Genomic DNA, 72,089 nt, shown 5'->3' on the forward strand with positions numbered 1-72,089 from the left:
GTGTGATATGTGCTAAAAGCTAAACGCTAAACGGCTTATCTGTCATCCGATGATTCTGTTCACTACATACCACCATCATAATCATCCACCACCCACTATTTACTATCCCTGTTGCGGTAGAGTATCCTTAATTCATTATTCTTAGCTTCTTTAATAAATAAATAAATATTTGTTTATTAATTAGTCAATTTAGCTCGCTTTATTATTATACAAGGCTTAAATTGCTTAAAATCTTTTGGAATATCTTATCCTTATTTTTTTCCAAACGTACTTTCTTATTATACATATATTATGAATATATATGTAGGCGCCAATCTAACTTTAACTACAGCAACGTGTTTTTTCCAGCTGATGCTGACATTATTTTTATTTTAAAAGTAATCTATGGATTTATATATATATATAATCGTTTCTTTTAATATTTAATAGTAGTACGAACGAGTTGAGAGTTATAGCAATAACATAGCCAGAACATAGTAAAAAACGCACTCAAGTGGCGTTGTAGTTGTAGTAGTAGGCGGTAAAGAAAAAAGGCTAGAAATGATATTGAACGGGAGAACAATGCCGCGTGGCCTGAATTTTGAATTGAAAAAAATAAAATAATAATAATAATAATAATAATAATAATAATAATAATATAGGAGACGAAATGCAAAGTTTTGAAGTAAAAAATAATAAGAGAGAAAAATATGAAGAAAAAGAAGAAGAAGAAGTCAGTATCATTGAAAAAAATATTCCGCAACAATGGATACGGGTATTTGGAGTAAGAGGACAAGTAAGGGATTTTCTCGCGATTATAGTGAAAAAAAATATAAAGGAGCACAATAAATCAGTACATATACATAGCCGGAAAAAAATATATATATATATATAATAGTACCAGAATAAAAAGATTTATGCAAAATTCAATTTTTTTTTTTTTTTTCAACATTATAATTCTATTATTCATTTGGTAAAGTATTGATTTAAATAATTATTGAAACACTCATTAAATAAATATTTAATGAGAAAAAATAATATCTGTGTGCTGTATCTAGTTTTGAAGTGTATATATATATATATATATATATATATATATATATTTTTTTTTTTTTTTAAAACTGAGATGCTCGAGGCTTTTTTTAGAGGGATCTTCATTCAAGTTTTGAACGAAAACGCATCGTTAAAGCTGGTAGGGCCGGAAAAGCTTGCAAGGCCGGTCATTGTCTGGCCATTAGCGTGTTCCTCTGCGTCTCTCACCCTCATCATCAGCATCGCCATCATCACCACCACTATATATATATATATATATATATATATATATATATATATATATATATAGTGTTTCTGATGTTGCTGCTCTTTTTCATCCCCTCTTATTCCCCTATCGCAAAAGTTTTTTGCTCGTTTCCCAGTATCCTAGTGTGCAATACGCGAGGAAATAACGATTCCGAGAATATCCGTATCGTCGAGATAAGGGTCGCTCAATCGCTGCTGGAATATACCAGTAGCATATACCTATTATTATCATCATCTATCTTTCTCAGTAACTCTTTCTCTTTATTTTCTTTTATACTTTTTCATTACTCCTCTTCACTCATTCATTCACTTGTTTTTTTCTCTCTCCCTCTCTCTTTTATCAGATGAACAAAATCATTGTTCAAGTATATTGGTCTTTCATATCTATAATACATGTGCATGTGCAAACATTCCGTTCGATACATTCATTGTAACTAAATACAATTATATTAAATCACTTAAAAAAAAAAAAAAGTACGATTATAATTGCATTAAAAATAAATATAGAAAAATCAGAGGAAAAAAAAAATAATTTTGGTTTTACGAATAAAAAAATATAAAAATTGAACATAATGCCGTAAAATAAACATAAATACGAATATGAAAATAATAAAATATACAGTCCACCACCGGTTGCTGGGACACAATTGCATATCCTAGTGATGTGCGCATGCGTAGATAACAGAAAGGAGAGAAAATATCGTAATATCACAACGTCCCTGTTACACCCCCGCACAATTCACGTGCTGCCCTCTTGGCACCCTCTCTGAACGTACTTATTATTTGTCTCTCTGTTACTCTTATGGTTATTGCTATCGTACTTTCTAGCTTGCTCTGAAGCTCTCAACGCCTAGCCTAGTCGTGTTTAGTTGTATTCGGGCTTTGGGCTTCGGGCTTCCCCGCGAGTTATATCAACCAACTCGTTCTGTCTTCTGTCGTTCAGTGGTTCAGTTACTCTGCTCGAGCGCGACGTGAAACACACACGCGTCATTATACTATATACATGCATACATATAAATATATATACATATATATATATACATAAATACATATATACATATATATATATATATATATTACTTAATCATCGTGAGTAGTAATACTTATTACAAAAAATAACAATACTTGAAATGAATATTTTTCTTTTATTACAACTAATAAATTCTTAAAGTGTATATATATATATATATATATATAGACATCATTTAAATTAAACCTTAATTTGAATTTGTGTTGATAATAATAAAAATTTTAATTCAAGTGACATTCATCCACGTGGAAACAGTAAATAATAAATTTATCGTTGATTAAATATTTTTCTTGCAATAACAATTAAAATTCAATTTTATTAATTAAAAAGTGCGCGTGTGTGTGTATGTGTGTGCGTTTGCGTCTGCGTATGTCTGTGTCTTACACAATTGTTGATATTTTTTTTTTCAAGTATGAAAACTTTTTTTGTGATCACCTGTGAAGATATTTATTAATTAAAAGGTATTATTTTAATATTTAAATACATACATATCAATAATATCAGCAAATATCATCAATATTTATAATTATAATTTTGTATAAAAAATTACCAAATAAAAATAGCGAGTATTGTGAATTGGAATTTCCGCATTGTAATACTTGGCCCTCAGTGTTTTTTTTTTCTCTCCAACGTTCGTATTACATTATGATGCCAACCGTTAACGTCACGCAATCATACAAAAGTGATAACTCAGTGTTGTGAAAGTACAAAAACAACAGTATTTTAAATTATTATTGATTTTTAATTTCAGGTATGACTAAAACAACTTTATTTTTACAACCACTTAAATTAGTTGTTATTATTATTATTATTATTTTTAATATTTTTATGATAAGAGTGAGAGCATAAATAATGTTAATAAAATAAAACATAGGTATGTATACATATATAAGTATATAATATAAAAGGAGAAAAAGAGATTAAAAGTACATGTATAATTTTCCAATAGCGTCAAGATAAATTGACGTTTTCAGCGAGTTTGACGTTCAAGACAAGCAAACAGCACGTAAACCACCACTTAAATCATTCACAAGAGTATATACTCATCTTTCACATCAGCCACCTCATCGAAGCTCCTTTTACCTACTCAATACTTTTTACTCTGCTAATATACATCATACAATTTCCTTACATTACCTTTTAAAACTTAGGGTAGTCTCATCATATATTTATATATATAATCTTTTTTTTAAATGTATTCAATTCGATATATGTATCAAATTAAACAACGGTTGATTATCACGGAAATGTTTAGTAGCTTAATGTCATGTATGGTTAAAGATAAAAAAAGTAAAAAAAGTTAAATAAGAATAAATTTAATCGGTGGAGATAGACGTTGAGACAGAGAATGATTAGGGTGCTTTTTCGTAACGACGACACTCGTTCCCGGGAGATCAACTCGTATCTCTTAACTTGTGGAAAGACGAATCGGTGAATTGGACGCAATGAGTATATATATATATATATATATATATAAAATTTGTATTGGTCTGATGGTTGTGCGTATATAGACGTACAGTACAGATTTAGCCGACATCTGGTTCAGTCCATTCGTCCGTCGAGATGCACTACAATCATCTCATCAAGTATACATTTATAAATATTATATATATATAGATTCCCATTATTATGTGTCTAACTTAAAAAAATTGTCTGTTATTATATCCATAACAAAGATTTAAAATTACTTTAAAGTGATATGATGCAGAATGTAAAATACAAAATGATATATGTCAGTTTAGTTTTACCGAGGAGATAAAGAGTATTAGGGTAACAAAATCACCAAGAGGCAATTGCATTGACTAATTTTTTAAATAAAATTCTTTATTTACCTACACTACAAATGTTAAGCCACTTTGGCTTTACATTCAATGTTGATCTGTCACAGGAGAGGATTTTAATTTAAATTCTTCCACTTTTATTCTGTCTAAACTCTTGTTTATTTATTTATTTATTTATTATTTTTATATTTATGTCTTTTGGTTTATTACTATTATGTATTTTTAAAAGAAATTAAAAATGCTGCCGAGATTATTCATCCGATTATAAAAGAAAGACAAAAGTTTAATATACTGAAAAAAAAATAAAAATGAGAAAGACCAAAGAGCAAGAAATTAAATATATATATTGTATATGGCAGAAAACAAGAGCGCGTGCGTCGACTAATCGAACTAATCGAATATAAAGACGCATAGAGTATAGAATACATATATCGGGTAAAAGTTGGTCCTCAAGGGGAAAATTTAAGTCCTGATATAGTAAGGGTACGCATAGTTTCGATGAGCGAAAACTATAGACCTGTCGAGAGGTGAATTAATTACTGGGCAAAAACTTTTTTACGGCTGAGAAAATTTTTCCCAATTATTAACTGCTCTTGACGAGTCTGCAATTTTTGTTTTTTATATATTTTTTTAGCTCGATAATTAACGAGAAAAAAAAATAAAAAAAAAAATTAATTATTAGTTTTTTTTTTTTTTTTTTTTTTTTTTTTTTTTTTTTTTTATCAAGTTACCTATGTATTGCAAGAAATATAATAATATTGTTTCCTAGAGGTTTTCCATCTCGCATGAGAACATAAATATGGAATGCGAGAGAGGTAATAGAGTATTGAATTTTAAAATGAGAAAAAAATTTTCATAAAGACATGGTTTTATTAAAACTAATATGTACATACAGTATATCTGATAATATGTCATCTAATATAATGATATATAAGTATAAATATTATTTACTTTTTATTAAATAAATTTAAAATGAATAGCTGTGTAATATATTTATTAAAAAAAATTTTTAAACTTTATTCTATTTGCACCTTTCGATATGCGGTGAGTGGACATTTATCGAAATTCGATAGTCAGTAGAGTTGATAATAATCGAGTACTGAGTGTCCACAGGGTAAGGCTGACGATTTCATTCCACTGGCCCTGCGGGTCGTTAATCGCGACACGTCCCACATCATCAACTTGTCATTTTACATCTATAGATAATATATACACATAATAAATATCTATATATATTTTTCTTTCACCCCTAGATATCTTAAAATTTTTTTTTTGCTTATATAAAATAAAAATAAATTTATATCAGTGGATGTATAGATCAAATTAAATAAGAGAAATTGTTTAGCAATATAATAGTAATAATAATAATAATAATAATAATAATAATAATAATAATAATAATAACTACTTCTCTATCAGTATAAATTAGTATATGTTAACATCATTATTTTGACATAAGCATTCTCTTCAGTCGTTGTCACATTATTATTGTGGTTAGACGACTAATGTAAAGAAAAATACGGTACAATAGATATGATATATCTGCAGAAAAGTTAAATTTTGATTTATTATTATATATGTATACACTTGGGGTGGTTTACAAATAAACGATATCGTTGTCGGTACTAGAGGGATTCTTATGCTGACAGTACATTGCTGTGTGGTAGTTAGATCCAGTTAGATCAATTAGTACAAGTTAGTATGGTGTAGTATCGGCAGTATTACTATGTATGTACTACTATTGCTAGTATATTGCTATTAGTAACTGTAGGAGCTGTAGGAGCTGTAGGATAATAATAGTTAAATAGGAAATGTAGTAGGGACTAGGGACGAAAAAGGCTATCAGTGTGTTTGTGCTGTTATGTTATTACTATATATATATATATATAGTAATTCTGTAATATGCTAGTAAGGCTAGTAAACTTGTAGATTGAATCGAGCGTACAATCCCACGGAAAAATCTGCGTTACTCTATTTCATATATCGACTAATAAATTTTTCATATTTTAATTTTATACATATTTTTTTTTTTTTTTTTTTTTTTTTTTTCAATTTTATTTTATCAATCGTTTTTATTTGAAAAATAAACAAAATAAGGATTTTTTTTTATATAATATATATATTCAGGACAGTATAGTATAAAAAAAAATTCAGGTATCTACGTATATTTTGCGTATAGTTGGATGCTCATTATCATGATTGCTGTTTTCTCTCCAATGTTCTACGACAATGGACGACACACTTTTCGTTTACCAGGTTTCTTGTTTAAAACTTTTATATTTTGTCTGTCGTTATTGTTGTTGTAAAAACTTTTTGCTACATAAAAATATTTTTAAAAAATACGTTTTTTTGAGCAGGGAGAGGGGGGGATGTTTTTATTAATGAATAGAATAGTACTGATGGTGATTGAGTGTGACCATGATGGTTGAATGAAAATCTTAGAGTATAAAAGTGAGAATACATAAAATAAAGAGGTAAAGTAAATGGGTTAAACCTCGGGCATTGTGTACACCAGGAAGTTGTTGAGACCAAAGGCTGCCACTGGTATGAAGTGGTGGTGTTGGTAGTGCTAGTAGTCCTAGTAGTCCTAGTAGTGCTAGTAGTGATGTCGGTGCTGTCTCATCCCCTTGAGATTTTTATTCGTCGTATATACTCTTCTTCACAGTCCTCTTGTTTTATCTCCACAGTAGTACGACCCTTGTTCTTTTTTCAAGAGTACCGATATTTTCCTCTTTTATTTTGTTGACAATTCGTCTTTTATATATTCCTTTTATTTTTACTTAAGCTTTTTTTTTTATATACCATCACCCGCATCAATACACATACCTATATATGTGTGTGTGTGCAGATATAACTAAATACGATTAAAATTATTCCCTGATGATCAACTATTTTTTACGGAAATACTTATATATAAATATATATATAGACCTCCTTTATCTTTGTCATCTTTTGCTTTAGTGCCTTTAAATTTTTTCATTTTTCTTCGTGTCCATCTTTTAGCTCTTTTACCTGACCTCATCATTTTTATAACATCTCTTTTATTTGTCTCACACTTTTTGTATCCTATACTAATGCTTTTATTTATGAAACGACGTCGATTTTCATCGCTATTTTTGTTCTTTGAGTCAAAGTTTACTTGCGGCGTATACCGTACCCATCAGGTAAATTGTATATATGTATATATGTATATATATAGAAGAGAGGGTGCTATAATTTCAGAGAAAATTTAACGTCATTGGTGATGCCGACGGGTAGGAGAAAGTGCACGCGAATCACTCTACCATCTTGTCTTTTTTTTATTTTTTTTTTTTACTTGTCAAGTCAAATTATATTCTGGGGTTTATCTCAGAAATGAAAGAAAAAAATATCTATAACACAAGGAAGAAGGTTGTAGTAGTTTTATGGATAACGTCGACGTCTCAAGAGTCTTTTATATATGTTACCATTAAAATGCTCTCAATTATAATATATATACGATATACATCATCATAATTCAAAATTTTTATTTTAATTCGTATGAAAAAACACATCTTTAAAAACTATAAAAGAAAAAAAATTGATTTTTTTGTAATTTTTTTTGTTTTATTCCAACTCTCAATTAATTTTTTTTTTCTTTTTCGGATTTTCCATCGAGCTGTTAATCCAATTAGCATCAACAACCGTAAGATACTTGATGGGAAAACCCATTAAGCTTTCCGACTTAATCGTTCCCGCGGGCCGTTTGTCTATTCAAGTCTATATCCTGAGTGGGAGTATATCCTATATATATATATAAATTAGGTATAGAGTAAAAAGGATCAGGAAGCCGTGTGGTTGTGGTCGACAATCTCATAGTTACTAGTTACTATAGTCAGTAATAGTGGTGGTAATTGTATATAGCTGAGTTGCTCACCCATTGGATGATGATAAAATCTATTAATTTTATATATGTATATAGTGCTATTACAAGCAGACTCAATTGTCAACAGTAGACACACACATACGTATGCTGATTTGAAGACTGTATATGTAATAAAGATATATATTAATCTACATCATCACAGTACGCATATAGATAATTTAATTCAATTCGGATGATCAAATAAGCCGTCGAAACAGTTTGGCTCTCCATATATATAGTAAAGCTACGTAACAACAATAGCATCGACTAAACTCTTCATATGGTACTGCTGTTAATTAATTATTGCCGCTGGTTACAGAAAAAAAAAAAAAAATAATAATAATAACAATAATTCTTATCCAGAAAATAATAAGTTCTTAGTTTTACTTGAATTAAGATTTATGTGACTACATATATTTGTTTCTGTATAATTTATTAATTTCATCATTTAAATAAAATTTTTCTCACTTATTGGTTTATATTTACGTTTAAAAATAAATATTATTTAAATCAAATCAAGTTTAAATGTCTCTAATATCATTAAAGATATTAAGCGCAAATTCAAATAAATAAAAAGTATAATGTGATAGAGTAAAAAAAAAAAAAAAAAAAAAAAAAAAAAAAAAATAGAGAAAAGAAAAGACGATTTTTATATTCTCTCATCTCTGCGAATTTATCTTCTCGCTTTTGCTTTAGTTTATTCGTTCTCGTCTACTACCACTTCTTAAAGTTACGACTTGACAACTAGACGTCACAGGGTTAATTCTCGTGTGCCTCTTGAGGGATAGACTTTATCCTTTCGAATATTTATTTCAAAATAGTCGTCTCAAGAATTTTAATCGTTATTATTAATTTTAGTATTAAAATTTTAATTGTTTAAAAATATAAAAAAAATTTCAATTACAAATATATATGTATATATTTTGTTATTAAAAAAAAAAAAAAGAGGTTAAAAGTTTTGTAAAAAAAAATATATAAGTTAATTTTATTTTTCTGCATAAAAATAAAACAAAATTGTTTAGGTGAGGAAAATTCTTTATAGAGTAAGAAAATCAAGGTAATAAAAATTTTTTTTTTACCGTCGGCAACTGTACTAATTTTTATAGTTTTCTAATTTAATTAGTTAAAATTTTACTTTCGATTTCAATGAAATTATATATAATAGTGAATAATTTATAAGAAATTAATCGTCAAGAATAAAAATGTGCGATTGAATAAGTATATAAATTCTTGAAACAAGCAACAACCAACGATACGTATTTCTCTTTTTCTTTAAACGTAAACTTTATTCAGAGCTTCTCTACTTGTCGTCTGCGTCTATGTACGGTTTATTCTCAGTTAGTCGGGAGAAGTGTTGAACCAAAGTTCAAAGTTGGAATAATGCTTTGAATAACAGTATGTGACGCAACACTAATACGTTTTCATATCCATATATATAATATATATATATCGAGTATTTGAACTATCACCCATTGTTCTGAATACAATGTCGACAAACTTAACAGTGAAATATTTCCATTCATTAAATTTCAATTGTTTCTCCTGGTTTTTATATATACAAAAATTATAACATTTTTATTATGATCATCATTATTAACAATATTATTATGTAAATCTGTTTTATTTTATTCTATACCTTCTAGATTTTCCTCACCCAAATTAATAATTAATATTTATAAAATTATTGATATTTCGCAGTAAAAAAAAAACGAACTGAAACCAATAAACTTGACTTTTTTTTAAATTTTAAATTTTCATAGCGGGAAATTAAAAAAAAAAATATTGGTAAAAAATTGAATTGGCAAATTGGCCAACTGCAAAAGTCTCTTGGGCTTTCATTTATTCTCTCATATATATTTCAATTTTTTAGTTTGACCGCCATGAAATGCATACAATAGTGATCGCCAATGTATATATGTATATATGAATTTCAGCGTTACTGCAGCCTCTTATCCTTTTAAAGTTATATTGTATGGAGATAGATATACAAGAAGAAATGTTACCAGAGTATTAGTAATAGGAACGACATATATATTGCCTAACATATCAGTATCTTTGTCTAGCATGTAGGTATTGCATGAATTACGTCGCTGCATCGAGTTTGTTGCCAAATGGACCGCGAATAAATTCATCGATCCTTGTCGTTTCATTTGGCCTCGTCGAGAGATACCGCCAGGAAAAATCTCCACACTAGTCGTATCAGAGTGTACCAGTATTGCAACGACGAGGGGATGAATATCTAATAAAGAAAAAAAAACATAATAATAATAATAATAATAATAATAAAAAATGATAAAAAATCAGTGTGAAAGATATAACAACCGAGATTGTATCGTACGTAAATTACAGTTTTGCTGAAGCTTTAAAAAATATGACTATTTTCATAATGGGTTTTCTTGTTGAAAAGGGGTACCGATGATGCAAATTTCCCTCCAGACTTGTTCGTGTATAGTCACAGTCATTACCGAATAGAATATAGAAATGGTAAGGCGCTTTGCTGATGGCAGATCTTTTTCTTTTTCTTCTTCTTCTTCTTCTTCTTCTTCTTCTTCTTCTTCGTAGTTGAAGTCATCGTTGTCATCTCCATAGACTTATTCTTGTTCGTTTTATTATTCTAGTTTTTACTTGACATATCACCCCACCAACATCTTTCGGTTGGTAACCTTCCAAACGAACTTTTGGTTCTTCTTGGAAACGTTTCAAACTGCTGTCAGGGCCATCGATTCTCTTTCTGGTATACTTATTACCTTCAACTTAATTGTCACTTAACATTTTAAACTTTTTCTACCTGCTTCTTACTATTAAGTATTAATATAAATTATAATTATTAACTTGCCACTAAGGAAATTATTTATAAAACAAAAAAATGATTATTTTTAATTCCATATATGTATATATAGTAAAACAAAGATAACAATAGCATATATGAGTAAAGTTTAAATCTAATTTTAAGTTTTGAATTTGAATGAATCGATAATAATCAAGTTGTCGGTTTGTTCTAGCGGTGAAAACTGGCGAAAACCGGAAGTGAGGGCGCTAACAAAATTGCGCCGCGACCACCGATGGCGGCGGCGAGCTTTCCACCCAACTTTTCCAACGTCGGCGTAATCGAGAACTGGTGAGTCCTCTCTTTTTGTTGTATATATATGTTTATTTTTTATTTTTTAAATACAATTTGTATATTTAACTATAAATTATTTTTACATACCTATTATGTATTATATATTATTAAGCCTTTGATATTTATTAATGTTCCATTTTTGTTTTTACTATGTCTGAGTTTATTTTAATGCTTCGAAAGTAATATATTTAAATAATAATTAACTAAGTAGCGTAGCGTGTCTCGAATCAATAAATAACAGGTGGCACTTAAACTTTTTTTTTATTATTTAAAATTGTGTTTATATATTCAATAAGTATTATATAAAATAAAAGGCATGCGATTTCGAATAAAAATTTAAACAATAACGATGACAGTGAGAACGATACATGAGAAAGAATAATATTAATTGTCTCATTTAAAATATTTATTCATACAAGTCATATCGATATTTTAAAATAGTAAATATTTATGTCTTTTATTTTTAAATTTTTACATTAATAAGAGCAAACAAACGTGAGTGCAATCGAGTTTAATCGACATTTATATCATACACACATATAGTTTATACAGTTATGTACAGATACATATATATATGTATATATATATATATGAATATAAGCGCCGGCGCACTTTATTTTATCAATTTTCATCAAGTATATATATATATATATATATATCTTTGGATAAAGTATATAGATTAATAAAATGAATGGTTGTATTTATAACAGAATTATAGACATCGTTATAGCTAAAAGATTTTATTTAAATAAAATAACAATATAAAAAAGATCATTGTAATTGAAATTAAAAAAAAAAAAAAAAATTATTTAAATAGTTTAAAGCAAATCTGGAGTGCACACAAAAAATATTTTTAGGGTTATTATCGCAACGATAATATTCTAAATTCCATACACGCTTATATTAAAGCTTTTCCACAGAACGAGCAGTGTGCACCAAGAGATAAGCTTCTCTTATTTTCATCTGAATTCTCGGTGAATTCCCAAGCTCATGAGCAATTTCAAATTTTCATTCACAACTTACACCATAAATCCTAATCTTTTTTGTTTTTATTCATAAAAAAATTAAAAAAAAAAAAAAAAAAAAAAAAAAAAAAAAAAAAAAAATGTGAGAAAGTAGGACATAATCAAAGAGATATGGAGCTTTAAAAATTTTCAAATTAATATTTTTTTTTTTCCTTTTACATAAATTTTATGATTAAATTGACCTGATAAAAAAAATTACGTGTTATACATATACAATTTTTTTGTATAATAAAAAAAAAAGGCTGCGATGTAGTTCCTTTTTTGATAGAGCTTACTCCTCACAAATGAAAAATAGTTCCTTTTTAGTTTTTCTGATTAAAGCTTTCGCTTTTATGCCATTTTTTTGCACTGCTTGCGATGTGATTCTCCTATATACTTCATCCTTTTACTAAGAGGGTATGAACGATTTCTTTTCTTCTTTTAGACTAATTCTAGAAACTCTCACCCTCTGTGTCCCTTTTTTTTTTTTTTTTTTTTTTTTCTTTTAATATTTTCTTTTAAATACTATACGTTATTATTATAAACTCATCTTTTCTACTATCGTGACCATAAAAGATATTACAGCAGTAGCGAGAGTTATTAAAAATAAAAATTATTATAGTATATATAATAAAAATAGTGAGCTTGGCAGTAATAATGACAACGACAGTGACAGTGACAGTAATGTTGAGATAATTTAGGCGCATCATCACTGAGAGTAGAGAAGCGATAAACTGCCCGTTAATGTATATATGATAGAAGTATATTAGTATTAACAAGAAATGATGATGGCTCAGTTAGTATTATTTAGAGATAGAGTGTAAATATAGTGACAATGTTAATGCAATTTGTCAGTTTTTTTTTTATACTTTATAAATGTAGAACATATACCTGTGTATATAATAGCTAATGCCGTTAAACAATTATATAGTATTCAAAATTTGTTTTTGTTTATTTATATCATTATAATTTATTTATTGTTATTGTATAATTTACTAGTTTACAGTATACATACATATAATATAGGAATTATATGATATGTATGGTGGTGATGGTAATAGTATTAGTATAGTAGTAGTAGTAGTAGTAGTAGTAGTAGTAGTAGTAGTAATAATAATAGTTATCTGATAGTGGTAGCTGGCATTCACCAATATAATGCCGAAGATTACCCAAGTTAAATTCTCTGCAATCCAAAATTCCAGATTCTCAACAATATTCCTACCCCTCCTATAAATCTAATTATAATCTTATTGTATTTATCGAATTATTATTTGTTTTTATGTATAATAACTTTTTACTTTGATTATCTATTACTATACTATTATTTCTTTACACCTTCCTTATTTCCATCGAAAAGTACCCTTTATCTTTGGTCTACATTATCCGGTGTAAATTAAATTCTATCATCCGGTCGCACGAATCTCAAAACCCTCGAAACTCTCGAAATCTTTGAAACCAGCTAAATATCTAGCAGTTTTCACGTGTTGTTGATTTTTCCAGCATGGTCGCATATACAGCATGGAATATTACTCTTACCATCACCAGAGCTCTTCATTGCCATCCGATATCTCTATTAATATATTAAGTTTTTATATATTGATGTTAATTTTCATAACAATATAATAATAATAATTAAAATAAACTTGGTGGTATTATTTTACCGTTAAAAAACATCAGTAAAGATCATTGCATGATAGATATTAGTCGTCAGAAAAATCGTTATAAATAGTTTATAGATACATAAAAAGATAGGGTTTAAATATATACAAGAAAGAAATGATCTAAAACCAGACGTCGTGGCGTATCATTGTTATCAGCACCTTAAATCTTCATCAACAGATTTCGACACGCGCCAGTCCCTGTGTATACATTTAAACTATTATATGAATTATAAACTATAAAACTAGTGTACCAGAACCATCAAAGTAGTGTAAAACACTCTTTCAAGTATTCCGATCTAAATATCTTACTTATCCTCTTTATATGTTTATATTTAATATTTACAGTAACAGTTTAAATATAAAACTATATGGTTAGGTAGCTTATATAGTTATAATGATTATTGTTGTTGTTGTTGTTGTAATATTAGCAATCGTACTTGCCGAGTATATAAGTTGTATTAGTGTGTTTGGTTGGAAATATTTCTAATGGTGACTCGATACATAGTCCATCGGTTGTTTATTACATGAATTCGAGGAAGTAGAGAATTAAGAGAAATAAGAAAAACAAATGTTACTAGTACACTACTAGTACTACATTGCTGGATGAATGTGATGAATACGACAGTGGACTTTACTGACGGCCAGAGACCGCAATCGAGTTGTTACTTGCTAATAGTAGAACACTAAAGGATAAAGATGTCATCTTTAATGTCATCGTCATCGCTGTTATCAACGTCGACGTTGTATGTATCTTCTGCTGGTTTTCGGTAGTAGCTAGTATAGGTGGTATAGGTGGTATAGGTATATATCCTCTACTTCTATGTCCAAAGCAATTGGACGCCATTGCTGAGCTGGAACAACATCCGTTCGTGGTTTTAGCGATACTATAATGGGCCCTATTCCCTTGTCCTTTCCTCTTTGTACATGCTAACCTCGAAAATCGATACTAATTAACAATAATGATTCATCATCACTATCCGCATCTGTTTACCTATTAATATGAAATAATAGTAAAATCACTTTTATATATATATATATATATATATTTTTTTTTTTTCTTAACGATATTAAAATAAAATATCCATTAATGTACATATTATTAAATAAAAACAAGGAAAAAAAAGCTGGTACGTTATTCTTGAGAGAGTTTATGGATAATCTGTGATTAAACTTGGCTGATAACGTCCTGTTTCCAAGACTCCAGTGACTTGTCAGTCGACCTCTCTAGCCGATTACATTCCTTGCTCTAACTCTATCTTCTGAAATGTAAAAAGCAAAAAAAAAAAAAAATAAATAAAGAAAAAAAATTTATAATAAAAAAATAAATTCAACATTTTTCTAATAATCCAATGAATTTTCAACGTCGGTGTTAGAGAAAAAAAAAAAATTCTCTCAGCTAGTCTTATATTTTAATAATTAAAAAATTATACGTATCAAAATTTATTATATTAAAACTTAATGCAAGTATGCATACATGTATTGTATTACTGTTTATATAAAAATCGATAAATTACTATAGTGAAATAAATTAAGGAGGTAAAGGAGGTGAAGGAGGAAAAAAGAATAAGATAAAGGAATATTTTAGATAAAAGAGAATAAGGGGAGTATGGAAAACATGAATTAAGTGGTAAACAACAAATCGTAAACGTCGTTCAATGCGATTTAAATCTCTTTTGGACACGCATTCCGTCATCACGCAGGGCGCACTGGTTGGTACCGATGTCTGACGTGAATCAGTATTTACTACTACACTACATTAAACTATACCAACTATACCAACTATACAATACTATACCCAATGTATTTTATTATCTTTTGCTAATATTTTTTTCATTACTTATATTACACATGTCATAATTTATTATGTACCTGATACATCTAGTAGTATTCCATCGCTATTAAATTGTCACTAACAAAGAACTTCAAATTGAGATAATCCTGAGCTTCAGAAAATAAAAGCTCAAAATAATTTTTTTTTTAATACAGTAAAAATAGAATTGAATAAAAAATAAAGAGGTTTTAACGACCGTCAGTTAGTTCCATATTCATCTGAAATTCTCTCTAGTCCACTTGATTCACCCCATCCTCATAGAATCTTTATTCTTTTTACTCTATTAAAAATAAAAAAAACCGAAAAATAAAAAAATAAAAAATGGTAGTAAAAAGACTTAGTTTACACTGGCAGCAACGATTTATGTTGGTTGAAATTTATAGATTCAATTTCCGTAATATTAAAAACATCGTCAATAGGTATCATATATACGTATTTGTAGCATACAGTAATAAGTGTATTAGGGTTATGGTGTGTGTTTCTATCGTTATCTATCGTTTCTATGAATGAAGGGTGTATTATGCAGTGTAACATCGAGTTACGAAACATGCTGTTAATTTAATGTAGTACAATGGAGAAAAAATGCTATACATTTATAATTATTGAGTAAATCAAAGTTTTAGTCTTTGATCAACAGTATGTTTAGATTTTTTTTAAAATTATTAATTGTGTATATGTTTGATTTTTATAATTTTTGTTGACTTTGTTTAAATTCAAATTGAAAATATTTAAGTTAAAACAGGTTTCATCGTAACTCGAAGCACCACAAGTGTCGAGCATTAAAAATAAAAAAAAAGTAATAATAAGAATCCTATTCGCACATTCGTCTCTTTTTTCTCGAGGGTGGTTTAAGTTACGTATAACTTTTTTTACTTTTATCAATCAACGTGGAAAAGTGTATGCTTAAAAAAAAAAAATCGGTATCTAATATATGTTGTAAAAATCGTTTGCCCCTTCTAGATTAAAAATATCAAATAAAAATAATATATTTTATGTTACACTCTATACCTAATAATATACATGTATGTTATAGTCTAGTGGTAAAAAAGTATATAATAAAAAAAATAAACTTGAATGCACCCGAGAAACCGGCTTTCTGCATTCAGGTGTAAAAAGAGACAACTTTTCTGTCTCTTTTTTTTTTTTTTTTTTTTTTTTTTTTTTTTTTCTTATTCTTGTTATTTCTCTGTTTCTTTGGTCATTCGCGAAACCGGACGATAAACGTGTGCGGACACAAAAGGACGTGGGCTAGACAAGACAGACACGATGATTGTAAATAAAACCAAATAAAACCAAAGCACCAAGTAAAGAGACTTTTTCAAGGATATATACAATTTATAAAATTTACAAATACAAGGCACACCTACAATTACAGATTAATAGTAGATAATAAATATATGAACCAATAAACTCTCGTATAATATATATATATATATATATATATACGTATAATAGACATGTGCTGTTATCTTTTGTTGACCCAATTGTTTTATTAAATGTTTATTATTTTTTATTTTCTAAACCCGGAAAGTTATTTACAATTTGTCAATTATTTTAATAAATTTACTATTATATACTTTTAAATAAATTTAAGTAAGTAATAACAATAATATTATTGATTTATTTTTTAAAAGTACAAAACAATAATAATTAATAAAATCAATGAAAGGTACATATTATTTTATTTTATTATATAAAAAGCATAAAAAGTAGTAAAATGAGAATCCCTGTAAGGACCAATGGTAGCACTAAAGGGTACAGATTAGTACAGCTAAATAGCGTTAGTGTCGCTGGAGTCACATGCTCTTCTTTCTTCTCAACTTCCTTATTATCATCTGTCCTCATCCTTGTTTTTCACATTCTCTGTTCTATTCGTCCTTTTAAATACTATATTCCGTATATTCTATATTGTAGTCAGTTTGTTGGCTGCTGCTACTACTACTACCACTACTACGATTACTACTACTATTATTACTGCTATAATCTCGCAGCATTTGATCGTTGGACGTTGTAGTATGTGGTCGTATGTGGTGGTCGTATCGTTCCATCTCCTTCTTAAACCTCGCGCTCTTAATTTCCCTTCTACCTCACACTCTTTCCATTTTACTCATTTGTTTTACATCCCACACATATACATGTACATATTCTCTACCTAGCTCTTTTTTAACCATTGTATTATATCTTTTTTCTTTTTTTTTTTCGTTTTTTTCTCTTTTTCTTTTTCTTGATCCCGACCCCGTTACACCAGGTTGAGTACTATACACATACTATATATATATATATATTGCATTAGGGTATGGTATGAGTTGGGAGTTTGAGGGCTGAACAGTCACAGCTGCCATACACACATACAATTGATCGACCACACCGACAGCTAGACATTGTCTACATAGAGATAGACAGCTAGTATAACCACGAATAAAGACCTAAGACCACTAAACGCACTATACTAACTAAATCGAGACAAGACCGACGAGATACACTCTCGACATCAACAATCACAGTAAATAAGTACAACATATATAGAGATATATTATAATAAATAGTAAATTATAATGGGAAATAAAATAAATATGCTATTAATAATAAAATTAGTCCTTTGTTTTAACCTTAACTATTCGGGCGAAAAAGAAGAAGGAAAAGGAAGGAAGCCAAAGGATCGCATGCGCGTTGTCACTCAGTTTAGTTTGTTGGTCGCTCACCCCTCCTTCTCCTCTTTCTCCTCCTCCTGCTATCGTTGCTGTTGCTGTTGCTGCTGCTGCTGCTGCTGCTGCTACTGCTGTTGGCTGTAGTGGTGGTAGTGGTGGTGGTGGTATAGTGGTGGTGCTGAAACTGAAAGAGAAAGAATATAATAATCAGTGTGCATCAGCAGCAGTGTGTTGGCCCACCGGCCACAGAAAGCATCAATTTATTACGCTAGTTTGATTGTTGTTGATGTTGTTGTTGTTCTTCCTCTTCTTTTTCTTATTCTTCTTGTTGCTGTTATTAAGATCGTATTGTAAATTGTTGTTGCTCTTAGAAGCGATTCCGTAAATATATATATATACATACATGACATGTATATGTTGATAGAAGTGGAGCTGAGTGAGTAACCTTGAACCTGCGTGCATGACCCGGAATACAAGGATACTTAAATATTTATTATACATGGGATTATTACTATCATTGTTGTAAATATCTAATTGTTTAATGTGCGTGTCATATGTGTTTTAGTTATATTCATTAATATCAATTTAAAATAAGTGTTTTTTTTTTTTTTTTATTTTTTTTTTATTTATTAATATTATTATTATTTTTTTGTGTGCGTTGTACGTGCGATCATTTGATTTTCATCTGACTTTTTAGGGAACCATGTTTCCCTATACTACATTTCCGGCTGTTGGGTAAGCTCTTAAATTTTCATTTTATTTATTTTTTTCGCACGATTATTAACTATTTTTTCTTGTACAATCACGCATGCCTAATTTTATTGGTAACAACAACAACAACAACAACAACAACAAAAACTATACATTACTATTATTTTTATAGAGAATAGAAAAGGATTAAAAAAGGACGAGTTGTATAGTCCCCAGTACAGTCCGTGTCCATGGCAACGAAACAATCGTATATATATATATATATATATATATATATACATATACGCTCTCTTCTCGTATTATATTATATCGGCTAAGTCGTGTTATTTGGTTTTTACTTTCATAATTATAAAGAAATTAATATTTTTCATATGTTGTTCTGGTATATATAGGGATCGGTACTAAATATCATATAGATGAGTATATACAACAACCAAAAATTGACATTATGAGGTTCTGAGAATAAAAAAAATGATGATTTAAATTGTTTTTAACATGATTTTATTACTTATACGTGGTTTCTTAGTTTCTTGGTTGCTTGGTAACAGCTTTAGCGTCTCTGTCTCTCTTTTTCTTTCTTTATAATACTTTTAACTTGTTTAATTTATATCCGTTCTTGATCGTTCTGACATTCTAACATGTATGTGTGTGTGTGTGTGTGTGTGTGTGTATGAAAAAGAGAAAGAACGCAAGAGTCTTTTTGATATAAGAGAGTAAAAAACATTGCAAGGAGAAGGAGAGTGGTTTTGCTTTACGAAAAAGAATGAGAATGTAAAGGTGGACTCTCAGCAAGACTCGTTAGGTTAAGTTAGGTTAGGATAGGTTTATTTTTGTCGTATTTGTTTTACTGGTTTTACTCCGTATATGAGCTAGTCAATAAAAAAAAACTAACATAATATATACTAGTAATAATAACAATGGATATTACAACTAAAGAAACATTTTAATTTTCAATGTATACGCACTATACTATACTATATTATTGGATATTAGTGTAATATTTGGTTATATCAACTTAGTGAATTAGTACTAGTTGCTACTTTGCTCAACATAAGCTGTTTTATTTACCAATACAAAATATGTACTACCGGTACTTTTATTACAATTTACACATGCATCAATCAATATTGTTAATACATATATTGTAATTACGTATGTAAATAACAAATACATTATTATTTTTTCTTAGCTCTACTTATTGTCTTTAAAATAAAATGCTGACTTTTAATGACACGTACTGTTCATTGTTCGAATAAGCAAATTTTATTATTATTGTTTTTTTGTTTAGTCAGAATAAATTGTTTATAATATTATACAGAAATAAAAAAAACAGTGAATTTTTGGATTTATTATATACAAATACTTATCGATCCATGTATCTAACAAATTTGAGATTTGCGTGAGATTTAAAAATTTTCGTGTCACGTTTTATTTTTTTGTTTACATATATACAGAAAGCAACAAAATTTATCTCAAGTTATTGTAAATTTCATTTATGTTTGCTATTGGTATTATTAGTATATATTTGTTGTTTGACTACATTACGAGTCATTCACCTCGTTTCTTAGTAATTAGTTTCAATACCTAAACTGACTATGTAGTATACTTAATAATAATAATAATAATAATAATAATAACAACATTAAGAATTGATTTGTTGAGAAATAAAATCCCATGACTCGACCATATTATTTTTCTTATACTATTTTCATCATCAATTATTTCTACTTGAAATAAATTTCCAGAGTGAAAGTAATAGGAAAAAAAATAAAACAATATAATAAAGTAAAACAATATTCATTGCTTACTTGTTGGAGATATATAATTTAAAAGACAAAGTGGAGCAATGTGAAACCTCTTGGAAAAATTTTCTCGCGGTTCACAACCAATTGTATTATTTATCTTTTGCGACTTCCGCGTCTTTTTAGTTTTAAACACAAGAAAAAGATAAAATAAAAAATAAAAAAAATAAATAAATTCTGAAAGAGAGAAAGATCGTCGTCACGGTTGGTCGATGCACGTGGTGGTCGGTCGCTTGGTCGGTCTACTGACAGTTATCCCACTCGCTCTTTTTAACGATCACCGATCTCCGATCTCTCATGTTGGGCGCGGTAAGACTTTTTTTTATTTATTTTTTCTCCTTTGTCTCTCCCACCTACCTTTGTTTTCTCTGATTCAGTTCCACATTATGATATTTTTATATTTTTGCTAACTAGCATAAATGTTTATTACAAAACTATTGTAATAGGATATCGACAGAGTATAAAGAATATTATTAATTTAGATCATTCAGAATCAAATTATTTAGTTTTTATGGTATTCTGTATACATACATGTAAAATTAATCCGTTTTTGTTGCTTGGTGAAGCCCTGAAGCGTCAAAAGAGAGCAAATTAAAGATCAGAGGCCGCTGAAGAAGAAATATATATCGGTGGCCGTGGATTTCAGAAAGTTGAGCCAAGGCCGCTTTAGCATTCGTTTACCTTCGCTTGATTTTTTTTTTTATTTTCTTCTCCCCCGCCGCTACATCACATACTTATTATTATTATTATTATTTCTTACTTGTTAATATTGTTTAAATTAAAGTCAGTTATGTTAAATAAAATAAAAATAAAAAATAATTCTGTTGCAAAGATTTAAAATTTCCCCATCAATTGGTATGGTAGTTAACAAAAAAAAAAATTCTGCCAGGTGGGTCGAACAGCTGCAAATGATTGCAAATGGTCGTTCTGCTCATACTAGTTTTATATATATGTATATCTCCTTTTTTTTTTTTTTATTTTTTTTATTATTTTGTTATTGTCGAACCCCAAAAATTGGGGTTTTACAGATCGTTAGGTTAATTTTTTGGCACGAGGATACATCGATCTTGATTGCCACGTGGGATATTTTTTTTTCACCGTTTATAAAGGAGTTGAATCGTCCAAGATACTTATATGTACTCTGGATAGTCTAGTAATCCAGAAATAGATGAGAACTACATAGCAAGATGTATGTAATGACTTCCTGTTGCTTTCACTCGAATCACGTACTGACAATTATTTTTGTTGATATATTTTGTTGTTATTGTTGTTACTTGATTAATTTTTTTTTTTTTTTTTAAATTAATAACACAGTTAAAGATTATCAAAAATTTATGACGTTACATAATTTTAATAGGTAAATAGGAAATATATTTATGACCTTATATATTGACCACAATAATAAAATTTAAGAAAAAAGGTAGACGTAGTTGTAGTTAATTTATAACTGTGAGAACTATTTTATCTCATATCGTGAATTTCCTGTATTGCTATTATATATCACGTTGTCTCTTGGGCGCAGCAGCTCTGATGGCGAGTACAGACTTTTATAACAACTTAAGTATGTACTGTACTTTCGTATTGCATAACGGTATAATATACTATCAGAGCAATATGTATATTATGTACAATTCAAACCAACATGCTTGCTCATATTTTTTAATCATTTAATTTTATTTTCAAATGGATATCATATAAAATCGTTAAATACTTTAAGCTAGTAATTCAATTAATTCTATGTAAGAAACATAAAGAGAATATGTATTATTATGAGTGAATATTAGTGCAAGTTTTTTATTATACTTATAATTTTAGTGATATTAATTTTTTTGTCTCTTTAGAATTGGTTTGTTGTTAATATAAAACCAGTGGGTAAAGTGATCAAGGAGTTCAAATCATCTACTCTCTCTCTTTTCTTTTCTTTATCTACAAGATACTTTTATATTATATATTATTGTACTGTCCCTTTTACAAACTACTTTATACTGATATACACATATGCTTTTTTTCTTTTCTCTCGCTCTCTCTCTCTCTCTCTGTATATGTACCAAACGAGTATGGACTTAGATCATTCGGCCAGCTGTCAGGATCATTTTCACTACGTCTAACACCTGGTATATCCACCCGAATATAATCTTTATCATGTTTTTTAATTTTTTTTTTTTTTTTTTTTTTTTCAACTTTACTATTAATGATGGAATCTATATATATTAAATAAATTTTGCTATGGAATTAAATAAAAGTAAAAAAATTTGAGAACCACTATAATAGAGGATGAAAATAAGAGGTAGGAATTGAATTGCACCGGAGATAAGAATATTTGATTACACGAGACGTTCTTAACAGGTGTCTGAGTCTGTGTCTGTGTCGTAAAATAGCATTGTTCTCGTTTACTGCTTATGCTACTACTACTACTACTACTACTACTACTACTACTACTACTACTATTACTACTACTAGTGTAGTGACAGCAGCTTATACATACTTACTATGGTTAATGCTTCTGTTCGGTTGAGTGGTAGTAGTAGTGGTATACGTTTGACTTGTCATTAGTTAAAAGGAAATAGGCCATATCAATCGAAATGTTTAAATACCAATGTAAAAAATTTCTTTTTTCTTTCTTACAAAGTGACTATACTTATAAATTTGATATTATACATATATTTTTTAAAAAATCTAATTTATTTTTTCATTTATCGACTTTTAAGAATAGAGCATGATATTTACGAAACACATTGATAGATTTAGGCATGTTTTAAATGATTTCTCAAACAAGAAGCTCTTTGTTTAACAGGAATAAATAATAATAATAATAATAATAATCTTGGTAGTAGAAGCATCGTAAGCAGTAGTATACAGTTTATACGACTTGATTAAATATCATGTCTTTCATTCTCAGACTCATTCTTTATTTTCATCTCCATCTTCATATACTTTTATTTTATTTTATTTTAATAAAAGATATGTATTGTAATTTTTTGTCTTTATAAATTTTATGTTTTTCAATAAATTTATCGAGAGATTCTATTTAATAATCATCTTTTTATTTATTTATTTATTAAACGCATTAAACAGTTACGATTATGTATAAAGATCAATCGCCGGTTCTGGTTTGTAACAGCTTATGAGCTTTACAACTTAATCTAGTAAATTTATAATGATGATGATAATAATCATCATCATAATAATCAAGTAAACATATATATAAAAATAGAAAAAATAGTACAAATTAGTATGCTCTTTACAATTATTAGATATATTTTTTTGTATATTTCATTAGACTATTATTCTGTAGCTTGTTTTTTTGCCACCATGAGAGGTTATGACGTGAGGAAAATAGTAACAAGTACAATATGTATATATATATATACTGAGATGAGAACATATATGACGTATGGCGTTTATGCGTAAGTGCCGGATTTTATCGATCCATTTCCAGTCCTACAGCAATCTTATTTTTTTTTTTCTTTTCTTTTTTCTTTATTTCATTCTTTACTTATACTGGTGCATTTAAAGCCCTAGAGCTTTTTCAAGTTTTGTTCGTATAGTAGAACAAAATCAATTCTCGGATCAATATTAATGTGGGGTAATGGCGTAGTTAAAAAAGCTTTTTGAGTTTTATTATTATTATTATACATACACACGTATATAACGTTATACATAGTGTATACTTATACATATATGATGTATAGAACATAATAAAAGCTTCAAAGAGACTTGTTGATAGGTAAAAAAAAAAAATTATTTATTTTTTTTTTTTTTATTTTTAATTTTATAAAAATAGGATATTTTTCTCTCGACGAGTTTGACGTCAACGTATAGTTAAAATTGACGCTCCTGACGTTAGGCAACATGCAACCCCCTGTAAGCCGCTTACTAGAATTCCCAAGTCTCTGCTTTTCACCCCCTCTATTATATATGTATACATATATACATTTGAGATACTCTACTCTTGTACTATTACTACTACTACTACTACTACTAATACTACTAATACTACTAATACTACTAATACTACTATATTGGTTGCTATTGCTACAATCTACTAGTACTCAGAGTGAAAAAAAATTATATTTTTTTCCATAGTTATATTGATGCATCAAATCGATTCCAGTCCTTGTCATACAATCTCTGTACATTTTAAACTGATTATTAACTGAAACCAAAATACCTATATATTATTGTCAGTATGTAAAAACAAATTGAAATATTTATCAGGTTCACTAGTCCATCAAGCTTTAAATAAACTAGTATAGTGATTTTTTAATTATATATATTTTTTCGCTTGGCACTTCTTGTACTTGAGTCCACTTTTAAATAAGTATTTTTTATTTATGCCATCGTTGGGAGAAAAATTAAAATTACCGCGATTAATAAAAATTTTTTAATCTCATGAGATGCATCTTTGCAATTATATATCATCATAATATTTTTACATTGCTGTTATTTATTCAAAATTTTTTTATTCACTCGAAATTTATTAATTTTACTATAAATATAAAAATAAAAAAAAAAAAAAAAAAAAAAATAATAATGTCAAGTTGTATACAAAGAGTTTATAAGTTGTGCAGTATGGATAGCAAGATAATACAATAAACTCAGTACAGGGAGTCGAGAAACACGAAACACTCAAAATTGAATTATATCATTAGAAGCCGCAGGACAAGAAAGACGACACGAGGAAAGCCCGCAAGTGAAAGCTGAGGCATGAAAAAAAAAATCTTATCCATATATATTCTAGTAGGGATTGTGTTTTTGTGCAAATTAGGCTTAAAAAACTATGACCTCCATATTCATCCCTGTAGGTCTTCTCAGTATATTGTTTTTTATTTTGTTTTCTAAAAAAAGTTAAACAGGTTTCTTAGAAACAATTATAATTGTTTAACAGAATTATAATTTAAAAAGATAGGTAGGATTATTTAGAGTTTATTAATTAATTAAAAGTTATCGAGAAATAATTTATAGATTCTTTAATGTCTACTGTCAAAGTTAGTTAATGAGTCAAACATTACGGAGAACTAGTATGGTCGTCGGCTTGAGGGCGAATATCCTATCGATTTTTCTAGTATACAAGGGCGAGAGTTTCCTGTTAACTTTGAAGGAGCTTTGGTTATACGCAGACGGAAAATAGGAGATAGCAAAAAAGATAGGGAAAAAAAAAAAAAAAAAAAAGAAACTATAAAGAAAGAAAAAAGAAAAAAGAAAAAAAAATAACAAGAAAAGAAAGGGTGGAAGCGAGAAAAAAGATGCCTCTGGATATGTTCTCGCACTCCCTGCAGGCTCCATCGTCTGCTCGTGGTGAGTATTGATCCGGGGGGATGATTTTTAAGACAAAGTTCCCGCGAACTAGTACAGATGGCTCCACATAACAACAGTAAACCCACCCCCCTGAATTGCATCCCCCTGTTTTCAGGGCCGTAATTCATAGTTATCGTTGTTATAATTTTTAACTTTTCTGTTAAATCTAACCATTTTTTCTTTTCACTTTTTACTTAATTAATTAAAATTTTACAATTAGTATTTTAATGTATATTTTTTTTTCTATTAAAAAAAAAAAAAATAGGGTTTGTTTACTAGCATTTAAATAAATAAATAAATAAATAAATAAATAATAATAATAATAACAATAATAGAATATAAAGATATATTGTAAAGGTATATTGAATTTGGGTAAATATCCTTGGGCTCGTGTACTTTGTATGACACGCCTGGTGGATAAAAGAAAAATGCCTCGAACGACTCGAAAGCCTGGATCGCAATTCGCTACGTGCCAAAGCTTTTTAGATCCGATGTTTAAATTATTATATGGTAGTGTTCTATCTACATATATGTATATTGTTCAAAGTATATTATCGGTCTGTATTTATGATGAGTTTTAGTTAAAAAAAAAAATAAAACAATATTTAGAACAAAATTAAAAAAAAAAATTAAATATCAATTTAAAATTTTTTATTTTCTCAAATTAGTATTATAATTTCAGTGAATTAAATAGATATTAAGTATTACCTCTGAGGGATTTCAGAAATTTTACAAATAAAAAAAGAAAGAGGTTGGTAACGTGTAGTCTGTCTGTGTGTTGTATATGTAATAGTAGTAGTAAGACACCAGTTGGATGGTGTATGTGGTAGAGAATATTAAGGAGGTAAAAGAACAAGTTGAATAGATTTAAGTGATGGTATGGTTAGGGTGCTGTGGTGTAGTCTGATGTAGTCTGATGTAGTCTGGTGGCATAGCATGGTGTATATATATATATATATATATAGAAAGGATTGGAGCCAGTAGTATAGATAGATATAGAGAGGGATGAAACAGTTGAGTGTGGAACCAGTAGGGTGGTAAAGAAGGTATGAGATCAGACACTTCCTTCTCGGCAGGTGGTTCTCAAACTTATTTCACAGTCAACTCGATTCAAACAGTTTGACGTTGAGTAAATTTCCGTAATCGAGTCCGGTTGAGTAGTTGTACATCATTTCATAATTTCATTTATTTATATTTATATTATTATTATTATTATTATTATTATTGCTATATACACATGCATCTTTATAATTAATTAATTGAATAAAGATCGTGTTAATAATTAGTAACGTTTGTTATCTACACTTAACTTTTAAACCTGTAATATATATCGTGTTACCTTATCAAAACAATTAATCGTTGGTGATTTTGCGGCTAGTTATACAAATGTTTACAAACCCTGTTGACACTTTTATCTTGCTTTTTTTTTTTTTTTTTTTTTTTTTTTTATTTATCATTATTCTATTATTATTTTATTTTGTTTTGTTTATTTATCGTGTAATCCATCGGTTACTCCTGTGAGTCGTTATTCCCAACGGATTAAAACGCTGTTAGAAATACAGAAATGTGTAAGGTTTGATTTTTAGATTTCAAGTTGACTTAAAAATATTGAAATTCAATTTTAATTTTATCTTTGTGTTTAGCTTTTATTTATTAATTTAATTATGTAGAATAATTTATTTTTATTTATTATTAGCATATTACTCATTAGGTATATTATTATTATTATTATTATCCTATAAAAAGACATTGTAAAATAAAAAAAAAAAAAAAAAAAAAAAAAAATGTTGAAAGATCAATTTCATTATATAATGTGTGTAATTTAATATATATTATGTTATTGTTGTTACAAATCCTCTATTGGTTTTTTATTTGTTTGTCCACAAATATAACAACTGTTATTGTGTAGCTGGCTATTTTTTTATTTTTAATTTTTTATTTCTATTTATTTTGCTGTCTCTTAATCTCTAATAGAGCACGTAGAGTGTATAAGAATACGTGGTCAGCATTTATTTGTAGATACATCGCAATTTATACGTTTTCGAGATTGTTTCATTCATGTCTGAACTCAACAACAATAATAATAATAATAATAATAATAATAATAATAATAATAATATGCGAATTATTAATAACAATGTAGAATATATATTTAGAAGTTGAGTGTAACTTTTCTATATAGCATATCTATGCAGAAATATATTTAAAAGCACCGTAGAATATTATATATATACATGTTATAAATTGATAAAAGTAACAAATTTATATTAATGAATCATTTAATTAATCAGTCCGGTAGATTTTGATTGGTTTTTCGGAATAATCATTAATTAATGAACCTTGATTTTACAGAAAAACAACTTTCCACGGCAGATAAATACATACGTTTTAATTTAATTACTGCGTTGTATGCAAATATATATATTTTTTTCCGTCTTTTTTTTTTACTAAAAAAAAATATATTTATATATAAATAACTAATTATAAATGTACGTTGTCCTGTAAAGAAAAAAAAATTCCTTTTCAAGGATGCAGGACACACAGCAAAAGGTGCAATCGTGGTGGAGCAACGTCGCATCTTGGAATCTTAAATCGCGTATAATAGCTCAGGTAATCACGAAAAGAAAAAACTAAAAGATATGTCATTCGGATATAATAAATTAAAATATATTAGTATGATAAATTTTTTTTCTGTAGTTCGTTTATTATTTCGTTGAATTAATAGAGAGTTTAGTTTGCTTTTCTACAATAAAATTTTTAATAATAATTAATACTAATATGATCAATAATAACAACAATAAATCGATGTATTTAATAAAACTATTAGATTTTATAAATAATTAATTTTAATAAAATAATTTAGTTGATAGTTTAAAAAGGAATTATTGAATATTACAACCTGTAGATAGAGCATAAATATTTAATTTATTATGTAGATAAGCGCATCAGGAGAATTACGAGACTATTTTATTATTATATTATTAATCCAATGATTTAATCTACATAAAAAAAATGTTTATATATTAACTATACGTGTTTAAACTCTTTTATTGTAGCATCAGGAAACGTTTAATCACAATTTAAATAAAAAAAAAAAAGAAAAAAAAATTTTAAACTAAATATATACGATAAGAATTAATTAAGAGGGATGTTAGTCACCGACAGATAAATAAGATTGTGGGCGAGGGCTGAATGAACTAAAATTTGTAGACACGAAGTCTGTTTGTAAACGAGAACGATGGTCGCGATAAGTCAGACTCTTGGTTGTTCGTTGGCTCGACTTATTGTTAGCTAGTATCGTACCGCCGAGATTTCTGATTGGGCATACGCCGGGCCATCATCCCCTTTACTTTTAAATCGATTATTCTCCTCTGCAATATCATATATATATAAAATCGATATTCCATACTTTTTATACTTTTTTGTATTTATTTAAATTATAAATATTTCATTTAATTTTAAATTTTTATTTATTTTCTTTAAAAAATAAACAAACAAAAAATGATAATTTTGTACATGAATGCATAATATTTTTATTTTTAAGAACAAAAGCTTCGTACCCTTGATATTACTATTACTATTACTATTACTATTACTATTACTATTACTACAATCTACACTGATATTATTCACGTCAAAATTTACCCTCGAGCAGTCTGGTCTACATTAATATTCAACGTCTCTACAGAGAAACGTTGAATGTCCGTTTGAAGCTGTATATCTATGTACACATTATTGTACTTAATGTATATTGTATATATATATATATATACTATCTTGGATTAATTAAATACTCAAATTTATTTATATATTTTTGAGATTAGTTATGAGATAAGATTTTCAGGTTGTCATTTCGGAAGAAACATTTGAAATTGGCTGAAGAAGGAAGGAACAGTATACGTCATAATTATTAATATTGTTATTAAAAATAACAATAATGATGAATGATGACAATGGAGTCTATCCAAGTGGAATCAATAATTCAGGCAAGAATTAGTAGCGAAAAAAATTATAACCAGTAATTATTGCAGTTGGCATGATTTTTAATTAAAAAAAAAATAAGAAACAAGAAAATCCGAATAATTATTTATTTGAATAATAACTATTTAATGTAGAGTCAGTTTAGTATATTGGAAATATAAATTTACAAGTAATGATAAATTTAAAAAAAATTTAATAATTTAATAGACCTTTACTTAATATCGAAAATTTATTAATTAAAAAATTTTAAATAATTTATTATTATATATAGAACCTGTATATTTAAAATTAGTTGGTTAATTAATCGTTTTTAGTTGTATTATAACATCCATATAAATTTATATAATTGGTTATTAATATTAATAATAAATTAGAGTGAATTATTAAAAAATAATAATAATAAAGAAAGGAGTAGGTATATTTATAAATTTATATTTAGATATTATCTGTAGTTGGTTATTAATTCCATAGCATAACATAACATAACATAATATCAATAGAAAGTCATAGATATATAATTAATGTGATTAATACAACTACATCAGAAACTATTCTCTAAATCCCCCTCGTCGCCTTCGTCGCCCTCATGTACTTATTGGAAACCGAAAATCGTGGAATTTACTGATACACGACTGGTACACGATAAAATCCCATGTTTATGGAATTCCCAAATGCCTTCGATTGCAGTAATTTCACGTAATTGCAGTTACATTCAAATACATATACATTTATATTCATGCTCTCCCGATTCAAAATTTTCGATGATATTGATTTGGGTGTTAATTTTCGGTAGATAAGGAAAATCGCCAGCGGTAAAACAGATTTCTATTTCACTTGCATAATATATTTTTTTCTTTTTATCGGTTTTCCTTCCATTTTCCCTTTGTTATCGATCATGCTCGTATTTATACCACTAGATGGCGCATAATTCTGTAGTCAGGGATTTTTTTTTCTTTACATAACTTTCACATCATCCTCATCATTATTATTACTATATTCAATCGAATGGTAAAATCCATTGTCTTTTCTATAATAATGTTATTATTAACAAAACGCATTGTTTTGCATAACTAGAAAACTCTATCGATAAAGTTATCGTTAACTATTTACGATAGGGAAATAAGAGATGAGAGAACAAGTATAATCGAGGTATAGATAATAATCCAGACAATAGACTGTTTTCAGAAATTTTAAAGAGTTTATAATTATAATTACAACTATTGATATTTACCTCATATTATTTATTTAATGATAATATTGCAATTATGCAGTAGATAAATACTTATTTTTACCAGTATAATTTAAAATTATGTTAAAAATATAATAATAATAATAATAATAATAATAATAATAATAATAATGATAATTGTGTAGGCGTAGTTTGTACATTGAGATGAGAACGATGAGGACGATGAGGGTTACCAGGGCATGCTGTATATTTTATTATTCTGTTGGCCATCTGTCTATGAGGGTGGAATCCCCGTAGATTAATTGGAGCCCCTTGTATTGATCCAATAACGTTGCCGCGGGATAAAAATACAGGGAGAATAATAGTTTAATGGATCTACAAATAAATACTAAATAAACCCTCGGCATTCATAATAAATATATAAAAATACATTTTCAATTTAAAGACTCTATATAATTATAATTCTTTAATTCAAATTCAATCGTTTGATTTTATTTTTTTTTTCTCTGATAGTCTTTAAAGCTTTTTTTTATTTTTTGTTAAAGTCCAGAAATTGAATAAAGTACTTGGAATTCAATTCCGCGATAATAATCCCCTTTACGCTCAGTTTAAACTCCCTTTTCCGTTCTCTCAACCGATAAAAAGGTCACTAAAGTATTTTTTATAAAAAAGTTAAGATGAAAAAAAAAACAAAAAAAAAAAAATAGTAGTAGTAGTAGTTGAATGACCTGGTGTCTGGCTACAACGAGATTTTCTACTTATTTTATTACGTTAACATATTACAACGATACAACTAATAATTTTCAGGGTTTTAATTCTAATTAAAAACAAATAATATCGGGCAAGTTAAGTAATAATAATAATAATTAATACATATGATTACTTACAAGTCAATTGTTTTCCATGAAAAATAAATAAATCTAGTATACATATATGTACTGATCTACTATATATACACTATATAAAGAATAAATATTGATCTATGTATAAAAGAGCCGAGCCGCAAGTCAACGAAAAGAGTCACACAAATAATTTCAAAGAGCTTTAATTTAAATGTGATTAAACTATTTTTTTTATATTAATTACAAATAATTACAAAAGAAAACAAATCAATAACAACATATAATAAAAATAATAAAAATCTACATGATTAACAACACACAATTTAATTATTTTATTTATTTATTTATCTTTAAACTACTCTACAATTAAATAAGACATGTATTACATCTAAAGTATTTCTCTATACAGAAATAAGTCTCTCACGTTTTAAAAGAGTTTTCATTCCATCAATCTCGTGTTGCATCGTCATTTTTAAAATTCACTTTAACAAAATTAATAATATTATTGTTTTCACTGAAAAATAGTCTTTTGGCACGTTAATGTGGTGGCGCAATCTGGTGGTGGTGCCCTTAACCAACAACCGAGGGTTTGCTGCTTCCACCCGTATCCCGTGCTGTTACTTCACCCTCTCGACCCTCTCTCCCATCGACAAATTTCTCTCTCTCTCTCTCTCTCTCTCTCTCTCTCTTTAGCAAACAACCCCTTTTCTAAATCCTCCAACAACCATCAGGAGCCTCGCCCGTTTATCCACGACTAATCAATTTTTTTCTTTTTCTTTTTTCTTTACTATTTATTTATCATTAATATATTTAATCACTTTATCATCACTCAGTACTTTTCGCAGTATATTTATTTTTATTTGTTTATTAACAGAGTCAATTACAAATATCAAATAAGTATGTACAAAATATATGTCATCTAATTTATAAATCTCACAGTCCGCAAATATTATTATTATTATTATTATCATCATTACAATAACGATGATTTAATCAATTATAATACCAAAAATAGTAATAATAATAATAAGGGAGCGGCGCACCCATATATCGACCGGAAGTTTGTTTGCTAGACCTTTATCGACCGTTAACATATTTTTACAAAAAATAATAAAGTAAAAATGAAAGTTTGGTACAATTATTAGTACAACATACCTTCTACTTGATGGTAATAACTCACGAAAAAAATTCCTCATTAGCAACCCCCTTTTCACAACTCAGAATACTACTTTCTTTTACTTTCCTTTGCTTTATTTAACTCTTATATCACTATTATTCCATCCATTTAATTTACGTGGGTGGAGCGCGTGCTCGGTTAAAATCGTGCTTTTCCGTTGGGGTGGTGGCGCAAGGGATTTTTCTTCTATACAATATATATCATTCTCTCATTTTCTCACTTACTCTCATCCATACTTTTATTACAACCAACTCGTTAGAAAAAACATTTTTTTTTTTTCCAATAGAAAAACCTCATAATTATTATTATTTTATTTTATTTATTATTATGATTTTTAACTTATTTTTTCGGTTTATGTATATATACCATATATCATCACTAATAATATGTAGATATATATATATATCGATATATATCACTGTTGTTGAGCATTAAACTATGTATAGAATATATCGTATGTATGATGACTTGCTGAAGATAAGATGATTGGCAATGGATCCAGGACAATGTCCCATCACACCAGTAACTTATTAAATGCGTACTGCTGTGACAGGACAATATTCTAGACACCATCACACATTTATGATAACAATAATAATTATCAATTTTGTTAATGAACTAGTGAACAAGTTATATTTTCCCAGCTGAATTTAGTTAGCAAGTAACCAACCAGTAACTAACCAATCAACCAACCAACCAACCAACCAAGATGTCGTTTAATAAAGTCTACATTCAATTCTACTTCGCGATTATTTCAACGCTACCCGGTTGAGCGTCCCGACGGCACTGCGTCGCTCGGTGGTGATGGAGCCCCTGCGCACCCTCACGTCTCGTATTTTCCTCCCACTTTGATAACCACTACCACTACCCACTACCCACTACCCTCTATCTACTACTAATACTACTACTATCACAACAGTACATACAATATGTAGCAGCAGCAGCAGTAGTAGTAGTAGTAGTAGTAGTAGTAGTAGCAGCAGCAGCAACAGCAGCTTATTCAAGGATGTCCTGGCAACGCAAAGGGAGCGCCACTGGCTGCTACGTTAACTAGGGGTTTGTCGGGTAGGAACGGCAGAGGGTTGAAACGGTACGCGACACCCCCAACCGACCAACGAGCCACTACTACTACTACTACTACCCTTACTACTATCGAGGAGACTAGAAAGAGAAATAAATAGTTAAGCTTTCAGATGAGGGTATATTGGAGGGAAAGAGGGTGCTATTGATCCACCAGCTGCGCGCTCTCTCACCCTCTCCGTACAATACCAGCACCAGTATCAGTACCAATACCAGCAACAACAGATATATACTACTACTGTAAAACTACGAGCTGCCGCAACTACTTGGTTGGACCTTCGGCCTTATTTATTCCTACAAGAAGCTTTTCATGACTTTGTTAGACACTTTCTTCTTCTTCTTCTTCTTCTTCTTCTTCATTTTCTTTTCTATATTTTACTGGAGAATCGATTTATTTTAGACAGTTAATCTTCACCTTATACACTTTCAATCTCCATGACAAGTGTTATTATTTTATACAAATATAAATAAATTAAAAAATAGAAAAAAAGGTGTCGCTGAATATTTAATTATTATAAGTCTCGGAAGTTTATAATTAATAAAATCTTTTTCACTAGTCATAATCATGTGAAACATATCAAACATGTGTATATATATATATGTTAGGTAACGTTAGATGTCCGATTATTCGTTGAGAAGAAACAAACCCTTTTTATTAAACTTTACGTTTTTTTTAAAGCGCTTCAAATTTTTTATTGTTGTTGTTACTCAACTTGTGTTATTTATTACTATTGTAATTATATACTGAGCGTTAAAACGTAAATAGTAGTGTGAAATATTTTATGATAAATATTCCACTGAGGACACAAAATTTAATGATAATTAATGGGCATACCTGAAACAACGACAAAACGACAAATAATATATGTATATATTTATTTTTATTTTTATTAAATTTATCTAATAACTTTCCTCTAGGAGTATTAGATTATTATTTTAAGTGGATCTGGGTTTGCTTGGATTTGGTCTTACAGTAAAAAATAGTGCACCTAAATAATATAAAAAATATTTTTTTTCATATAAATTTTTAAAATAAAGGAATTTTTTTTTCTTTTTCTTTCTTTTTTTTTTTTTTTTTTTTTTAAATATGTTTTAGCGCTGGCATGGAGGCTGCAAATGGTGCGATAGATCATGATTTTCATAATACTTTAGTACCAATAAATGGGAGTCATTCTGGTAGTTCTGGTAGAAGTACACCCAATAGTGGAGATCCAGCACCAGGTAAATTATTTGTCGGTGGACTTTCATGGCAAACGAGTAGTGAAAAACTTCGAGAGTATTTTGGAATGTTTGGTACTGTCACAGATGTATTAATAATGAAGGATCCCGTGACTCAGGTTTATATTACTATTTTTAAAATAAACAAACTAATAAATAAATAAATAAATAAATAATGTTTTTATTTATTTATTGTTACAGCGAAGTCGTGGATTTGGATTTATAACGTTTGCTGAACCTGGAAGTGTAGATAAAGTATTAAAATGCCCAATTCATACTTTAGATGGTAAAAAAATAGATCCAAAACATGCAACTCCTAAAAATCGAGCTAAACAAGCAAATCGAACTAAAAAAATATTTGTTGGTGGTGTAAGTCAAGATACAAGTAGTGATGAAGTTAAAGCTTATTTTAATCAATTTGGTAAAGTTGAAGAAACGGTTATGTTGATGGATCAACAAACAAAACGACATCGTGGATTTGGATTTGTAACATTTGAAAATGAAGATGTTGTTGATCGTGTATGTGAAATTCATTTTCATACAATTAAAAATAAAAAAGTTGAATGTAAAAAGGCACAACCTAAAGAAGCTGTACAACAAAGTGCATTGGCGTTGGGTAAAAGAGTTGTATTGGGTGCATTGGGTGTACGTTTAGCACCACAGCCACAACTTCAAGTAGCAACAGCATCACAAATTGTTGCAGCACAAGCACAGGCTCAAGTACAGGCGGCAGCTGCCGCAGCAGCAGCAGCAGCTCAAGTACAAAATGCTGTTGCTGGTTATGGTAAATTATTTGCAAGTAGTTATCCAGCATTATCGGCTTATCGATACGCACCATATCCAATTCCTGCAGCAGCTGTTGCTGCACCACCCCAACCTCCAGCACCACCACAAGCTGGAGCAACAGCCCCACAACAAACTGCTGCCGCTCCTGGAAATCCATATCAAGGATATTCACTTACAAATGTTGACATGTCAAGTTTTCAAGGCGTTGATTGGGGATCTATGTATGGTATGGGTATGTACGTCTAAATACAACAACAACAACAACAACAACAACAACAACAACAAAAACAAAAACAACAACAAGTTTCGGGGCGATTACAAAAACCAGTCATTGATATCAAGTCATCATCATCAACTTGGTTGTCGTCAATCATCTCAGATCAACAAAATACTGACACACACCACTGGATTTAACTAAAGCTGCAAGTCTGATTTTTAGTTTCTTTTTCTTTTTCTTTTTCTTTTTCATTTTAAATTAACTTATTATTTATAAATTTATTTTTTTATTATTTGAAAATTTATTATTCTGGTCTGAGTCACAATTTTTATTTATTTATTATTATTATTATTATAAATATTTTTCTTTTTAAATTTGGCGATACTTACGGTTAATTTTACGATTCGATATCTAGTTTAAAAAACGAATTAACTTTTTTTTTTTCGTCTATATTTATAAATATTTATTATTTAATATTAAAACATAAAAGTGAGATATTCAAGTAATAATAATTAATGCTGAAATTAATAATGAATCTCAGTATGATAATAATAATAATAATATAGTAAGCTTTCTTGAGCAAAAAAAGTTGTTTCAAGTGGCAAAAGCAATACTCTTTGATGACTTCCTTTAACCAGTCGTGATTTTTTTTCCGTAGGAAGTTAAATAAAAAGAATAAAAGGGAGTGATAAAGTGAATTATAAAATAAAAAAAAAAAAAAAAAAAAGTAGTAATAATAATAATAACAAACAAATAATGAATGGAGTAGTAAGGACTGTCAATATCTACGTAATAAGTAATAATAACAATAATAATATACGTATATAAGTAAGGCTATTGTTGTTATTATTATTAATTTTTTTTTTTCGAAATAATACAAGACAATATTTTTCAGCTCTCCATCGTGTATAAGCATTTTTAAACAGTTAATAAATAATAATAATAATTTAAATCTTGTACGCGATAAATTGAAAAAAAAAAATAAATAAATACACTCGTAAGGTATTAAAAGAAAATAAATAAAAAGTGGGCGGCGGGTCGCGCGCTGATCAATTTAATGAATTGATAGAAACTAAGAATACTCGATAATTACTTAAGCGATAATAGATAATAATAATAATAATAATAATAATATTAATATTATTACGGTAAGACAAGATATACACATTTGAGAATAGCTCATGTTGTTTTTATAAAACTGCTGACAATTAAACCTGCGTCTATTTATTTGCTTTATATTTTATTTTTATTTCCTCAATGAAGAAAATAAAATAGCCGCAGGTATTGTTTACTAATCGAATGTAACAAATTTTGAGCAATAAGTTAATTCAACTATTTAGTTATTATTATTATTATTATTATTATTATTATTATTAATATTATTATTATTTTTAATTAATAATTACTGTAATACTACTATAGTTATGGTAGATAATTAATGAAAATAATTTAATTTATATGAAAAAAAAAACAAAAAAAAAATACGATGAAAAATAATTATAAATAATAAGATTTCATTTTTCCAAAACAATAAGTAATATCTTTATAGTGATATATTAATTAGCAAGAAATAAAAAAATAAATAATAATTAGTTATTAAATAAATAAAAATAAAAACGTGCGAGTGATAGATATGAAGAGAAGAAAAAAATCTTAAGATAAAAGTAATATAATTAATGAATTAATTATTTATAAGAATTACAATAACATTATTGTTACTCGCGACTTTTCGAGTATTATTAATTTATAACAATAACAATTATAATTTTACGTATGTATATATATACATACATATAAATTATTCTTAAAAATTATCAGTAAAGGAAACGTACTTACGGTCTTTCAATAATTGTGTCAGACCAAGCATGAGTGAGAATTTATTAAAAAAAAAATTGGTATGTCAGGATGATAAAAAAAATGAAAACCAATCAACAAGTTTGTAAGCATGAGTGTGTTGATTAACGTACTGTGTGATCATCAGATCGTATTAGACTTAAAAATTTTAAGGATTGAAAACAGATGATTGTACTTAATCTTGTTGTTATTATTATTCAATCCAATTATCATCGATACAATAGTTACGATAACAAAAACCACAAACAAAAACATACGAACAATACATGAACATGACGGATATATAGGGTACTTCCTAGTAGTCTAGATTAGCCTTCCATTTTATTTCTTTCTTTATCCTCATTGATCTCCTTCTTTACGCATAAAAATAAAAAACGAAGAAAAAAAAATATATATATAAAAACAATTTTCGTTTTTTATTTTTTATTATTTTATTTATTATTTTTTTGTTTGTATCTCGAGATACAATATCAGTGAATGTCAACAGTAATGTGTAGATTAGATTTTGTTGCTAACAATAGTTGGGTATGAATATTATTATTATTATATATATTATAATATTTATATTAAATTGTTTATAATAGGTAAAGCATGCTGGTTGATTATCAATTTTATTTTTTCCTTCTTTACTTTTATTATTCATATTATATTTATCCTCAGCACTATTATTACAATACTTTTTTTTTCCGACTATATTATGTTAATTATTAAATTAAAAGAAAAAAAAACAGTTAAATCCGTAAAATTTTTTTGTCGGTGTGAAATATTATTTTGACATTTATTATTAATAACTATTATTATTCCAATAATCCTGCATTCCTGCAATTTACCGTCAATTCGAATATAATAACAATAATAAAATCTATTATTATTATTATTATTATTATTATTATCGTCACGATGTAACAAAACTGCCTAGATACTGTTGTAATTCTCTATATAGATACTAGTATTATTAATTATTAATTATTACATATGATTGTGCATCAAGCATCGTAATTAATATTGTCATATTAATCTTTATTATTATTATTATTATTATTATTATTATTGTTGTTATGGTAAGAAACATAAATTATGCATAAATAACATATACACAAGACATTGACGTTATAATATACAAATTCACACCGACAAAAAATACCGACTACGTTAAAATGACGGCAGAATTTTCACGTGCAGGAACAAAGATAAGAAAAATATGTTATGGATAGAGATGAGGTGAGATGAGGTGATGTGGTCCTGCACGTATAAAAAGAAAAACGAACCGAGCATTTGTGTACACACAAGAAAACACACGTTCTCAAGGCAAGATGAGCCTTCAGGGTGGATGGGCTGGATGGGCTGGATATGGAAGAGTGTTGGGAGGTTAAACTTTTGATCCTTGTTCTTTTTTCCTCAACATTTATATATCTCCTCTATTTTATTTTATTTCTCTCTCTTTCTCTCTGTTATACTCATTGGTGGTACGATCGATCGTAACCAGAAAGGCCAGAGGGGCCAGAGAGTAAAAAGGGGGATGGTTTGAGCATCCTCGATTCCTGCGCGCGTCGAGTTTCTTCAGGACTCAGGACATTCAAAGGATCGAACAAAACCAACACTCCTCCACATTATTATTCTTATTCGTGCTTCCAACCACCATATCTTCCTACTTATATCTATACATATTACATTTCCTTACACTATTTATTTATTTATATACACCCATATTTTTTTTTCTCAGCCTATACAGTCTATACAGAACGATACTCTGCTATTATACACTACTTGAGAACGTGAGTTTAACATACAGACCAGCATTATCATACATCATATGTATAATACTTAATACACCACTACAACTCGTATAATATACAAGGACAGTAATTTGAGAAAAAAAAAAGAAAAAAAGAAAAAAAAAAAACAGAAATTAATAAAGTAAATAATAATAATTAGTTTAAATGCCTAGTGAAATTGCCAATAAAGTAGTTAAAAATTTAGTAGCTAACTTTTCTGTGTATCATATATCCCTGTATCATCATCTTTACATATATCCTCAATACATTTTATGCCTTCTTAAATAATTTTATATTATTCATCATTATTATTATTATTATTATTATTATTATTATTATTATATCTATGTATTATTAGTAATTTTAGATTTAACTCTATTATTATTATTAGAATTAGTATTAGTATTATTATATATTATATTTTTTTTTTAAATTAGAAGCGAGTATTTATTATCATTTCCTAACTCATTTATTATTATTTTTCTGGGTGCTGTATTTGTGACATTGGCCTGTGTGTTTTACCAATGCCAAGTAGACTATCGCAGGATTAACTAGTTAACTGACTTACACTATCATGAATACATCTACAGTAAGCCCGTTAACTTGTTAACTTGTTAATTTGTTCCTCTTTTTTATAACTGTCTTCTAATCTATGTCTTTTTCGTTTATTTCGTTATTATAGTAACCAACTCATTAAATAATCTTTTATTTTATTTTTAAATTTCATTAAATTCAACAATAACTGAAAAGATATAGATAGAATGTGCCAATTAATTATTTGTTAAATTAATATTATTATTATCTTTAAAAAAAAAAAAAAAAAAAAGTGCGGTTAAATTTGCGTATAAGGCCAGCAGGAATTGTGTAGAGCATGCATTAGACTCTAGCACCTCTAACCAGCAACAAAATATTTTTAAGATCTTTTTTTTTCGCCTCCTGACAACAACCTTCAAACAACTCCAAAGTTTCCCTTGTAAATACATAACATATCCAAGCTGTATAAGGAGAATAATGAAGAGGGAGTGTAAACTGTATGCATACATAGTTTATCATATGAATGTGTGTGTGTGTGTGTGTGTGTGTGTGTCTAAGAAACAAAAAAGGGAGAAAATAAACGTAGAAATGTGTGTATAATCTAGATGCTCTACAAAAGCTTTTGGAGGTAACGTAGTCGGCAGAAAGCTCTTTAGTAAGTTGATAAACTTGTTTTATTCTTCATGTCTTTATTGGACACACTACCCGAGTGCCTTAACTATTCTTTTACTAAATTTTTTTCCTGTTAAAAAAAAAAAAAAAAAAAAAAAAAAAAAAAAAATATGGATATCATCTTAAAAGATAACAAAAAAATATCAAAAGCATCATCAGGCTGCCAAGGGAATTTGTTATTTAATTAAGGTAAGAAAGATATTTATTTCAGTTTAGTCATACTGTAGCTGTTGTAACAATAATACTAATAATAATAATAATAATAATTATTATTATTATTATTATCATTATTGTGTGGAAAAAAATTTGTTTAATTAATTAGAAGTAATGATGAGTTTTTATGTCTTGTTTATTCCTAATCTACAGCGATGTGTATCTGTGCTATTGAAACTAAAAGTGGAAAAGCTCCGAGCAGAGATATGTCAACGTCTGAAAATTAGATATCGAGTACTGTGGATAGTTCCAACGAGATTACAAGATCATGTAATAACTTTCAGAATATTAAAAATAAAAAAAAAAAAAAAAAACAAAGTAAAAAGACTAACAACGATAATATTTAATAAAATACAAGTAGAGTAGGAAAAATGAAGGAGTAGACTAAATTCTTACCTGTGGGCACACATGTCAACACTTTACCTTCAAACTACTTACACTCGTTATTTACTTCGTAATATCATGTAAATTACATAGATGCATGCACACATACACGTTTTGATTTACTGGGTTTAATGTGATAACTTGTGGAAAAAAAACCGCAAAAGACAAATTTGTTTCCATTATATGCTCTGATCACCATCTCATACATATAGATAGCTACAAAAACTTCGATTAACATTAATACTAATATCGAGAGGATGCTTAGTCGCACTTTGCATGCATTAAAGGAACGTTGCACTACACTAATAATATAAAATCATTTTCTCCTGCCTGATTGTAACTCATTTTTGGTACTTAACAGCATGCGATGATAATAATAATAATAATAATAATCATTAAATATATATTAATTAAAACTGTGAAGGACTTTATTAGTAATTTGTCTAGACTACTAATTATCCAGACTGCATAATCAATCGGGTTCTGGGTCTAATTGAGGAAAACTTTACGGTTTAGTAAAACAATCATTTTTTTGACTTGTTTTAAACATTATGATAATAGACCCGTAAAAAATTAACTTTATTTGTCTCATTATCCCATATCATTGTCTCTAATTTATTGACAAGAGTGAGAATATATTCGGGTTATAATTATAATAATAATAATAATATCAATTAGAAAAAAAAATAATAAAACAATACAGAGACGTGTACGCAAGCCTTTAAAGAAAATAATAATAATATTATTAATAATAATAATAATAATAATAATAATAAATAAATAAATAATTATGTGACTTTTGATGTAACTTTGGACATGGGACCTACACGTATTCTAGTATTAAAGTTTCTATACAAACTCATCAGAGAAACAAAATATAAGATAAAATTACTAATAGTAATAACCGGTAATACAACCGGGTCTTGTTCTTCCAATATTATTATATATTGAAAAAAAAAAGAAAAAAAAATGAAAAGAAAAAAGTCTAAAAAAATAAATATTTAAAACTAAGAAAATAAATAATAAAATTTTAATAACGGGTTTAACGATTTAGTAATTAAGAAGTTATTATTCTCAATGGTGCGTGTCTAAATTCATCGGATTTTGTTTGATGTATGAAACAATGATACTAATAATAATAATAATAATAATATATAATGGCAATAATGCACCGAAAAAAAAAAAAAAAAAACAGTGTAATATTTGAGGTAACATTTCAATTAAATGTCAATTAAATTAACTGGAATAGATAATAGTTTTTGGCATTATGTAGAAAAATTATTATTTTATTATATTTTTTTTATTATTATTGATATGTATAAAAAAAAAAATAATGAATGAGATGTAATATAATGGTGCGTATATAATACCTCCGTTACATAGATCCGCTGTTTTTAAAAAGCATCATCTGCTCTAATAAATCCCTATATAATAACAATAATAATAATAATAATAATAATAATAAAATTTTCAATCACTTTATACTCTTTAAATATTTGTAAATATATATTTCACATGAACGTTTGTATCTGTATCAAATGGATTTAAAAAAAAAGAAAAAAAAATTAATAATTTATAGATATCCGTGTGTCTTACAGTAACAATAATAATTATAATTATAATAATAATAATAAAAATCTAGTCAAAAAGCTTGAATACATTCCAGACATCGGATTCTATAAATAACTTGTTTTAATTCAATTTGTATGGCTGTAAATAATGTCAACTTAAAATTTTGACGATTATTATGATATCAATAAGACATATAATATTAATAATAATAATAATAATAATAATATATATTTTTACAATCTTATTCAAATGCTCGTTGAGGCTCCTTTTAATTTTATTTTAAGTGATTAATAAAAATAAATAAAAATTTTTTTTATTAAATAATAATCTTCCATACCTTCTCCTTTTGTTTTCCCATGTGCCTAGGAGCATTAATAAATTTATTTATGTAAATAATTATGTATGAGTAGGCTTAGTAATATATTTTAGTGGACCCTAGTAAAAAAAAAAAAAAAAAAAAAAAAAAAAAATTAAAAAAAAAATTAAAAAAAAAATAATAATTATTATAAATTAATAAATGAGGGCAAGTTTTTAAAAATAAAAAAATTACTTAGGCTGTTTTGATGTCGCACTTAGACGAGATCTTGAGAGTTATAACAAGTTTTGTGTTTAAATATATAAAAAATAAAATAAAATTTTTTTGTAAAACTAAAGTGTTCACAAGACTTGTTAGAATCTCAATTATGTCATAGACTGTAGTAAGTAGAAGCGTTATAGCTTACGTGATAAAATAACTAATAATAATAATATTTGTAATAATAATTAATATTATTATTATTAATATATCATTAGCTTGTATACGTAAATAATAAGTCACTGTAGTATTATCACTTTTTAGTTAAATGATGTGCCATTATTATTCCTCAGAAAATTATCCAGTCTTTATATTATAAAATAAATAATAAACTAATTCTAGTCATTGACGTAATAATAATTATTATTTACCATAAAAAAAAAAACATTTTAACAAATTCAACTAATATTATTATTATTAATAAAAAGCCTGGAAAATTTTCTCTTATGTAGTCACGTAATTTATTATTATTTATTATTATTATTATTATTATTATTAAATAAAAACACTTAATTAGTAAACTGTGTAAAAGGTTGTACTATATGTTATTTGTCTGTGTGGAAAAAAAAGCAAAAAAAAAAAAAATGTTAAAAAAAAAAAGCTTAAATTTTAGCACACACCAAGCTCGCCTTGCAAATGCATTAACCACGAGCAACGACTCAGCAACATTAATTTAAATAATTATTTATATCTAAATGTGATAATAATAATAATAATAATAATTATTATTATTATTATTATTATTATTATTAATTGAAATAAATTTTCTTATAATTAAAATATAATCGTTGCTCAGTGGTAATTATTGAGTTTTGCAAACAGCTAGTCAGTCAAATTAAGTAGTAAAATACTCTGTAGTCATTAAATATACGTAATTTTTTTAATTTATTTTATGAGTTAAATAATACAGTAATTAATTAATCATAGTAAAAAAGCTAGAATAATAATAATAATGATAACAATTTCTATGGTGGTGGGTATGTCGGCAGTAAATATAAAAAAGGCAAAAAAAAAAAACGAACAGAACGAAACAGTGAAAAAATTGAAAAAAAAAAAAAATATTGAGGATGTAAGTCGAGACCACCGAGTATTTACTACAGGTAAACTGGTTTTTATTGTACCTGTTGTTGTTGAAGACATATATATTAAAAAAATACTCTTATTCCACGCTAATCATTGCTTAATTTTCATAATCTACCAACTCAAAACCTATTTGTTTTTTTTTTTAATTTCAAAGTAAGCTTCTAATTCCACGTATTTTTTTTTTTTCATCTATATATATATTATTATAACTTTATTTTTTTGAAATTAATTATTTAAGATCGATGTTTAAATTAAATTTAGATTGGCTTTTATATAGATACATTACCAAGATAGTCCTTTCTACTTGAAAAAAAATTACTAAAATAAATTGAAAGTGAAAACTTAAATATTAATATAAAATGATTTATTTATTTATATTTAATTAATGACCAAAGGATTATCTTGTTTATTTGAGGTAGTGATTGACACGTAGGTTTTAATTATAATTAGCAGCCACGTTATTTTTACCTTTATTATTATTATTATATTTTTTTTTTGGTAGCTCGATGGCCATTGTGGCTTGTTGATGTATATTTTTTTTTATATTTAATAAATTAATGACTGGAGACTTGGATGTGTAGCAGAAAGAAGAGAAAATCCTATATGATGATGATAATCCTGACAACAATATTTCCGAAGACAAGGACTACAATATATAAATATAACATTTAAAAGGTCATCTTTTGACAAATGGTAATGGTTTTTTAACTTTATTCTTTTCTAGATACTTTATTCTGCTGATATTTGTATCGTAATTTTATTTTATTGTTATTATTGTATAATTAGAAAATATCATTATAGAAACCTATTATTCCAAATCCTAGATTTAAAAATAAAAACAATAAAATATCTCCAACGAATTACAACGATAAACTTTAGTAATAAAAAATATTTTTTTTTTTTTTTTTTTTTTTTTTTTTGTGAGATAATAAAAAAATCTAATTATAGACTTATTTTAATACTATAGTCAAATAAAATAGGAATTGCTAGTTGAAAAAAATAAAATAAAATTAGTTAAAAAGTGATGAAAATCAAAATAAGATTGACTAAATATTATTATTAAAAATCTAAAAATATGTATAAATAAATAATTATATATATAAATATGGGTATATATATATATATATATATTAAAAAATATTAAAAATATGTATTTATTATTAAGTAGTAAAAAACAAAAAAAAAACCAATCTGGCGATTAAGTGCTTTTATAACTATTTAACAAGTACAAATTGTACATAAAAGTAAATACATATTATATATATAGTATATTATATATATAATATTATTGAATACCATAAAATAAGGGAAATTAATAGATTTTAAAATAAATAAAATAAAATTTAATTAGTTAACTAACTCCCATTACCAATATTATAACGTAGATCAATAATAATAATAATAGTTATATATTGATTTAATGGTAATTTTAAATTTAATATTTAGTTTGTAGTGAAAGTTTAGTATCTATATGTCAACTGGCTGTCATAAGTTTGACCAGTTTAAGATTGACCTGGCTGTACAAAAGTTATTGTAAATCCAATTGGCTTAGTTATAGAATAAGAATATAAAGGAATAATATAAAAAGGTTGATTGGGAGATAATATATAGATATTTTATAAAGTTGAATGATGGTGAGTTGGTGAGTTGGTAAGCAATAGTGGGTATGACAATGATGATGATAGAGAACCACCCGAGAAATAATACCAGGGTGACTCGACAGGCGGCGACGAATATAAGGGGATCGATATTGTGAACCCCCGCGGGGCACCGATCCCAACTCTCCAAGGATTTAAACCAGCCACCGCCACCACCATCGCCATCGCCATCGCCATCGCTATCACCCTTACTCCTATACCTCCTATATTACTACTATTACCATTGGCTATATAACTTATTCTTCTTTTATTTTATTATTTTATTATTTTATTCTTGCTCTTCTTAGTCTTATTCGTCGTCAAGCTATAACATAATAATATTATACATTATTATACATTATACCAGATGGCCGCGGTTGCCACCGCCGTCATTACCACAACTATTTTCCATCATCTCTTGTTATCATTTTTAATTTTATTATTATTATTATTATTATTATTATTATAATAATACTCAGTTGCTGGTTATTATATCATCTCAATTTTATACCTCGATTAAATGATATCTCAGAGCATCATTTATCTATTAATTTTTATCATCAATGATAATAATAATAACAAACTTAAATCATGTTAAGATCAAAGGTAAGTTTAATTAATCTATTTTTCATTCCCTCAATAGTTATTTATATGTATATGTATTTTTTTTTTGCATATATATGCATCATGTAGTACTGCTCACTATACTCGACTCTCAACGACGAAATGTCACGAATGTCAGCCAAGTTTACTCCCTCGAGCAATACTATCTCTCATTTTTATAAACCTATCCATAAACAGCAGAAAACTTTTCAAGATATTTTATATATTTATATTTTTACATAAAAAATAAATTTTATTATGAGTTTTTGAAAGAACACAAAAGTTTGTATAAAATAATGTGAATAGCGTGATCGAAGAGTATCTAAACGATATTTATATATATATATATATATAGTTACAGTTATGGTTAAAAAAAAAATAATAATAATAACAACGAGCAACGGATTTTATGATATAAACTCAGACAAAAGCTAACTTTATTTTATCCATCATCTGCTGTCTACACAAAATGTTTCCTTAAATTTAATTATTTAACATAAAAAACATGTTTTCATATTAAATTACTATTATTTTTTTTAATAACTAGTAATGGGGAATTCGAAAGGTTGAAAATCGATATAATTTTTAGCATGTCATGTACACTCTGTGGTCAAGTCCCCAAGTGATATGTAAGTACTTTGACCTAGATAAACTAATATACATGATTCTATTCGCTAGTCATTTTATTTTACCTAATAGTAATAAAAAAAATAATCATGATAATAGTAATGGAATAAAGATTAAAATAGAATTTAATTAAGAAGTAGCTTTTAAGAAGTTTCCTTAGCTTTTGATCCATGGATTTTTTTTTTTATTTTATTTTTTTTTTGTTGTACACTGAATAAGTTAGTTGGAATGCGAGGAGTACTTTACCGGCGTCTCAACTTTTTCCACTTCACCCTGTTCAGCGCAACCCTCACCAATACTTATTACTCTCTCTTTTATATATATATATATATAAAATACTGAGCAGTAACCACCACCATCAACGACGATGCTGTTATACACGTAGAGGTCCAAGTAGTTACATAATGCAGTTGGGCGTATTGAATATTTTCTCCAGCAGTATCTCCAAGTAAAGTGATAAAGAAATCCTCTGGAATAAACTTTAATGCTCAACGTTTTTATAATTTTATATCAACATGAATACATAATATTTTTATAAATTTTAAAAATATTTTTTATGATGAGACTAGAAAAAAAACGTGGTAAAAATTTATTATTTTTGACTATCCGCTAGTGAATCTGTCTTTTGGTATTTAAAATTTAGCATTCTGTCTTGGCCAGACAGGTTATAAAATTGCATTCGCCACAGGGAGTGGACCGGGCATGCAACTTTCATCCCTTGAGTATATAGATATATAAGTCTGAGTAAACTGTCTGTACTTTTTTATCTCCACTACAAATTACTTTAATCATTTTAAAAACTAAACTTTTTTTCCAGATACGAAATTTTATTTAAATTTTACTGTTATTTAATATTAATATTAAATATATTGTATTTTATCAATACAAAGTATATAAATAAATTTAATGCCCTTCACCTTTTAAAAATATAAATGTACATGTACGTGCACGCAAGGCCATCATATTAAACTCAATGTCAAGGGTGTGGTTTATAAACAATAAAAAAACTAACGATAATTATAAGTATTGTAATTATTAGATATCTGATAAAATTATTGGATATGTGATGAAATTGGTCAACCAGAATAAGGGAATGACCTCCAAGTGATTTAATCGACCGGTGGTACAATTCTACATTATATATTGTATATCGTATATATGTTGGGTGAAGTCTGTGACCCCTTTGACCCTATACAAAACCAGGACAAAACCAGGACAAAACCAGGACAATGAGTAGCAGAAAAGCAACAGCGGGAAAGTTACGAGTTACGAGTAACCGATTGCGACCTCACGCGGTTTCAGAGCCCAAAAATTCTGGTTAAAAGTCTGGAGAACAGAAGGGTTGAGAAGGAGGACAACAGCTTAAAATATATATACAAGAATTATTTTAAAACAGCTCCTGTAAATTCTGCTTACCGAATAGTGGTGCGTTGCGATTGGGTTTCATCCTGAACGATTAAACCTCTTCAAACAGTTTATGTTTTAATAAATATATAAACTTATAGATTTTACCTTGATTTATTGAAATTCATTTTCCCTCCCGTTATTCTTCCCCATAGTAATATAGTAAATTATTTTATTTTTTTTTTTTTGTTAATAAACACGGGCTCGAGTGAACAAACTGATAAATATTTCTACCAGCTTCTGTTATCCCAATACCAAAACACGCCGCCGAGATTTCTTCGCGACGAAACTCACAATTATTTCCTTTAGTTCCATCTTTAAATTTTTTTATATTTTCTTACAATTATACCTAATCTCAATTCCTTCGTCTTTATATTTATAAAAAAAAAAAAAACATATATTTATTATTATTTTACTTGTTTTTTAACTGTTTAAAAGATACAACTCAATTGATACCTTTTTTTTTCATCTTTTTTCTCATCGATATTAATTTTATTGGGACAAAAATTCATCGATGTAGTAATAGAACCCAATGCTTTTATAAATTTTTTTATATTATACAGAATGTGTGCATGTGTCTGACGTATTCGATTACTCGTACTACTGGTAAAAAGTATAACTGTCTGTATAGATTTATATTACTTACCGACAAATTTTTTTTCAACTTCTTCGACATGAATAAATTAACATGTAATCCTTACACGAAATTTTTCGATAATATTTTAATATATCTTGTAAAAATTTTCACTTTACAAAAAAAAAAGTCGAAAAATTTTTCAACTGTCGCATATGCTGATATTTTTTTTTTTTTTTTTTTTTTTTTTTTTTTTGTTTAAATTTTATCATCAACAATTTCAACTTTTTTTTTTTAAATACTTATAAAATCAATCAAGAACATTTTTATGATATTTATAGTAAAAAAAAACTTTTTATTTTATCAGGAGACCAGAAACATGTTAATGTAAGTATATAGGAATACATATTTATATTTAAATAATTTTTTTAAATATTACCGCGTTATTTTCTAGTTCTCCCGCTGGCCACATTTAAATTGAAAAGAGCGCTGATGATGGCTTAAAAAAAAAAAAAAAAAAAGAGAAAAAGTAACAACGAAAAAAGAGAGGAGAGAAAAAGGGGTCAACGAAGACGATCCACCAACAGCAACACCAACACCAACACCAATACGACCAACGGACCAACACCAAGTCACCAAGTAGTCTCACCGCCATCCGGTTCAGTTATTTTTAACTTAACAACATTTCATAAGGTAATGAAATAATTATTTTAAATTTTAATTTAAACTATTTTAAATAAAATATATATGTTGTAGATTTTTAAAAATACAAAACAATTTTATAAAATTATTGAATAGTTAATATATGATCCATTTAACTGTCAAAAGTCTTTTAAATGCTTCGATAAACCGCCAAGAAAATAAAGTTGTCATGCTGCTCTGTTGTGACAGTTGATCCCGACAGATTTATACTTTTTAATTTTAATAATACAAATAATACCAATTTTACCATTTTTACTCGATTTATATTAAATTATTTAAAGATTTACAAGATTTAAATAACAAAAATAAAAAGTTAAATTGTAGGACAATAAATAACAAAGGTGTAGCATAACCTATCTAATAATGTCATTGTAGATAATTGTTAATTGTGATATAATAATAATAATAATAATAATAATAATAATAATAATATACAGTATTGAGTAATTATCATGATTAGATAAAATATAAATTTATAGATCAGCTGATTGCTGCCAGTCATCAAAGCCACAAAAGGAACTTGTTTTAATGATTAATAATGGAGTCTTGTAAAGAAGGAAAAGACAATTTTGAATATGAATCAACTAAAAAAAATAAAAAAAGTTGGTCAGAATTACGGGGTGTTGTGAGTGAATTTAGAAGAAAATTATCTGGAGTATCGGATGGTTCAGTACCAGATCATATTACATTTAGATCACTTCCAGATGGACGGTAATTAACTATAATTGTTTTTTTTTTTTTTTTTTTTTTTTTTTTTTTTTTTTATTTTTGTTAAATAAATATAAATTATGTATATATATATATATATATATATATAATTATAGAACGAGAATATATTTTTTGGGTACACCGAGCAATGGATGGGAAACAACTCTTTTATTTGTTGATATTGGACAATATGAACAATTTAATGGTTGTAAATTACACTGGCAACCCGTTATTGAAGCTAATTTTCAGAGGTAATGAAATAATAATAGTAATAATAACAATAACAATATTTTAAAATAAATAATAATTATTATTTTAGTGTTTCAAGTGCTAATAGACTTTCAAGAGAGGAACAATTGCTTTGGGAGAGAAAAAGACTGACAACTTGGGGAATAACTAGTTATGAAATTCATTTAGAAAGTGGAAAATTAGTATTTCCAGCAGCAAGTAGTCTTTATCAATGTATTGATAGTGGTTTTTTACCTGGACCATTATTTCCATCAGAATTACGAATTTCAGCACCAGGTGCAAAACTTTGTCCTCAAATATGCCCTTGGAATAGTTCATTGGTTGCTCATACTTGTTCTGGTGATTTATATTTATCTCACAGTATAACTGGTTGTTCAGTTCGATTAACTTATGCAAGAAAAGGTGGTAAAAATTTAAGTGAAGATCCATTAACTGTTGGTACACCATCATATGTTATGCAAGAAGAATTTACACGTTATATTGGTTATTGGTGGCAGCCAAAATCAATAGATGGTATCTATAGAATTGTTTATGAAGAAGTTGATGAAAGTGATGTTAAAATATTTTGTTTTCCATCATCAACATTAAATTCTGGTGAAGTTGATGAATTTAGATTTCCACGTGCTGGTTCATCAAATGCTAAAAGTAATTTAAAAATGTTACAATTTCGTTTAACGGATACACAACAAATTGTTGATATTGAAACACTTGAATTGCAATATCCGCTTCATATAATGTTTCCATGGTTTGAATATTTAGTACGTGTTGGTTGGACACCTGATGCTAAAAATATATGGATACAATTATTAGATAGAAAACAACAACGTCTTGAATTAGTTTTATTGTCAATTGATAATTTTTGTGAACCACCACCAAATGTTTATAATTCTGATAATAATTTTACACCATCATCAGCAAGTGTACAAGTTATTTATTCCGAATCAAGTTCAATATGGATAAATGTAAATGATTTATTATATTTTTTGCCATCAGATGATCCTACGGAAATTAAATTTTTATGGGCAAGCGAAGAATCAAAATATATGCATTTATATTTAATAACATCAAGTATATCTGGTTTAACAAATGGAATAAAAGAACCATTAGATCGTTTAGATACTGTTTATTTTCAACCTCGAGTTATTTCTAAAATAGCATTAACTCAAGGTGATTGGCCAGTATTGGGTAAAAAAATATGGGTTGATACTGTTAATTCAATTGTTTATTTTGTTGGTTTAAAAGAAGGACCATTGGAACAACATGCATATGCAGTATCTCTAAGACGTCCATTGGAAATAAGATTACTTACAAGACCTGGTTACAGTTATAATAACATATATTTCAATAAAGAATGTACAATGATGGTTACTGTTTATAGTTCTATTAAAACATTACCTACTTGTCAGGTATTTAGAATATCATTAACAGATTGGACTGTTGAAAGTATAAATCTTACACCTGTTGGTTATTTATTAGAACCAACAAATTCTGAAATTGATTTATTGGCACCAATTATTCATGCTCATAAAATATTATCTGGTGATACTATTTATTCAATGGTATTTAAACCTCACAATTTTAAACCTGGTGTTAAATATCCAACAATTCTTCAAGTTTATGGTGGACCTGAAGTTCAATTAGTCTCAAATACATTCAAAGTAATTCAAATTATTATTTTTATTATCATAAATATATATTAATAATTTTTTTTTTTTTTTATTAGGGTATGCGTCATTTGAGAATGCATATGCTGGCATCTCAAGGATACTGTGTTGTTCTGATAGACAATCGTGGATCTCATTATCGTGGTCTTATGTTTGAAAGTCATTTAAAGCGACGAATGGGAACTGTAGAATTGAGTGATCAAGTTGAAGTACTAAATTTGTTGTCTGAAAAACTTGGATATTTGGATTTAAATCGTGTTGCTCTTCATGGATGGTCTTACGGTGGATATTTAAGTTTAATGGGGTTAATTCAATATCCAGAAGTATTTAAGGTAAATCATTATTATTATTATTATTATTATTATTATTATTATTACTATTACTTTATTTAATTATATTAATAAATTTATTTAAATCAATTAGTTGGCTATTGCTGGAGCACCAGTTACTTGTTGGAACCTATACGACACAGGCTACACTGAACGATACATGGATCATCCGGATAATAATTATCACGGTTATATTAACAGTTCAGTACTGACTTATGTTAATAAATTTCCCGACCAAGAAAATCGTTTGTTGATAATTCACGGGTTGATTGATGAAAATGTACATTTTTTTCATACAAGTGAATTAATTAACGCTTTAGTTAAAACAGGTAAACCATATCAATTACAAGTTTATCCAACAGAGAGGCATAGTTTGAGAAGCTTAGACGCGACGAGGCATTATGAGACAACACTACTGTCTTTTTTACAAAATCATTTGTAAATTTCGATAAAATTAATCAATTTAAAAAAAAAAAAAAAAAAAAAAAAAAAAAAAAAAAAAACAATAAAAACTGTACTGCCACATTCATATTTTAAAATGTACATAAAACTAAATTGGAATTCTTCCATTTTAGATTTTTTTTCTTTTTTTTTTTTTTTTTAATCTTCATAATATTTCTTATATTATTTTGTATTTTCATAATTTTATTTTACTTTTCACGCTTTATATTGAAAATCAAATCATGATATATAAATAAATATATATATATTGATGCTCCGAAGACAGTATTACTGATCAGCTGAGACATTTGTTGCCATAATAAAAAATAATAATAAAAAAAAAAAAGCCTCGAATTAAAAATATTAATTAGAAAAAAAAATATTTTTTAATTTGCCCGTTAAATTTTGGGCGTAGTTTTGTTGTAATTATAATAATAAATCCATAATATTATAGGAGTTTCAATTACATTGTATATTAATAATAATAATAATAATAATAAATTGGACGCAAGTGATTTTGTTATAAGTGTCCGTAAAATTGTTTTACAATCATTGGAAATATATCAAGTGATACTCAGATTAATTACCATTATTAGGAGAAATTTTTTTTTTTCTTTTAAATTTATTATTTTATTAATTGTACTTATATTAAAATTTTTTTTTGTTACTACGTGATATTTTTTCTACATTCATGTACATACGTTCGTGCAGTAAATTTTTTTTCTTTTTTAAATAATAAGCGATATTATCGATAAATATATAAATTCAATATTTTATATTCCGAATTGTTGTAATTAAATTGGAAAAAAAAAAAAAAAAAAAAAAAGTATTAAAGACATTATACATTATTTTATAGTAGTTTAATTGATAATAATAATAATAATGATGATGATGATAACAACAATAATAATAAAAGTAAATTAAAATACTTTATTTCTAGTTTTTGTATTAAGAAATCTATGTAAAAATTTAATTTGTTTTTTGATACTTTTCCATCTAGTTGGTCTAGCAAATGGAAAAATTCCTTTAGACCAAATTTTTTCTTTCCTCAACAATACTTGAAATTCATTGCCTTTTACACCTCTCAGCCAAGACGGTACATTGTAGAGAATCCTAGTGGGATGAAGATCATCATTACCCAATATGTCAATGTAATCATTTTGTCCAAACAAAGCTCTTTTCTCTGACCAATGATCTTTTGGACGATAGACTGGCAATGTGTACATTCTTTCTTCACTTTCACGTGGTAACAATCCACGTGCATTTATTGGATCAAAATATCCATAACGTCTAACTAGACGACCCTTGGCACGTTTCTCTGAATGATAAAGCTCAAGATTACGTACTTGAGTAACTTGTGGCATCCAGGGTGTAAATGATGTCCAAATTTTTCTACTTATCCACGACATCCTAAACAACATTATTATTATTATTATTATTATTATTATTGATTAATTTATTAATCATTACTTACTTTTATTTAATATTTATTCCTGTTATAAAACTCAACTTGAAATAATATTAATAAAATTTCACCAGATTAGGCAGGTTATGTTCTATTTCCATGTACCAGTCATTACCAATGCGCATGCCTAAACGGAGCAGCCCCCCAACCGTTCTCATAATTTATCGCTATGCTGACCCTTACACAACAACAACAACAAATAATAATAATAATAATAATAATAATAATAATATACAGCGAATAATAATTATAAGGCTAGTACGCGGGCATTAATCGGGCTCTCGCGATGCGATTTCTACCCGGCGAGGTATCAGGAGCACAGAAAATCCCAGTAACTTTTTCCTCTCTTTCACTGTTTCACTAAATCACTAGTGAGAGTAGCGGGTTCGATTGCCGTATTCCCGTATTCCCGTGCGCTACTAGTACTTTCTAATTTATAAAATTAAATAAAAAGGTTATGGTTTTTAACCTTATTTAAGTAGAAAAAGTCTCGTGGATGTGTGGAGTCTGTGTATTTTTTTTGTATTTTAAAAATAAATGGCAATAAAACCAATGAGTATAATTTTATTTAAAAAGTTAATAAATAAATCATTCAGTAATAAAAATATATTATCAAGAAAGATAATGACAAGTTCAATGAAAGCTAAAAAATTTTTAGAAAACTTGAAAGAAAATCCTTATTTTGATAAATATGCTGGAGCCATTGCTAAATTACAGCAAACAAATCCAGATGAATTTTTATCAAAGATTCAAGAAACTGAGAAAAAAAAAAGTCCAAGTAAGAATTATTATAAATAATAATGAGAATAATACTTATATAAATTTAAAATTATAGAATCCAAGGAGCCAGGAACATTTAAACGTGAAGAAGCAAATGCTAAACCATCACTTACATCTGACTTTAAACAACATAACAAGGCGGCATTATTGTCAGATGTTATGAAATTGGAGCTACTAGAAGATAAAGGCAAGCAAGAAATAACAGATATATGGTTAAATTATCATAAACAAAAGGATTGTATTTGTGGGGTAATGGAGCCGGAAATTTTTGATATTATGTTTGAAAAGGGAAAAGAATATCCAACTTTTGTTTTGCCATTGCCACGTGAAAATGGCTATGAATTTATTTTAAGTCAATTTTCGGGTACTGAAGTTCATATGACACCTTTGATATGGTATCAAACTCATCAAGAAAACGCACCCGAATGTTTAAAAATAATTCATTATACTGATTTACGTGAATCCAAGGGATTAATATTAATGAAAGGGGAATTTGATACAAAGTCTCTTGATGTACAAAAGGCTCAATGTCTTGCTAATGAATTGCAATTATATTACACTAAAAATAATCCTGATAGATTAAAATTACTTGAAACATTTACTAAACGACCTGATGAATTTAAACATATGGATTTAATTGCACAATTAGAAACAATAACATTATTAAATGATATCACTGATACTAAAAAATAAATAAACTAATCAATCAGTTATTATCATTATAAATAAATAAATAATTAGTCATGTGTATAAATTAAATAAAACAAACAATAAATCAATAAAGATATATATTTTATTCATTATAATTTATATTCCTTTGCAGTAATTAAATTAAAAACATGTCATCATCATCATCATCATCATCATCAAATAAAATCATGGAATAATAAAATATTTACCAGGACTTACGTTGATTATCGGCCAAAAAATGTTTATATTACAACTCCTATATTTTATGTCAATGCTGGTAGTTTAATATTTATTTTTAAACAATAATCTAATTATTTTACATTGATAATTACAATAATTATTATTGATGATGATAAAAGGACCACATATTGGACATCTTTATACGGCTGCTCTTGCTGATGCATTAAATCGTTACAATATTATGTTGGGACATCAAGTATTTCTAAGTACTGGCACTGATGAACATGGTACTAAAGTTCGTGATTCTGCAATAGCTAATAATTTATCACCACAAATATATACGGACAAAATATCTGGATTATTTAAAGAGATGTGTGATAATTTTGATATTGGTTATTCAAATTTTATACGAACTACTGACAAAAGGCATCATGAGGCTGTTAATCATTTTTGGGTATAGTATGATTTATTTTTAAAAATATTAAAAATAATTATTTATTTATTTTTTTAATTTTTTATTTTAGACGACACTTGAAGACAGTGGACATTTATATTTAGGAAAATATTCAGGATGGTATTGCATATCAGACGAAGCATTTGTTCCAGAATCAGAATTAGAGGAAAAAAAATTGTTAAATGGTGATACTATTAAAGTTTCAGCGTCATCTGGTAATAAAGTTCAATGGATGGAAGAAGAAAATTATAAATTTAAATTAAGTTCAATGCAAGATGATTTAAAGTACTGGTTAAAAAATGGTAAGTAATTTATTAAATATTATTTAATAATAATATATTAATTTATTATTTATAATTGAATAGTTAAAGTCGTTCAACCTTTAAAATTTCATAAAATTTTGAGTTGTTGGATTGAAGAAGGAAGTTGTTTAGAAGATTTAAGTGTCTCACGACCAACATCACGAGCACCCTGGGGTATTAAAGTACCTAATGATAATTCTCATACTATTTATGTATGGCTAGATGCTTTAGTTAGTTATTTAACATCACTTGGATATCCTAAAAATCCTGAATTTGCTAAATTTTGGCCACCAACTATTCAAGTTATAGGAAAGGATATTTTAAAATTTCATGGTGTGTATTGGCCTGCATTCAGTATGGCTACTGGTCTAGATCCACCGACAACTCTATTGTGTCACTCACACTGGACTATTAATGATGAAAAAATGTCGAAATCTAAAGGAAATGTCGTATCTCCATCAGAAGCTGCTAAATTATTTACCGCAGACGGCTTAAGATATTTTCTTTTACGTGAAGCAGTACCATACAGTGACGCAAGTACGTTTATTATTTAAAAAAAAAAATAATAATAATAATAATAATAATAATAATTCTTTCATTTTTTAGATTATAATGAAGAAAAAATAAGAAATATATTAAATGCAGAATTAGCTAATACATTGGGAAATTTAGTAAGTAGATGTATGGGAAAAGCAGTAAATCCAGATAAAATAATTCCCGAGCCTTGTAAGAGTCATTCAGATATATTAAATTCTAATGAAGCACTCAAACTAGTAGAGAGTCTTGAATCTGTAACTCTGGCTGCTCAAAATCATTATAATGATTTTAATTTGCATCATGTTGTTAATGTCGTGATGCAAACACTATTTGCAGCAAACAAAATGATTGATTACCACAAACCTTGGGCATTAGCTAAAGAAACTGATAATTTAGAAGCTCAACAGAAACTAAAAGCCGTATTAGCACTTGGTCTTGAATCTGCTAGAGTGGGTTCATTAATTCTTATGCCAATTATTCCGAGATTAACTTGTCACCTTCTTGACTTTCTCAATGTACCTTATAATTCACGTACCTGGAATAACTCCAAGTATTTAAATACTGGTCGTAATGATACTATTATGCCCAAGCAACAAGACTTTTCATTCTTTCAAAAAATACGATAATTTATTGCTAATATTTTTATAAATATTATTTAGCTAGTCATTAATAATCTTTTTTTTTACTTAAAAAACAAATTATATATATATTAAAAATTTTTAAATCAATTTATTTTAATAATTATTTATTAAGCTTACAATTTATCTCAAGTTATCAAATTTCCTATTTGATGTTTTCGATATTTCTAATCTTTCATTCTCTTCTCTTTCTCTTTCTCTTTCTCTTTTAATAAGATCGCGTGTCATTGATAGTAAAATATATATATATCTGTTTATCTGTCTGTATATTTCAGTTATTAAATTATAAATTAATCCAAGTCGATGGTAGAATTTTCAGATGAATAAACTTTATTTTTTAACTGAGTTAAGCTCACTGGAATATCAATGTTGATAATACTTTGAGTATCATCTTGTAAATCCTTTTGCTCAGTGGATTTTCTTGTTGACCTATACAATGGATTTTCAAAGCGTTTACCCCCTCCTCCTACACCACTACTACTACCACCAGCACCAGCATCAGCACTATTGTCTTGTTCATCTTCATTGTCTAAAATATTTGGTCCAGATAGCTGTACATCACCCTCAAGTAAATTTTCAAACCGCGCAAATCCATCGTCTGGTCGTATTCCATCACGTACTGACCCATACGCTTCTCGCCAAACTGATAAAACCCTGTAACAATAAAATAAAATAAAACATACATGTAGTTTTAATTCTTTTAATAGTACATTTTAATTTACAATTAAAGGTAACTTATATAATTAAAGGCCGAGCTAGGATAATTTTAATAGTTGTAGTAGTAGCTGTTGTTAGTCGAAAGATAGATTTAATAGAGGAAGCAATAAGTAAAGAGAGATGTAATTGTAGAAAATTTAAAGCTTACTTTAATTATTAGTTCCAATGAAAATTCATTTAAAGGATAATGCGCGTCAGTATTTTAAATTTTAACAGTTAAAAAAAAAATTAAATATAAGTAATAATGTTTCAGTGGTGGGTGGATGTAATGTGAATTTTCTGTTTGACAAGAGCGAAATGCGAAATGCGACAGGTGTTTGGTTTGACCACCACCAGTACCAGCTTTTCATTTTATATGTTTGCGTAATTACTTTGCCGTTGGGATTTACTCGATAGTCTTTTTAGTAAAATACAACACACATTTAAGAGCACATGCGTCGATATGATGATTATTACTACTAGTATTAGTAATAGGATAAAATATAAAGAGAATGAGAGAATGTTAATCTTGGCAAGTAAGGGAAAATTATTATACAAGTACCAGCTGTTGTTAAAATTTGTAATTAAATTACGAGTCGAGCGTGAGAATAAGTACATTTAGGAATAAAATTAAATACAAAACTTTGTTCATATATATGTACAATTGTAATTTTATTTTAAAGCAATATACTTACTGGGTGTATGAATATCCAAAGTACGGAAGTGCAAGAAAAATAATTATTAAAATAATTATTGGAATTCCAAACATTGGTCCCAGTGTGTTTGCTAATACTGAACCTGTTAATGGTGCTCCAGTACCCATTGCTTTTACCACTGGAATTCCTTTAACTGTATCGATAAAAATAATAAATAAATTAATATCCATTTGAATTGAAATTAAAAAAGTGACGAAAAAAAAAAAAAAAAAAAATAAATAAATAAAAGCAACCCATCAAGAGTCCAACGAGCTTATCAATGGCTTCTTGGCTTTTTATTCCCGAATAAATTCCCCTCTCAGTAAGAAGAATCTCAACCTCTTTACTATTTGGAGTTAGTCGAGCATGCCAATAAATTTCTTTATTATTTTTTAACGCCTCCTGTGCTATTTCTCCAAGTTTTGATATGGAAATTTTTTTACTAGAGACTGAAACTCGACCCCCGCAGTAATCACAGCAGTGATCTTCTAACTGAACTCAATTATTTATATAATTTTATAAAACAAATATAATAATTATATATTAGTTTGTTAAAAAAAAATTAAAAAAATACCGGTAATGGAAATTCACATGCACGTTTTTCACATCTCGGGGTTTCGATTATGCAAATTTCATTCAATAGTTCTTCAGCATTGTCTGGTTTACAAATACATTCTGTATCACAATACTGCAAGCCGCTATAACTAAAAAATAATAAAAATGATATTATAGTATTATAGTAAATTAATTTAGTGTATATAAAATAAATTTACCCAACAGTGTGGGGACTATTTTTAAATTCTCTGCCACTCATTAATGTGTGCCAACGCCATTCATCAATAGTCTCATCATCGGATGTTTTAATTTCCTTAACCTTGACATTAACATCGGGAAATCTTATACTTAATGAATGATTTATATCTGGCAATACAACAGTATCCATTGAACAAGGAATTCTTTCAAGATGTGGTATCGCTTTATTTGAATCACTCCAATTGTCAGGATCAACCCAATAAAATGGCCCTTTTAATTTCCATCTTGAAATTTTATTATCTTTATTTTTTTTTTCACTGACACTTAACTGTAATATTAATTAAAATAAATAATTATATATTATTTATGAATATATTATTAAATTTTACCTCTAAATTACCGTTGCGGGAAAGTAAAATAGATCCATCGCGCGGTAATTCAATGCCCGTAAGCTGTAAAAGTGAATTTGACGGAAGTCCAACTGAGTGATGAATCTCTAAAGGAAATACAACTCGACTATTTACATCTGGTTTAATATCATTCACCCAATTGTTTGGTGTTGCCCAATCCAAGTTCGGAAGCCAGTATTTTACTTCACCTACGCGCCAACAAAAACTTTTTTCTGCTAAATAAAAAATTATACTCAAATAAATAAATAATTTCATTGCTATTAATTATATTTAAGTACACGGTCAAACCACTAAAAGAAACTCTAGAATTATTATAATATATATATATATATATATTTTTAGGGCGTATTGAGTATTAATCTCATGAGAATAGTTATCCATAATTTATAGTACTCTGCAGTATATTTATTATTTTTTTTTCTTCGATAAAACTTACAATCAGTGTATGTGTATATGATAAATTAAGAACTGACTAAATTTTTTCATTTTAATTACATTGACTGTTATTTCAAGCTAACATATTAATTAATATATTGATAGATTTTTTATTTATTTAGTTTACATTATAAATAGTCATATATTTATATTTATTTGAACTTTAAATAAGCCGATTTCATTATAATATCGAGTGAGATTTGGCTACAAGAGGACACATATATATTTTACATAACGGATAAACAAAATAATAAAATAAAATATTATTATTTAATTCTGTTCCCAAATTTGGGATTTAATGTTATCTTGATTTTTGTCATTATCGTCGATATGTTTTTTTTGTTGTTGTTGCTGTTGGATTGATGAAAAAATATTGTTGCGTTTTCCAACTCCAAAGTCATAAGAGCGTGCAGGTACAGCTCGTTTATTTTCCTCTTGATCAGGAATAACATCATTTACATTTACTGGATAATTGCCATTGTCAATAGATAAATAGTCAGAGAAAAAACGAAACGGATGTAATTTATTTTCCATTTGATAACGTTTACCAATTCCAAATGAATATGGAGTATTTCTCTGTAGAAAATTATAAACAAACAAATAAATAAAATATTTTTAGTCTAATAAAATGATTAACGGCAATTGAAAGTTAGTTAATAGTTGAAAAAAATAACTAGAGAACAAAGAGAGAAAAATGAATACGGATATATTGAAAGATAGGTAGATATATATATATATATATATATAATATTTAAAGCTTGTCAGTAAGCTCGACTGTCTCATCAATGTCATTGTTTGGATAAATCCCGGGGGTTGTGAAGATTTCGTTTTCATTCCGCAATCACTTTCTATCAAGTTTCTCTCCCCCGGTGTCAATAACAACTCTTATTTGATACAAGGAATTAACCCAGCTTTCAATATATGTGTGTATAATAATATATAATATAAAAAGGTAAAAAAAAAAAAAAAAAACTACCTTTGAGTCATCGTACCATCGCTTGCCAATACCAAAACTATAACGGTATTCGGGAAATCGTTTATATTCAGTGACATAGCGATGCTCAGGTAGACGTTTGTATTCGGTTATAAAATCATAATCTTTTTTAGCAGCACACAGTGGCCGTTGATTACTATTTATTTCACGTCCTGATCTATCAATAACACTTGTTGAGTCTTCCATTAATCCAGTAACATAATTAATAGACAAGCATATCACTAGGATTGTTACAATAAATAATTTTCTTTTGTTCATTTTTATATTTTATATTTTATTTTATCTGAAAATATAATAATTAAATACTCGGTGAGATAGAACAGAATAAAACCACACAGTGGGATAGATAGGAAATTATTTAATTGAGTTTCTTCGTCTTACGGAACTCATAAATTTCATTAACAAACTATATATCTAAATTATTATTATTATTATTATTATTATTATTATTATTTATTTTGATTAAAGGTAATATTTATAAATTAATTATAATAAAAAGAATTGTACAGATCGTGATCAATTAAATTTTAAAATACGAAATTAAATAATGTAATGAAAATTTATTTAAAATTAAGCATATTATTTAGAAGTTTACCCCTGGCAATGGCAATTAACGAAAGCTTGGTTTCGAGAGCTCGCTAGAATAATACATAAAAGGGTTCCTTAGAACATTAATACCTTATACTTTATACACAACAGGTACTTAAGAACCCGCGGATAACTCCCGCATATTCTCTCATCGGCTTAACAGCTTCGATTGTCTTTATAAACTTTTAAACTTAATTTTCCTGAGGGAAATTAATACTTTTTTAAAAGTATAATACATAATACAATAAATGCCTTTTTTTTTATTTAATATTTCATAATCTTAGCATTGACATTGATTTTTATTACGCAAATATATTTGAGGACTAAAAATAAAAATTAAAAAAAAAAAATCTCCATCGGATATCCTTATTTGAAATTTAAATAAATTATCAACTATAAGTCACGTTAGATTTATAATCAACGATATTTTTCATCTTTTTTATTAATATTTTTCTCATCATTTTACGGATATGAAATTAACGTCACTTCAATATTCCGTCACACTTGCGCTTCACGATTTGTAATTTTTTATAGATCACTAGAAAAAAAAAAAAAAGTAAAATAAATGAAAAATAACTAGATAGGTTGAATTTTTCTATCAATGTTATAATCGCAAGTGAAATATAAATGAAAATTTATTTATTTATAAATAAATATGCTATGAATAGTATTGAAATAATAAAAATTTATATTACTCCATTTGTATTGTAATTTCCCTTGTGTCTAAGATTTTATAATGACTTGTAAAATTGTAAAATTGTAATTTTAAATTTCAATTTATTCACAGGAAATTATTATCTTTTTTTTATAACAAAAAAAAAAAAAATAGATAAATACTACTATAATTACTCGGAAACTTTGTTGTTAAATTTTTTATAAATAACGGGAGAGAATTTATTAATGAGATATACATGTGTACATAATAAGCTAAGATACTTTAGGGAATAACTTTTTTATCTTATCTACTTGAAAAAATAAAAATATTCATGTCATTTTTATGCAAATTTAAATTTCGTTATTTTTTTTTTTTTTTTTTTTTTTTTTTCTTTTGTTAGTTTGAAAAGATAAAAAATCAGAGTTGTTAATTAAGCGTGAAAGTAATTAAAATAAAGAATCAAACATTGAACATGAATATTTTTAAAACTAATAACAAAATATAAAAAATGTTAAGTAAAAATAGCTCTCACCTGTTGCTAGACGTTGGCGGGATATCTTATATATTTGTTGATTTATTTTATAAAATGATATAACACGTTGAATAAATATGATAAAAAATAAATTCACAGATTAAAATATGTATAATTATTGTTAATATTAATATTAATATTGTGAGTGGTTCAAATGACGAGAGCAAGATATTCTTCCGCGCGTAAATGAGAGAATGAGGATAAAGGGGCTTGATTCAGCTTTTCTATATAACAGAACACCCACTGGCGCCGTCTCTTCATCCCCATCGTACCCCAATCGTCGCCAAACATCGAGATATCCCGACGATCCTGACGCATGACGTTACTCCTGCTGATACCTCCCTTGCTCACCAGCAAATTTTACTCAATCATCCCATTTTTTTTTTTTTTTTCTTTATTTTTATTCCAATTACTAAAAAATCAAAAATAAATTATAATAACATAATCACGGTATAAATTAATTATAAATTATATTTTAATAATTTTATTATTATCAAAAAAATGTGTGTTTTTTTCTTCTTTATTTAAAAGAAAATAAAAAAATAGGATGGATATTAAAGCCCATCAACATTTGTAGGTGGTATTATCACTGATTATTATCACATTATCACCAGCTAGTGGTATTCATATACGGGTGGATAATATGTGATGATAATGATAATTAACGATTACTTGGACCAGTTGATTTCCTAATGAACTTATAATACCAAATAAATGCCGGTGTTTTTTCCTACACGATGAAAATTTCTACCCATTTTATTATCACTAATAATAATAACAATAAAATATATACATTTATTTTTTTTTTTTATTTTTTTATTATGAATAAAAAGTAGAAAATAGTCGCTGCGTAGTATTACATGAGTATCAGATACACTAATTGATAATAAAAAATCTCAACAAGTCGTTCTACTAGAATTTATATTTTCTTTCGTTAAAAAAAAAGTGTAATTTTAAAATATGTTGGATATTTTAGCACTAAAGTAATATATTGTTGTTATTATTATTATTATTATTATTATTATATATGACCGAAAACAATAAGAGTTGGGAAATTCACATGTATAATAAATAAAGGAAATTCCCAATTGACACTGATACTATATGATAAGGATCATGAATTTGTGAATATATATCTAAAAGTTAGTTTCATATCATCTCCATTGAATAACAAAAAGATCAATATATATAAAAATAATAAAAACTTTTTGAGATTGCGACTGATGACTTTTATTTTTCTTTTGCTTATATTTTTACCAGTAACACATGATTCTCATAAAAATTTATTACTTAAATATATATATATATATGAAAAATAAAATAAAAAGAAGAAGAAGAAAAATAAATAATGTCTATTAATATAAGATATATGATAATATATCCTCGTGCGTGATTTTCCGACAGAATAATTGTACTAACAATACCAGCCATGACGTAATCGCGCTTTAATGAACAAGTATTTAATTCACACAGGGATTTCATAGACAAGGATTTAATGATATAAAAAAATTTTTACATTTGTTGACAATAATAAATCTTTAATAATTTTTATAATTATTACAATTAAAATATTATAAATATTATTATTTTTATCCTTTTTTATGTTCCCATTTTTTTCCGTCTTCATGTTCACCTTTTTTGCCATATTTTTTACCATGTTTATGATGTCCTTTTTCTCCTTTTTCTTTTTTCCACTTTTCTTCATCATGATGATGACTACCGTGTTTATGTTTCTTTTCTTTACCGTACTTGTCTTCATGATGTCCACCTTTGTGATGTCCCTTCTTCTTTTTACCCCCGTGTCCTTTTTTATGCTCATGATGATAACCGCCGTGTTTTTCATGCTCCTCGTGAGAGTGATCCTCATCGAAAAAGTCTACATTTTTTTCATAGTCATCCTAATAAACAAGTAAATTCCATAATTAAAATTAATTAATTATTAATTAATTATTTATTTATTATCAAACCTTTTTATGAATAACATGTTTTCCATGGGTACTGTGTCCTTTTTTATAATCTTCTTTATCCTCATACGAGGATCCTTTTTCTCCTTTTTCATCTGTATGATATTCTTTGTAATATCCGTCATCGTGATGGTGTTTTTTCTTTTCTCCACTTTTTTCTCCATAATGTTTTTTGTGTTCATCTTCATCATGATGCCCCTTTTTACCTTTTTCTTCTTCAAACCATTTTTTAAATCCCTATAAATATTTTAATCCTTATTAGTAATAAATAAATAAATAAATAAATAATTTTATTTTTACATTACCTTGTCTCCTTTTTCCCCTTTAGATTCATGATCTTCTTGGTGATGTTCACCACCATGCCCTTGTTCGTGTGACTCTTCGTAATGTTCTTCATGATGTTTTGATTCAGCAGGTACTTGATGATCATAATTATCATTATTTTCATAGTCAGCGTACTCACTTGATTCCTCTTCATTGCCATAATTATCCTGACGTTTATTTATTTTACCAGCTGGTTCATTATTATTATTATTATTATTTTTTTTATTTTTCAATACAATGTATTTCTTAGGATAAACCGACGGCTGAGCGTAATATAAAACTTGTGGTTTTTTAATATATTTAACAACAGGTTGTACTTGTGGATAAACTGGTAGCAGTTTATCTTTGATTTCATGATGATGATAATTCATTATTGGTTCATTATTACTAGCAGCTTGTTCTAATTGTTCTGGTTTTATTGGTTGTTTTGGTAATTCAGCAACAACAATTGGTAATTTATTTGAAAAGTTAACAGATGCTGCAATTGATGACTGTATCTATAGTATAAAATATTAAATAAATAAAATTATATAAAAATTTTAATTAATAAATAAATAAAAAAAAAAAAAATACCATAAATAATATGCATATTAATGCTAGATTGACAGACATAAGTCTGTATGATGTATCCATGATGACTGGACACTGTAAGACTGATTGTAATCTAAAAGTCGATGACAATTATATCATTCCCCCGTTATAGCTTACTGATTTTTATTGCTAACTTATACTGATCAAATAGTTTATCAAGTAATCTGTTTCAATGCTTCCTCCTTTCTCTTAAAACAATTGCTGCAACTACATAATAATTCACAATAAAACTTTTTGACCCCCGAATAACATCGATTATTAGGTAATTTATTTTTATCAAGGACATTTGTTATGGCTAATATAATAATATTAAGTAACTTTATAATAAAACAAAACCCGTTTTCTCCTTTTTTATTGATCAATATATTTTTAATACAGAAGATTTTGTTGTTATTGATCAAGATACTGAATAAAGTTGATAATTAAATATGTAATAAATAAGGTTTTAGGTGGTCGATAAATTTATAAAATCGAATAAAACTAAAAGTAAATGTAGAACATGGTGTGTCATCAAGTGTGACCAATTTAACGCTAGGTTTTCACTTTTCACAATTAATTGAAATAAAAATAAGTCAACTAGTAAATATAAAAGTCTCAATCGATTGCACATTATTGTAATGATTATTATTATTATTATTATTATTATTATTATTATTATTATTATTGATAATTTAAATTTATGAATAAATATTGAGAATCATGAAGCTTTGTCAGAACGTGACCATTGTTTTTTTCGTGCTTTGCCAGCTCTTTTTCCATGTTTGTAATGAGATTTATGATGATGATTATTACCCTCACCAGATTTATGATTTTTTTTATTATGATGATGTTTGGCTTTATGGTGATCATGTTTTTTTCCATGATGACCCTTAAGAAAATAAAAACAATTACAATCAACAAGTAAAATTTTTTTTTATATAATATAAGAGAGCTTATACCTTTTGATGAGCATAATCACGATGACCTTTTTTATCAAATCCACCTTTTTTATTTTCGTGTGAATGTTTGAATCCACCTTGCTGTTCATGTCCGTCTTCATCATGAAATTCATCATAGAAATCATGTTTTTTCTCATACTCATCTTTCTTGTAAACATTGTGTTGACCCTTAGTACTGTGTCCCTTTTGGTGTTTACCCTCTTCATCGAACTCGGCAAACTTTTCACGTTTCTCACCCTCCAGATACTCGTCATAATGTCCAGCCTCGTCTTTGTGCTTTTTCTCGACACCATTTGACTCCTCATAACTTTTATTATGATCCTCATGATCGTGATGTCCTTCCTCACCTTTATCTAACTCGTGTTTCTTTTCATAGCTCTGTTAAAAATATTAAATTATATATATATATATATACATTTAATCTTATTTTTTGTAATACAATGTCATGCATTTTTTTAAATTCTAAAAGATCAATAGCACACGTTTTATATTTATAATGTCACTTTTTAGACACGTGAGTATTTATCATACGATTGATGCCCAACAACTTCAAGGGTAAAAGTAAAATTATTATTATTATTATCATTATATATTTTATTTTACGATCGTATCATATATCACTGGATAATTTTAATAAGTTATAATAATATGTTATACCTCGTCTCCTTTTTTTCCTTCAGTTTTATGATATTCCGATGCTGCGTGTCCACCAGCTTCCTTTTCTGCATTTTTATCATCATCTATTGTTATAAAAAATCTAATTAAATAATATAATTATTATAATTAAAAATAAAAGTAAATTACCATCATTTGTTGAAGCAACAGCTAAATCATCATTTTTTTCAGCGAAAATATTTTTTAAAATTATAAAAATTATAAATAATAAATATATTTGTTTACTCATTACTTAAATCATTAACTAGATTAAAATCTTTATTACTCTGAATGAAATCTAAATTTATCCGCGATTTATATACAATCAACAATTAGTTTCGAGTGATTTTTTTAAATGTTTTCTTTGGATTAAAAGAAACCGGTGAAATTATATTTATTATGTCTAATAAAGGATATCAATGGAATAAAATTATTAAATACTTTCTCAAACTTTTCATTTTGTTTTTTTAAAAATTAATTGCCAGCAAAATCCTATCTCTTAGGAATTAAGAGTATAGAGAATGGACATAATCTATAAACGAGAAACGATGAGTGTATCAAAGAAGTGAGCTCAAGAATAAACATTTTTATCCTTTCATTAAAAATATATCGTTTTTTTTTTTTTTTTTTTTTTTTTTTTTTTTTTTTTTATTCATCAGTTAAATAGTTTGACATACAGAGTTTTGCTTTAAAAATTTATTATTTAAAAAATACTAACAAGATATTGTCTAAGTTAATTTATTGTCAATATATATTATATATGTGGATGGTAGAAATACTTGACAGAAAAAAAAAAGAAAAAAGCTTATATGTTTTTAAAATAAACAGGGTCTGGGTTAATCTCAATAATTAAATTACTATGATCCTATAAATAATGTTAGTGTATAAATGTAGTATACATTTGTTTTGTTGGATCATATTCAACTGTGACCTGACCCAGGTATTACATATGCTCTACTCTTTCAATGTGCATTACTGTCAGTGTCTACTATTTTATTTATTGTTAAAGTGTTAATTTATAAAAATATATATTTAAATAATGAATAAAAAAAAGGTATCGGAAATTGAGGCACCTTCTCTGGATAATGATCTAGAGTATAGTTTACATTTACCTAGATCGTTGAATATTGATGAGAAAAAATATTTACTTGCGGTAGAAAGAGGAGATCTTGCTAATGTACGTCGGATGCTACAGCTCACCCATAAAATTCAAAATGTAATTATTTTTTTAATAATTATATTAATTAGTTTTTTTTTTTCTCATTTATTAAAATTAAATTATTTGATAGAAAAAATTGATGGACATAAATTGCGTTGATAGTCTTGGCCGGGGTGCATTGACTTTGGCAATTGAATCTGAGAATCTTGAAATGTTGGAGCTTTTGGTGGTAATGGGAGTTGAAACACGTGATTCATTGCTGTATGCTATCGATCAGGAATTTGTTGAAGCCGTCGAATTACTATTGGAGCATGAAGAACTTGTCAGAACTCAAGAACTCAATAGCAATAATCGTAAGCAGTGTTTAAAATTCATTTTTTTAAAATTTATTTATTTTCCTTACTAAATTTATTATTTTAGCACCTAAAGAAATAACACACAGTTGGCAAATGATTGATCCAGCAACAGCTCGGTATCCACCTGAAATGACACCTCTGGTAGTTGCGGCACTAAGAAATAATTACGAGATACTTAAACTTTTACTTGATCGCGGTGCAACTTTGCCGATGCCTCACGATATTCGTTGTGGTTGTGATGATTGTCTTCGTTCATCAACCGGTGATCCTTTACAATTATCATCATCAAGAATATCTGAATATAAAGCACTAGCAAGTCCAAGTCTTATTGCTCTGAGTTCACCTGATCCAATAATGACCGCGTTTCAACTCAGTTGGGAATTGAGACAGCTGGCGATATCTGAACCCGAGAGTAGTTTTGAATACATAAAACTACGAAGACAAGTTGAAAAGTTAATATCTTAATTTTATTATTAATTAATTAATTAATTTATTTATTTATTAATAGATTTGCTGTTGATTTATTACAACAATCAAGAACTACCTCTGAATTAAATACTATTTTAAATCATGATCCTGAGGCAGACGTTAATCATCATTCAGTAAAACCATTAGCTCGTCTTGAAGTTGCTATTCAGTATAAACAAAAAAAATTTGTTTCCCATTCGCATGTTCAGCAGCTTTTAGCATCAATTTGGTAATAAATATTTTCCATAATAAATTTAAAAATAATAATAATAATAGTTATGATATTTATTAATAAGGTATGAAGGTGTACCGGGATTCAGAAGAATGACAACACTAAAAAGATTTGGGATAATAATAAAAACAGCAATACTTTTTCCTCTTTATTCAATGATTTATTACTTTGCCCCAAATTCAAAGAATGGACAACTTTTACGTCGACCTTTTATGAAATTTTTAATTCACGCATCTTCATATTTATTTTTTCTTTGTAAGTATTATTATACTATATTTTTATAGATATAAATTTGTTTTTTTATTTTTATTGTGATAGTGATTCTAATGCTGGTATCGCTGCGAGCAGAATCCCAAGCAATAATGATATTTGGTACAGAAACAATGAAACGACAATTAGAAGAAGATTTACAAAAACAGCGTGGATCTGTACCGACATTTCTTGAATGTATTGTCGTAATTT

The 72,089-nt window shown here is 27.4% G+C and overlaps 9 protein-coding genes across 14 annotated transcripts in view; 4 read left to right on the top strand and 5 right to left on the bottom strand.

Moving 5' to 3' along the window:
* Nucleotides 1-2,568: 2,568 nt before the first annotated feature.
* On the top strand, nucleotides 2,569-38,571 carry LOC106693152 (RNA-binding protein Musashi homolog 2-like). Of its 5 annotated transcripts, none has more exons than XM_053738371.1 (4): nucleotides 2,569-2,769; nucleotides 10,975-11,090; nucleotides 35,414-35,654; nucleotides 35,737-38,571. In XM_053738371.1, exons 2-4 carry the CDS (start codon nucleotides 11,035-11,037, stop codon nucleotides 36,565-36,567), a joined length of 1,128 nt encoding a protein of 375 aa, XP_053594346.1. In that variant the 5' UTR covers nucleotides 2,569-2,769; nucleotides 10,975-11,034; the 3' UTR covers nucleotides 36,568-38,571. The 5 variants fall into 5 exon arrangements, with proteins under 5 accessions (XP_053594346.1, XP_053594347.1, XP_053594348.1 ...); XM_053738372.1 differs by lacking the exons at nucleotides 2,569-2,769; nucleotides 10,975-11,090 and adding exons at nucleotides 18,393-18,780; nucleotides 18,935-18,972; XM_053738373.1 differs by lacking the exons at nucleotides 2,569-2,769; nucleotides 10,975-11,090 and adding exons at nucleotides 18,393-18,759; nucleotides 18,935-18,972.
* A 12,032-nt stretch (nucleotides 38,572-50,603) lies between these two features.
* On the top strand, nucleotides 50,604-54,208 carry LOC103572564 (dipeptidyl peptidase 9). The gene is made up of 6 exons (XM_008551208.3): nucleotides 50,604-50,737; nucleotides 51,226-51,457; nucleotides 51,571-51,705; nucleotides 51,774-53,361; nucleotides 53,427-53,699; nucleotides 53,791-54,208. Exons 2-6 carry the CDS (start codon nucleotides 51,285-51,287, stop codon nucleotides 54,136-54,138), a joined length of 2,517 nt encoding a protein of 838 aa, XP_008549430.1. The 5' UTR covers nucleotides 50,604-50,737; nucleotides 51,226-51,284; the 3' UTR covers nucleotides 54,139-54,208.
* An 845-nt stretch (nucleotides 54,209-55,053) lies between these two features.
* Nucleotides 55,054-55,733, bottom strand: LOC103572563 (39S ribosomal protein L51, mitochondrial). Its single transcript, XM_053738154.1, has 2 exons — nucleotides 55,612-55,733; nucleotides 55,054-55,547 (listed from the first exon to the last, which is right to left on the bottom strand). The coding sequence occupies exon 2, from the start codon at nucleotides 55,544-55,546 to the stop codon at nucleotides 55,058-55,060; it is 489 nt and encodes a 162-aa protein (XP_053594129.1). The 5' UTR covers nucleotide 55,547; nucleotides 55,612-55,733; the 3' UTR covers nucleotides 55,054-55,057.
* Nucleotides 55,734-55,874: 141 nt separating this feature from the next.
* Nucleotides 55,875-59,243, top strand: LOC103572586 (methionine--tRNA ligase, mitochondrial). Of its 2 annotated transcripts, XM_053738152.1 has the most exons (7): nucleotides 55,875-56,380; nucleotides 56,438-56,569; nucleotides 57,206-57,349; nucleotides 57,432-57,706; nucleotides 57,777-58,008; nucleotides 58,072-58,545; nucleotides 58,615-59,243. In XM_053738152.1, the coding sequence occupies exons 1-7, from the start codon at nucleotides 56,140-56,142 to the stop codon at nucleotides 59,169-59,171; spliced, it is 2,055 nt and encodes a 684-aa protein (XP_053594127.1). In that variant the 5' UTR covers nucleotides 55,875-56,139; the 3' UTR covers nucleotides 59,172-59,243. The 2 variants fall into 2 exon arrangements, with proteins under 2 accessions (XP_053594127.1, XP_008549428.1); XM_008551206.3 differs by lacking the exons at nucleotides 57,206-57,349; nucleotides 57,432-57,706; nucleotides 57,777-58,008; nucleotides 58,072-58,545; nucleotides 58,615-59,243 and having other exon boundaries at nucleotides 56,057-56,380; nucleotides 56,438-57,167.
* A 189-nt stretch (nucleotides 59,244-59,432) lies between these two features.
* Nucleotides 59,433-62,031, bottom strand: LOC103572560 (protein amnionless). The gene is made up of 6 exons (XM_008551204.3): nucleotides 61,717-62,031; nucleotides 61,348-61,655; nucleotides 61,149-61,278; nucleotides 60,829-61,066; nucleotides 60,575-60,728; nucleotides 59,433-59,837 (listed from the first exon to the last, which is right to left on the bottom strand). The coding sequence occupies exons 1-6, from the start codon at nucleotides 61,990-61,992 to the stop codon at nucleotides 59,474-59,476; spliced, it is 1,470 nt and encodes a 489-aa protein (XP_008549426.1). The 5' UTR covers nucleotides 61,993-62,031; the 3' UTR covers nucleotides 59,433-59,473.
* Nucleotides 62,032-62,349: 318 nt separating this feature from the next.
* Nucleotides 62,350-65,099, bottom strand: LOC103572559 (allatostatin A-like). The gene is made up of 3 exons (XM_008551203.1): nucleotides 64,942-65,099; nucleotides 63,149-63,449; nucleotides 62,350-62,748 (listed from the first exon to the last, which is right to left on the bottom strand). Exons 2-3 carry the CDS (start codon nucleotides 63,422-63,424, stop codon nucleotides 62,443-62,445), a joined length of 582 nt encoding a protein of 193 aa, XP_008549425.1. The 5' UTR covers nucleotides 63,425-63,449; nucleotides 64,942-65,099; the 3' UTR covers nucleotides 62,350-62,442.
* A 1,431-nt stretch (nucleotides 65,100-66,530) lies between these two features.
* LOC103572584 (histidine-rich glycoprotein) lies at nucleotides 66,531-67,862 on the bottom strand. The gene is made up of 4 exons (XM_053738572.1): nucleotides 67,803-67,862; nucleotides 67,211-67,726; nucleotides 66,909-67,142; nucleotides 66,531-66,839 (listed from the first exon to the last, which is right to left on the bottom strand). Exons 1-4 carry the CDS (start codon nucleotides 67,860-67,862, stop codon nucleotides 66,531-66,533), a joined length of 1,119 nt encoding a protein of 372 aa, XP_053594547.1.
* Nucleotides 67,863-68,517: 655 nt separating this feature from the next.
* Nucleotides 68,518-69,662, bottom strand: LOC103572583 (histidine-rich glycoprotein-like). The gene is made up of 4 exons (XM_008551227.1): nucleotides 69,659-69,662; nucleotides 69,416-69,498; nucleotides 68,759-69,136; nucleotides 68,518-68,688 (listed from the first exon to the last, which is right to left on the bottom strand). Exons 1-4 carry the CDS (start codon nucleotides 69,660-69,662, stop codon nucleotides 68,518-68,520), a joined length of 636 nt encoding a protein of 211 aa, XP_008549449.1.
* A 789-nt stretch (nucleotides 69,663-70,451) lies between these two features.
* The window catches only part of LOC103572582 (transient-receptor-potential-like protein), a 4,065-nt gene continuing 2,427 nt past the window's right edge, over nucleotides 70,452-72,089 (top strand). The window contains exons 1-6 of the mRNA XM_008551226.2: nucleotides 70,452-70,628; nucleotides 70,702-70,924; nucleotides 70,992-71,379; nucleotides 71,436-71,624; nucleotides 71,692-71,882; nucleotides 71,946-72,089. The exon at nucleotides 71,946-72,089 is cut by the window's right edge and continues 320 nt beyond it. Of these exons, the coding sequence (XP_008549448.1) occupies nucleotides 70,452-70,628; nucleotides 70,702-70,924; nucleotides 70,992-71,379; nucleotides 71,436-71,624; nucleotides 71,692-71,882; nucleotides 71,946-72,089 (1,312 nt within the window). The remainder of the gene's footprint in view (nucleotides 70,629-70,701; nucleotides 70,925-70,991; nucleotides 71,380-71,435; nucleotides 71,625-71,691; nucleotides 71,883-71,945) is intronic.

This window comes from Microplitis demolitor, chromosome 4 (genome assembly GCF_026212275.2).
Source record: "Microplitis demolitor isolate Queensland-Clemson2020A chromosome 4, iyMicDemo2.1a, whole genome shotgun sequence".
NCBI classification, from domain to species: domain Eukaryota; kingdom Metazoa; phylum Arthropoda; class Insecta; order Hymenoptera; family Braconidae; genus Microplitis; species Microplitis demolitor.

Bases quoted from the DNA above. Each gene is read 5' to 3' on its own strand.
- LOC106693152 (XM_053738371.1), top strand. From the start codon at position 11,035: ATGGCGGCGGCGAGCTTTCCACCCAACTTTTCCAACGTCGGCGTAATC. The intron at 11,091-35,413 runs GTGAGTCCTCTC...AATATGTTTTAG, and splicing joins GTCGGCGTAATCGAGAACTG to CGCTGGCATGGAGGCTGCAA. The intron at 35,655-35,736 runs GTTTATATTACT...TTATTGTTACAG, and splicing joins TGAAGGATCCCGTGACTCAG to CGAAGTCGTGGATTTGGATT.
- LOC103572564 (XM_008551208.3), top strand. From the start codon at position 51,285: ATGGAGTCTTGTAAAGAAGGAAAAGACAATTTTGAATATGAATCAACT. The intron at 51,458-51,570 runs GTAATTAACTAT...ATATAATTATAG, and splicing joins AGATCACTTCCAGATGGACG to AACGAGAATATATTTTTTGG. The intron at 51,706-51,773 runs GTAATGAAATAA...TTATTATTTTAG, and splicing joins ATTGAAGCTAATTTTCAGAG to TGTTTCAAGTGCTAATAGAC.
- LOC103572563 (XM_053738154.1), bottom strand. From the start codon at position 55,546: ATGTCGTGGATAAGTAGAAAAATTTGGACATCATTTACACCCTGGATG.
- LOC103572586 (XM_053738152.1), top strand. From the start codon at position 56,140: ATGGCAATAAAACCAATGAGTATAATTTTATTTAAAAAGTTAATAAAT. The intron at 56,381-56,437 runs GTAAGAATTATT...TTAAAATTATAG, and splicing joins TGAGAAAAAAAAAAGTCCAA to AATCCAAGGAGCCAGGAACA. The intron at 57,707-57,776 runs GTATAGTATGAT...TTTTTATTTTAG, and splicing joins AGGCTGTTAATCATTTTTGG to ACGACACTTGAAGACAGTGG.
- LOC103572560 (XM_008551204.3), bottom strand. From the start codon at position 61,992: ATGAAATTATTTATTTATTTGAGTATAATTTTTTATTTAGCAGAAAAA. The intron at 61,067-61,148 runs GTATTTTTTTAA...AATTGAGTTCAG, and splicing joins CATGTGAATTTCCATTACCG to TTAGAAGATCACTGCTGTGA. The intron at 59,838-60,574 runs GTAAGTATATTG...TTATTGTTACAG, and splicing joins TTTGGATATTCATACACCCA to GGTTTTATCAGTTTGGCGAG.
- LOC103572559 (XM_008551203.1), bottom strand. From the start codon at position 63,424: ATGAACAAAAGAAAATTATTTATTGTAACAATCCTAGTGATATGCTTG. The intron at 62,749-63,148 runs GTAGTTTTTTTT...AATTTTCTACAG, and splicing joins GATGGTACGATGACTCAAAG to AGAAATACTCCATATTCATT.
- LOC103572584 (XM_053738572.1), bottom strand. From the start codon at position 67,862: ATGGATACATCATACAGACTTATGTCTGTCAATCTAGCATTAATATGC. The intron at 67,727-67,802 runs GTATTTTTTTTT...TTTATACTATAG, and splicing joins TAATATGCATATTATTTATG to ATACAGTCATCAATTGCAGC. The intron at 67,143-67,210 runs GTAATGTAAAAA...AAATATTTATAG, and splicing joins AAGGGGAAAAAGGAGACAAG to GGATTTAAAAAATGGTTTGA.
- LOC103572583 (XM_008551227.1), bottom strand. The intron at 69,137-69,415 runs GTATAACATATT...TATTTTTAACAG, and splicing joins AAGGAAAAAAAGGAGACGAG to AGCTATGAAAAGAAACACGA. The intron at 68,689-68,758 runs GTATAAGCTCTC...TATTTTCTTAAG, and splicing joins GTGATTATGCTCATCAAAAG to GGTCATCATGGAAAAAAACA.